This window comes from Symphodus melops (assembly GCF_947650265.1).
Source record: "Symphodus melops genome assembly, chromosome: 6".
Classification (NCBI taxonomy): domain Eukaryota; kingdom Metazoa; phylum Chordata; class Actinopteri; order Labriformes; family Labridae; genus Symphodus; species Symphodus melops.
Genome location: NC_136696.1, coordinates 18,794,531 through 18,861,836, shown reverse-complemented (window position 1 = coordinate 18,861,836; position 67,306 = coordinate 18,794,531). Strand labels below are relative to the sequence as shown.

At 40.4% G+C, this 67,306-nt stretch overlaps 8 protein-coding genes across 15 annotated transcripts; 3 read left to right on the top strand and 5 right to left on the bottom strand.

Moving 5' to 3' along the window:
* Positions 1-7,874: 7,874 nt before the first annotated feature.
* On the bottom strand, positions 7,875-13,170 carry LOC306825986 (chitinase domain-containing protein 1-like). Its single transcript, XM_079346990.1, has 12 exons — positions 12,792-13,170; positions 12,438-12,581; positions 11,316-11,448; positions 11,177-11,221; positions 10,941-11,047; positions 10,789-10,850; positions 10,604-10,693; positions 10,399-10,500; positions 10,150-10,299; positions 8,868-8,948; positions 8,728-8,770; positions 7,875-8,614 (listed from the first exon to the last, which is right to left on the bottom strand). Exons 1-12 carry the CDS (start codon positions 12,894-12,896, stop codon positions 8,516-8,518), a joined length of 1,161 nt encoding a protein of 386 aa, XP_079203116.1. The 5' UTR covers positions 12,897-13,170; the 3' UTR covers positions 7,875-8,515.
* A 297-nt stretch (positions 13,171-13,467) lies between these two features.
* Positions 13,468-20,672, top strand: ighmbp2 (immunoglobulin mu DNA binding protein 2). The gene is made up of 16 exons (XM_079346989.1): positions 13,468-13,612; positions 14,259-14,341; positions 14,732-14,901; positions 15,001-15,196; positions 15,295-15,389; positions 15,568-15,731; positions 16,205-16,405; positions 16,519-16,666; positions 16,757-16,931; positions 17,595-17,777; positions 17,881-17,999; positions 18,083-18,177; positions 18,387-18,510; positions 19,098-19,916; positions 20,007-20,206; positions 20,415-20,672. The coding sequence occupies exons 2-16, from the start codon at positions 14,265-14,267 to the stop codon at positions 20,607-20,609; spliced, it is 2,961 nt and encodes a 986-aa protein (XP_079203115.1). The 5' UTR covers positions 13,468-13,612; positions 14,259-14,264; the 3' UTR covers positions 20,610-20,672.
* Positions 20,673-21,097: 425 nt separating this feature from the next.
* LOC306825461 (zinc-binding protein A33-like) lies at positions 21,098-23,694 on the bottom strand. The gene is made up of 6 exons (XM_079346234.1): positions 23,666-23,694; positions 23,178-23,273; positions 22,821-23,051; positions 22,240-22,262; positions 22,044-22,162; positions 21,098-21,965 (listed from the first exon to the last, which is right to left on the bottom strand). The coding sequence occupies exons 2-6, from the start codon at positions 23,256-23,258 to the stop codon at positions 21,415-21,417; spliced, it is 1,005 nt and encodes a 334-aa protein (XP_079202360.1). The 5' UTR covers positions 23,259-23,273; positions 23,666-23,694; the 3' UTR covers positions 21,098-21,414.
* Positions 23,695-24,402: 708 nt separating this feature from the next.
* On the bottom strand, positions 24,403-31,297 carry rapsn (receptor-associated protein of the synapse, 43kD). The gene is made up of 8 exons (XM_079346710.1): positions 30,638-31,297; positions 29,555-29,893; positions 28,760-28,918; positions 27,832-27,930; positions 27,617-27,739; positions 27,470-27,523; positions 27,105-27,304; positions 24,403-26,882 (listed from the first exon to the last, which is right to left on the bottom strand). The coding sequence occupies exons 1-8, from the start codon at positions 30,860-30,862 to the stop codon at positions 26,810-26,812; spliced, it is 1,272 nt and encodes a 423-aa protein (XP_079202836.1). The 5' UTR covers positions 30,863-31,297; the 3' UTR covers positions 24,403-26,809.
* Positions 31,298-32,365: 1,068 nt separating this feature from the next.
* Positions 32,366-35,622, bottom strand: kbtbd4 (kelch repeat and BTB (POZ) domain containing 4). Of its 2 annotated transcripts, none has more exons than XM_079346474.1 (5): positions 35,522-35,622; positions 34,415-34,889; positions 34,174-34,315; positions 33,848-33,954; positions 32,366-33,737 (listed from the first exon to the last, which is right to left on the bottom strand). In XM_079346474.1, the coding sequence occupies exons 2-5, from the start codon at positions 34,874-34,876 to the stop codon at positions 32,877-32,879; spliced, it is 1,572 nt and encodes a 523-aa protein (XP_079202600.1). In that variant the 5' UTR covers positions 34,877-34,889; positions 35,522-35,622; the 3' UTR covers positions 32,366-32,876. The 2 variants fall into 2 exon arrangements, with proteins under 2 accessions (XP_079202600.1, XP_079202601.1); XM_079346475.1 differs by lacking the exon at positions 35,522-35,622 and adding an exon at positions 35,437-35,517.
* On the top strand, positions 35,609-37,406 carry LOC306825621 (protein FAM180A). Of its 2 annotated transcripts, none has more exons than XM_079346479.1 (3): positions 35,609-35,665; positions 36,878-36,933; positions 37,008-37,406. In XM_079346479.1, the coding sequence occupies exons 1-3, from the start codon at positions 35,629-35,631 to the stop codon at positions 37,350-37,352; spliced, it is 438 nt and encodes a 145-aa protein (XP_079202605.1). In that variant the 5' UTR covers positions 35,609-35,628; the 3' UTR covers positions 37,353-37,406. The 2 variants fall into 2 exon arrangements, 1 of the variants encoding a protein (XP_079202605.1); XR_013779300.1 differs by lacking the exon at positions 35,609-35,665 and adding an exon at positions 36,611-36,734 and having other exon boundaries at positions 37,008-37,090.
* Positions 37,407-37,476: 70 nt separating this feature from the next.
* ddb2 (damage-specific DNA binding protein 2) lies at positions 37,477-41,637 on the bottom strand. Of its 3 annotated transcripts, none has more exons than XM_079346478.1 (11): positions 41,271-41,637; positions 41,042-41,192; positions 40,841-40,959; positions 40,383-40,574; positions 40,142-40,287; positions 39,432-39,531; positions 39,128-39,305; positions 38,717-38,862; positions 38,169-38,324; positions 38,033-38,078; positions 37,477-37,906 (listed from the first exon to the last, which is right to left on the bottom strand). In XM_079346478.1, exons 2-11 carry the CDS (start codon positions 41,169-41,171, stop codon positions 37,656-37,658), a joined length of 1,464 nt encoding a protein of 487 aa, XP_079202604.1. In that variant the 5' UTR covers positions 41,172-41,192; positions 41,271-41,637; the 3' UTR covers positions 37,477-37,655. The 3 variants fall into 3 exon arrangements, with proteins under 3 accessions (XP_079202604.1, XP_079202602.1, XP_079202603.1); XM_079346476.1 differs by lacking the exon at positions 40,142-40,287 and adding an exon at positions 39,801-39,967; XM_079346477.1 differs by lacking the exon at positions 40,142-40,287 and adding an exon at positions 39,801-39,967 and having other exon boundaries at positions 40,841-40,956.
* A 132-nt stretch (positions 41,638-41,769) lies between these two features.
* Positions 41,770-53,496, top strand: kif23 (kinesin family member 23). Of its 4 annotated transcripts, XM_079345579.1 has the most exons (24): positions 41,770-41,882; positions 42,131-42,194; positions 42,358-42,486; positions 43,452-43,557; positions 43,738-43,874; positions 43,974-44,086; positions 44,171-44,341; positions 44,524-44,568; positions 45,405-45,517; positions 45,790-45,911; positions 45,994-46,096; positions 46,184-46,263; positions 46,396-46,515; positions 46,632-46,791; positions 47,360-47,521; positions 47,615-47,781; positions 48,254-48,427; positions 48,525-48,728; positions 49,547-49,885; positions 50,122-50,355; positions 51,221-51,309; positions 51,409-51,487; positions 52,831-52,901; positions 52,991-53,496. In XM_079345579.1, exons 1-24 carry the CDS (start codon positions 41,869-41,871, stop codon positions 53,004-53,006), a joined length of 3,012 nt encoding a protein of 1,003 aa, XP_079201705.1. In that variant the 5' UTR covers positions 41,770-41,868; the 3' UTR covers positions 53,007-53,496. The 4 variants fall into 4 exon arrangements, with proteins under 4 accessions (XP_079201705.1, XP_079201706.1, XP_079201707.1 ...); XM_079345580.1 differs by lacking the exon at positions 44,524-44,568; XM_079345581.1 differs by lacking the exon at positions 49,547-49,885.
* The last annotated feature ends 13,810 nt before the right edge of the window (positions 53,497-67,306 follow it).

Sequence of the window (67,306 nt, the reverse complement as noted above, 5' to 3'; positions counted from 1 at the left end):
GTCAGTCAGTCAGTCAGACAGACAGACAGACAGACAGACAGACAGACAGACAGACAGACAGACAGACAGACAGACAGACAGACAGACAGACAGACAGACAGACAGACAGACAGACAGACAGACAGACAGACAGACAGACAGACAGACAGACAGACAGACAGACAGACAGACAGACAGACAGACAGACAGACAGACAGACAGACAGACAGACAGACAGACAGACAGACAGACAGACAGACAGACAGACAGACAGACAGACAGACAGACAGACAGACAGACAGACAGACAGACAGACAGACAGACAGACAGACAGACAGACAGACAGACAGACAGACAGACAGACAGACAGACAGACAGACAGACAGACAGACAAAAAAAGAGAAAAAGTCAGTCACTCAAAAAAAGAGAGAAAAAGTCAGTCAGAAAAAAAATGTGAAAAAAAGTCAGTCTGTGAGAAAAAGTCGGTCAGAAAAAAAATGAGAAAAAAAGTCAGTCAGTCAGAAAAAAAATGAGAAAAAAAGTCAGTCAGTGAGAAAAAGTCAGTCAGTCAGTCAGTGAGAAAAAGTCAGTCAGTCAGTCAGTCAGTCAGTCAGTCAGTCAGTCAGTCAGTCAGTCAGTCAGTCAGTCAGTCAGTCAGTCAGTCAGTCAGTCAGTCAGTCAGTCAGTCAGTCAGTCAGTCAGTCAGTCAGTCAGTCAGTCAGTCAGTCAGACAGACAGACAGACAGACAGACAGACAGACAGACAGACAGACAGACAGACAGACAGACAGACAGACAGACAGACAGACAGACAGACAGACAGACAGACAGACAGACAGACAGACAGACAGACAGACAGACAGACAGACAGACAGACAGACAGACAGAGAAAAAGTCAGTCAGTCAAAAAAAGAGAAAAAGTCAGTCAGTCAAAAAAAGAGAGAAAAAGTCAGTCAGAAAAAAATGTGAAAAAAAGTCAGTCTGTGAGAAAAAGTCAGTCAGAAAAAAAATGAGAAAAAAAGTCAGTCAGTCAGAAAGTCAGTCAGAAAAAATGAGAAAAAAAGTCTGTGAGAAAAAGTCAGTCAGAAAAAAAGTCAGTCAGTCAGTCAGTCAGTCAGTCAGTCAGTCAGTCAGTCAGTCAGTCAGTCAGTCAGTCAGTCAGTCAGTCAGTCAGTCAGTCAGTCAGTCAGTCAGTCAGTCAGTCAGTCAGTCAGTCAGTCAGTCAGTCAGTCAGTCAGTCAGTCAGTCAGTCAGTCAGTCAGTCAGTCAGTCAGTCAGTCAGTCAGTCAGTCAGTCAGTCAGTCAGTCAGTCAGTCAGTCAGTCAGTCAGTCAGTCAGTCAGTCAGTCAGTCAGTCAGTCAGTCAGTCAGTCAGTCAGTCAGTCAGACAGACAGACAGACAGACAGACAGACAGACAGACAGACAGACAGACAGACAGACAGACAGACAGACAGACAGACAGACAGACAGACAGACAGACAGACAGACAGACAGACAGACAGACAGACAGACAGAGAAAAAGTCAGTCAGTCAAAAAAAGAGAAAAAGTCAGTCAGTCAAAAAAAGAGAGAAAAAGTCAGTCAGAAAAAAATGAGAAAAAAAGTCAGTCAGTCAGAAAGTCAGTCAGAAAAAAAATGAGAAAAAGTCAGTCAGTGAGAAAAAGTCAGTCAGAAAAAAAATGAGAAAAAAAGTCAGTCAGTGAGAAAAAGTCAGTCAGAAAAAGAGAGAAAAGGTCAGTCAAAAAAAGAGAGAAAAAATCAGTCAAAAAAAGTCAGTCAAAAAAAGGAGAGTCAGTCAGTCAGTCAGTCAGTCAGTCAGACAGACGAAAAAGAGAGAGTCAGTAAGTAAGTCAAAAAAACGAGAGAAAAAGTCAGTCAGAAAAAGAGAGAAAAGGTCAGTCAAAAAAAGTCAGTCAAAAAAAGAGAGAAAAAGTCAGTCAAAAAAAGAAGAGAAAAAGGTCAGTCAAAAAAAGAGAGAAAAAGTCAGTCAAAAAAAGAGAGAAAAAATCAGTCAAAAAAAGTCAGTCAAAAAAAGAGAAAAAGGTCAGTCAAAAAAAGAGAGCAAAAGTCAGTCAAAAAAAGTCAGTCAAAAAAAGAGAAAAAGTCAGTCAAAAAAAGTAGAGAAAAAGTCAGTCAGAAAAAGAGAGAAAACGTCAGTCAAAAAAAGAGAGAAAAAGGTCAGTCAAAAAAAGTAGAGAAAAATTCAGTCAGAAAAAGAGAGAAAAGGTCAGTCAAAAAAAGAGAGAAAAAATCAGTCAGTCAGTCAGTCAGTCAGTCAGTCAGACAGTCAGACAGTCAGACAGTCAGACAGACAGAGTCAGTAAGTAAGTCAAAAAAACAAGAGAAAAAGTCAGTCAGAAAAAGAGAAAAGGTCAGTCAAAAAAAGAAGAGAAAAAGGTCAGTCAAAAAAAGAGAGAAAAAGTCACTCAAAAAAAGTCACTCAAAAAAAGAGAGAAAAAGTCAGTCAAAAAAAGTCAGGCAAAAAAAGTAGAGAAAAAGTCAGTCATAAAAAGAGAGAAAAGGTCAGACAAAAAGAGAGAAAAAAATCAGTCAAAAAAAGTCAGTCAGAAAAAGAGAGAAAAGGTCAGTCAAAAAAAGTTGAGAAAAAGGTCAGTCAGAATAAGAGAGAAAAGGGTCAGTCAAAAAAAGAAGAGAAAAAGGTCAGTCAAAAAAAGTAGAGAAAAAGGTCAGTCAGAATAAGAGAGAAAAGGGTCAGTCAAAAAAAGAAGAGAAAAAGGTCAGTCAAAAAAAGAGAGAAAAAATCAGTCAGTCAGTCAGTCAGTCAGTCAGTCAGTCAGTCAGACAGTCAGACAGTCAGACAGTCAGACAGACAGAGTCAGTAAGTAAGTCAAAAAAACGAGAGAAAAAGTCAGTCAGAAAAAGAGAGAAAAGGTCAGTCAAAAAAAGTCAGTCAAAAAAAGAAGAGAAAAAGGTCAGTCAAAAAAAGAGAGAAAAAGTCACTCAAAAAAAGTCACTCAAAAAAAGAGAGAAAAAGTCAGTCAAAAAAAGTCAGGCAAAAAAAGTAGAGAAAAAGTCAGTCATAAAAAGAGAGAAAAGGTCAGACAAAAAGAGAGAAAAAATCAGTCAAAAAAAGTCAGTCAGAAAAAGAGAGAAAAGGTCAGTCAAAAAAAGTAGAGAAAAAGGTCAGTCAGAATAAGAGAGAAAATGGTCAGTCAAAAAAAGAAGAGAAAAAGGTCAGTCAAAAAAAGAAGAGAAAAAGGTCAGTCAAAAAAAGAAGAGAAAAAGTCAGTCAGTCAGTCAGTCAGTCAGACAGACAGACAGAAACCTAAACTCTGAAGTGCGGAGGGCTTTCGGCCGTGAGGCTGCGGGCTGCCTGGAAAATAGACCTGAGCTGGAGGGAGAGATAAACTGTTGTGAGATTCCCAACCATGGGAAAATGGCAGGAAAATAAATGTCAGTCAAAAAAAGTCAGGCAAAAAAAGTAGAGAAAAAGTCAGTCATAAAAAGAGAGAAAAGGTCAGACAAAAAGAGAGAAAAAATCAGTCAAAAAAAGTCAGTCAGAAAAAGAGAGAAAAGGTCAGTCAAAAAAAGTAGAGAAAAAGGTCAGTCAGAATAAGAGAGAAAAGGGTCAGTCAAAAAAAGAAGAGAAAAAGGTCAGTCAAAAAAAGAAGAGAAAAAGGTCAGTCAAAAAAAGAAGCGAAAAAGTCAGTCAGTCAGTCAGTCAGTCAGTCAGACAGACAGACAGAAACCTAAACTCTGAAGTGCGGAGGGCTTTCGGCCGTGAGGCTGCGGGCTGCCTGGAAAATAGACCTGAGCTGGAGGGAGAGATAAACTGTTGTGAGATTCCCAACCATGGGAAAATGGCAGGAAAATATGGGGGAATTTACCTCTGTATGTACAACAAAAGAGACCAGGACCTATTAGATACAGGCCTGCAGAACCTTGTAGCTATGGTAGAAAGGAAAGGAATGACCACACTAGCTCTTCGGATCCATCTACAATGTAGAAAGGAAGGGGGCTATAATGGTACGACCCTGACAGAAGAAATAATTCGTGTTTTCCCTTGGGACAGTGTTGTGAATTTAACCAAAATAGTGTTTCTAGTAAAAACAGAAAGAGAAATGCTGCAGGTTAAGTGGACGCTAGAGGCCATGAGATTAGAAAATAACCCAGAGGAAGAAACCTCCTCTGAAGAGGAGGATGGTGACTGGGAGGAAGAGTCAGAGGAGGGCCGTGCCTATCCTAATGAGACACAATATTTGAATTTTCACACCCGTCATGGAATAGGAAGAGAGCGTAATTTAATAGGAATCCAGGGAGAAAACCTGAATCTAAAAGGGACGTCATCAGAAAGAAGAAGGCTAACTCCTTTTTACAGCCCAATAAACTCTCTTCTTAGGCCTGGGACTGTGGCTGACCCCACTATGAGGTTAAGGTTCACAGAGGCAGAATGGGAAGGAGATTGGGAATCCCCAGAAAATCCCAAACAGCGGAAGTAACAGCTGCATTGGAGGCGTTGGCTCATGCAGATAAATGTAAATATAAAACTATTCTGCTCGTGACAGACTCATTTTATGTATATAGAGCTCTTACAGAAGATTTAGAATTCTGGCAAGGCACAAATTTTACCACCCAGAAGGAAAAACAGTTAGAACATTCCCAACTTTGGACGATAATAGCAGCTTTAAGGAAAGGAAAGGATCTAACTGTGGAACATGTACATAGCCATACTAATGAGAAGGGTGAGAAATACGAAGGAAACAGGAAAGTAGATGCGTTAGCACAGGCCAGGGGTGGTCTTATGCTAACCAGACATATGATACTTCCCAGCCGATGGGAGAATGACAAGGGCCTTAGGATAATCCCAGACGCTGATAGAGTTGATATAGTGTCAGGTATTCATCAACAACTAGGCCATATAGGACTACTCAGAATGAGAAACTATCTTAAAGAACAAAAAAATCCATGTATCCAAATTAAAAGAATTGTTCACCAAAATTAAGAATGAATGCGAGGAATGTGCTCAGAAAGGAGGGAGAAGACATCCTGACCACATCCCTCTCCCCATAAAATCCATGCAACCAGGTTTACACTATAGTTCTGACATTGCAGTAATGCCCAATAAAGGAGCATTAGGGCATAAATTCTTTCTCATTATTGTAGATAATTTTGGAGGAGATGGAGAAATATTCCCCTTAAAGGCACAAACAGGTAGAACAATATCTAACTGTATAGGGAGATTTTTCACCTCAAGAAAACATGCAAAAACACTAAGAATGGATAATGGATCACCATACAAAAACTCACGTGTGTCTCAGCTGTTAGAGGTTTTAGGGATTAAAGCAGTATATAGCATACCCTATAAAAGTAACACTAATGGAATAGCTGAACGTGCGGTAAGAACGGTAAAAGATCTAATATTATCAACAGTAGGAAGGGAATGGGATACTCCATATGGAATAATAATTTGTTCGAGTTCTTTCCAGACCTCACCTACTACAACCCAAAATTGACGGTGCAACTCCAAGAATATGTCAGCACCAGAATTGGATTTTGACATGGGAGAACTTGTCCTTTGTACTTGTGGAGATTGTTATGGATGCAATCCAAATAGAGGTGTGAAGGAGTACCTTAATGACCATGATCAAGCCCCAGCACATAGAGCTGCAGTTTGCCATGACTTTGGACATTGTCCTGATGGTAAATCCTGTCTCTATTGTGATGCAGCAACAACAACAAAGACGACTTTCCGCGTACGTAATACAAACCCAAAGTTGGAGTGTAATTGGAATCCACCTAAAAAACCTCTTCCAGTTGATAAGTCAACTGGGCCAGGAGTGCAAATCCAAATCCCCCAAAACAAGTTGACAGGTATTAAAAGAAAGAGATGAGTGTATTAACCACTCTTTAGTGATTAGGGGAGACAAGGATAAGGAAATGTCCTTCCAGGTGATAGTGCCTGAACAGGACACCTCCTCAGTGAAACCTGGGAAAAGGGATTCATCAACCCTTAACCCACCGCAGGTAGATGGCAGCATTGGAGTACAACCCCAGGTTCAGTTCTTTGCAGTGAGGTCTAGTAGGAGAGGCCAACCAGTTGCACATAAATGCAATATAAATGACCTGAAGTATGGACCCCGAATATGGGGTGACATTCATTTTGTGAGACCAGGTACCTCATCTCATCGAGCAGCTCAGAAGACAGAGCCCGAAGTGGACAGGATGAAATCCGAATCCCACCTGGTGGAAGACATCTCACCCATTTCAGACCCGCTGAACCTGGCTGGAAATACCAAGAGAACCTGCAGAATCAGCATTTGGAGGAGAAACAACGATGGACGTTTCTGGTGCTGCATCCAGGCTACAGGGCTGTGGGAGTGCAGATACGTGATTCAGGAGTGAGGATCATCATCTGTGAAGGAGGGTGTTGAAAGATCCCAGACGATTCACCTCACCACACCGGTCTGAAGCAAGGGAGACTGCTCATCGTCAACAGCTGAAAGCTCAGCTGACACTTTTACCCCCTCACAGGAGAATTTCCACTCAAGCTGAGTTCAGGCTGAATTTAGCTAATCACGAAAGTCATATTTTAACTTTTATAAACCTTATCATAAAAAGTTGATATGTATTACATGCATAATGTGTACTTATAACATTGTAAGGAGTGTTATATTATTATGTTTTAGAATAGTTGGCAGTCATAAAACCGCTTGTGGGAGTGCAGGCTGTAAATCTTATTGGGGGTAATGGACTGCCCACATCGTCGGGTGCGTACAAGTGCCCTGTTAGAGATAAGGGAGTGTCCTGCAGCTGCATGAGAAACACACATATAACCATATATGTCTTGTTTTTGCTACATTATTTTTGACGTAACCCAAAATGTATATTGAAATTTTCATGACGTAAATGTTGAGAGTCAACCATAGTATATAGGAGGGAAGCACAAGCTTCTCTCTGGTTCGGTCTTCCTTTTTGGGACTTGACTTTTGCTCTACACTTGTTCTGCACCTGTGATCAATTTACTTATATTCTCTTTTATTTAGCTCTAGTCACTCATTGTGAGAATAGCACTCTTTTGTAGGATTTGTATTATTTTGTAAGCTCTGTTTTTCATCAATTGTGTTATTATAAAATAAAAGGAAACCTTCCATTGTAAGGACCCTTTTCCTTTTAGATCTTATATTTTTCTCTTGTTGGACCACGACGGACCAAAGGGATAGAAGACTAAGGTAGGAAGCTTTTTGTCCCCATTGTTCCAATACCAGAGAGGAAAACATAGACTGGGGAAGGACACTCCGCTTTAAAGTGGTTAGGACCCACTAGGGTGTGAGAGACCCAAGGAGAGTCCCCTCCAGGTAACGGCTGCGAAGGAGGCCTTTCCAGTATTAACAGCCTATGATCTGACCATATAGGGGAATGACTTCAAAACTGTAACAACTCAATAACTTTAAAGGCAAAAAGCTGAATAAATTGTGCATTTCTTTAACCGCTCCTAATAACCAATAGTGATGTTCTAGTTCAAGTCAGCAGCGATATCTTTATGAAAGGCAGTTATTGGTCCTCCTGACGAGATTCACACTCGGCCCAGACCAAGCAATCAAAGTGAGGCAGGGTAGAGGTTTCAAGGTCAAGTAGTACATAAGAGCAACAAACTAGGATATTAAAATAATTCCTAAAAACGCCAACTGCTTAGCCGAGATCCCTGCGCTCTCGCAACAAGGGCACACATTGTTTAGACAACATTTCTAAAACCTTCTCATGTGCTTCCAGAAGATGCTGTGCACGTAGTAATAGACAGACACCTAATCACTGGACAGAATACAGTCGACCTCGCTTGCTGTAAATAATCTGATCCTGCTCTGTGGTGCCAAGTAATAAACATGACGTCACAAACATCAAGATCAACTGCTGAGTCATTCCAAGTTTATATTCATGGAGTTAAAACACAACCTGAAACATGGTCAATTATAAAAAGGAACACAATTAATAAAAAAACACATAATCAAAGGTGTTGATTTGAAAATGGAAAAAAAAGTTCACTTTTGGTATTAGGGATGGATGCAGTTTCAAGCAGATGCCAGAAATTGATGCTTTTTCACGCAAAGCGAAAACCAAATTCTTCAAGTGCAAAACTGGTTCTGTGGTAAATAAAAAGCTTAAGAGCGGAAGATTTGGAAAGAAGAAGAAAACAGGCTGCAGATGTTGGTGGCAGGTGAACTCTGAAGGCCTAAGAACAACAACATAACCTTTCATATGAACCGTCATGTACATATTGATGATCATGCACCCTCTGTTGTTCTCTGATCTCCTTCAGTTTGTTTCATCCATGAGTAACAAAAAAAGTACCTTTTAACCACTTCATGTACCATTTGAATCTACAGATCCCAGATGTGTTCAAATTGATTTTGAAACCAGTAAAAAAAAAAAGTTGAGAACATGTCACTCACAAAAGAAAAGTTACACCACCATACAGCTCTTGATTTTTTGTTTGTTTGTTTGCAAGAACATATTTTGGGGACCCAACCTCCTCCACTCCAATGTGCTGATGATTGTATGTCCACAGTCTCCATTCGGCTCTCATAGGAGATCATAGAAATAGTCCAGTCCTTGTCCCAATTCCCATAAGGAGATCCCTGTTCCGAGTTCAGTTGCTAAAGAGATCCGCATGTACATTGACTGTAAAATAATTTGAATAATGTTAAGCTCTTGCACAGTATTTCTACTGAAAACATCACTTCACCTTATCAAATCATTCTTTCAACACAAATTAAAGCTCGAGCAAGACTTGCCTTTAACGATGGATAGTACACCACATGTTTGACAGCATTGCTCCTGAAATGACAGTCACAGATATTTAGAAGAGAAAAAAAAGATGCTGCTGAAAGTTTAAAGTTTCATTTGTAGACTTTTAAATATGATAAATCATCACCTCTTGTAAGTGAAGTAATGCTCGCCAGAATATTCATCCCAAAGGTGTTTAGGCCGGTGTTCTCGCAAAATCTCAATGTACCTGCAGTAAAACAGAGACGAGCTTAATATCAGCTTTTTATTTACTAAACACATTATATATTAGTTGTGCCATATCACATAGAGCAATTTCGTTTAAAGTTTGAAAAAGGTTTGGTTCACCTACACATTCACGTGTTTACATTTTTGTTAAGACTAAGCTGCAATGTGGGTATTAGGATGTTTCTGGTTCTGTGACACACATTCAATCTTAAATTACCATCTTCACATTAGAAATGTTGAGCCAAAGCTCAGTCGTTGCAGTCAGTGCTCTTAAAAGTTCCAAACATACCGTAAATTCCGGACTATAAGCCGCTACTTTTTTCTCACACTTCGAGCACTGCGGCTTCTACTCCGGTGCGGCTAATGCATGGATTTTTCTTGGGGGACAATGAGCTTCTGCCGCAAAAACATTTGACTTCGTCACGTCGGATCTTAATATCAGTCATTTTGCGCTTCATGCACGCACCCTCATCATGGAAAACACACGGAGAAATACATATGATGTAGCTTTCAAGTTAAAGGCGATCGACCTGGCTGTCAAAGAAGCTAACAGAGCTGCTGCACGTTAAGATGACACTGACAGCGACAACAGAGACTGAGGAAGTGAGTAGTGAAGTCATTCTGAGGCAGTGAATGGATGGACTTTTTCTTGTGAAATATATTACGGTCATCTTTTTCATCAGCCGTGTTACAGACACCGTCGGCTAGGCTTCGTATTGTAACGGTTCATGTTGTAAAGTCAGTAGTTGATAATGTGTTCATAATTCCGATTATGTGGAGAGTCAGTGAATGCACCAGCGAGAACGTGTTGAGTGGCTGTATGAGAGAACGCTGGGGGAGAGAGTTGGATTGTTACGGCAAGTTATGTGTTGCTCTCTGCTGTAAACGGCGTGGTCACGGCCGACAGTGATCGGGTTATTAAGTTATTATTTGAACGCTCTCGTCGTCCTTTAACGTCCGTACGGACGCTACAGTATTTGCGGATGTTACCGGTAGCCTACGTCTGTGTAAATAGCTCTTGTTATAGCATGGACACCTGCGGCTTATAATCAAGTGCGGCTTATATATGTACAAATACATTTATTTACTTATTTTTAGCCGGTGCGGCTTATATCCAGGTGCGCTCAATAGTACGGAATTTACGGTATATGACTTTGATGGCTAGAATATCAGATTGTCAGCATTATTCCCAACTATATTACCTTCCCCCCAGAATAGGCTCCGTTCCCTGGCTTGCAAAATCAAGGCCATATAAATTGAGTCCAAGCAGAATCTTGTGCCTCCACTGAGTGTCAGGTGCAAGCTGGAGGACACATTCTCTCACCCAGGGCAGAGGTGAGCTCGGGCCCGCTCTGTTACAAAGAAAAAAAGCAAATCACTCAAAACATTTTCTCAATAAATGCTGTTAATCGTCTTTGAATCCATGTACATCACAAGTCTCTGACACTTACCTGGCACCACTAGAGTAGTCGTAAGTCATGAGGCTGAATCCATCGACTACAGGGGCCAACTGCTCAAACTCCTCCTTGCCAAACATTCCCGGCTCACCTGCACTGATTATTATGGAGTAAAAAAAAAAAAAAAATGGAGAGAAGTCAGAAACAGTTTCTGCGTTTTTTTGTTTTTTTTGAGGCATCTATTGTTGCTGATAGTCACCTTGTCACCACAGGTGGAATGACTAGAATGCAGTCCAATCTTTTTGCCTTTAATGTCTCGCATACGTGTTTCACCATGTGGACCAGCTCTCTGTATGGAGAAAATGTTCACGTTTGATTTGTATTTGTTAATCACACCTCAAAGTCAAAAACGTGTCAAGCAGACATGTCAACAGAATCACTCACTTTCTTTTGTTACCTCCCAGCTGGCTCCACAGCTCCAAGGTGAAACCATCGAAACCTTCAGTCTGCAAAGCCAGAGCTTCATTAACCTGACACAGGCAAAACAACACAACGCAGGCACGTGGGACATGCAGCTAAACTCAACACTTGATTACCTTTGCAACATCCACCAGTTCACTTCCAAGCTCCTCAATTTCATCTTCACTCGCCAGCACACTCATGTAGTCCTGGTAAGACCAGCCGTCAAATAACAGCCGAGGCACTAAAGGGGGAAACATTTGACTTAAATATTAAACCACACTAAAAGAGCCTTATCTGAAATGATATGCTCTGACAAAAATGCACAGACTCAAGTTCAATTGTATGAAGGGAAGAAGGGACATCTACTTACCCACCCTAACTTTTTTGTTAGACTTGCGTACAGCTTTGACCCAGCCTAGGAACGCAAAACAATCCCTTTATGTAGATACATTTCTTGGTGGGAGGTTTTAATAATCAACTAAAATGATGGAATAAAAATGATTGTCTACCTGGGTCATGATCATGGAGTCCCGTAACATCGAAGGTTTCAGGGGCCCGTCGACGGACCTGAAGCCACACTGGAGACACTGACGTTAGTTTAGAGCCAAATGTTTTGGCAATGTCATAGCCGTGGGAATTCCACTGGAGATAGAAGAAAAAGACACTAAATGCTGAGACTGTGTGAGTGAGGAGAAAACCTGCACATGGAACACTGCTGGATAAGTTCTCTTTTTTGTGAAACTTTCCTTGTACAGAGAACATCTCTGTCTTAAAACTCTTCACTTAATGATCAGAAATATCAGCCTTTTCATCAATGATTAATCTGTTAATCGTTTTTCTAATAACACACTTACTTGTTTTGCGTAAACAAATGATTGATGCAACCAAAATATCAAGAACCAGAAGTGTTCGTTCTCTTCGCTGGCTTTGGTCACTAGTCATGCCTCACATGCAGAACCTTCTGCTCATATAAGGAAAAGGCGTATCAATCTGTTGATCAGCTGGTATTATCTGATTAATGGTACATGCTCTGTCTTTTCTGTTAAGTGCTAATGTGAGATTTTATGACATTGAACATCCATTTAATGGTAATATAATATATTATATAATATATTTATAATGTTTTTTTGTTTAAAAGATGTGCCTCACAGTGCTTTTTACATGGTGACTTTTTTCCTCTTGATATGACTGAAAGGAAAACTATCTTTACTGTGCAGAACATTGCATTAACATATGTTTGTGTCTTCTGCTTGAAAATGATAAATGAATAATTTCTTGTTACAAATCAAAAAACCGTCTCGTGCTGCTGGATAAACTAATAACTTGAATTCTGTCAACGTTTCAGTCTTTTGATAACAATTGTCAAATGTGTGAAAGTAACGAGTTATTTCACAAAGGGAATATCTTATCAAACTTTGGAACTATTTGGCAAATATTGACTTATGTTAGTTTCAACTTAACTTTCCTGTAAATGTTTTTCTGAGAGGACTTTAGATTTTGTTCTAAGTAGCAAAACTCAAGCAAAATGTGCATTGAGACGGACTTGGAAAATGACAAACTATGTCTTTGTATACTGTGATCATCGTGTCAACTCTGAAAAGCAGCAAGACAAATAAATGTTCAATACTTACAGGAGTGACATATCCAAGAACTTGTCCTTGAAATGTTTTTTTAATGTGGGCACAGTGTCTCTTTTCCTCCCTCACAATGTCTTTCCAGTTAGGGTCTGACACAACAAGGCCTCTCTCCAACACAGACAACTCAGGTGTTGAAGCCTGAACAGGGAGAGCAAGAGGAAAAAAATAAAGAGTTCAGTGACAGACAAACATCGTCATCAAAAGAACAGATTAAAGGTGAGGATGGGTGCCTTTTTTTTTTTACTGATTCTGGACATTTAATGTGAGTCAACAAACATGCATATAGGAAAGGACTTGCAACCTGTCATCTCACACCTGTTTCAAGGTACAAGACATGAAGTTACTCACCTCGGCCTCTGCTTTATTGGACTTCTTCACATCACTTTTTGAAAGTGTGCTACTGACCAGCAAGCAGCATGAGATGGCGTGCAGCAGGAATAATGTCGTTTTCATTTCCAAAAAAGTGCAGTGAAAAGGAGCTGTGAAGCAGTTAAATACTAAATTTGGTTAGCCCAGATCTACTGCTGGTTTGCAGTGCAAGTGCTTCCTTCCTGAACAAGATGTTGAAAGATAGAAACACAGCATATCCTCCCGCGGTTTGTATTCACACTGAAACTCAAGCACAGGCAGGCCCGTTCATCGCTATATCACATACAGCATGAATTAATGATAAACAGTCTGGCTTTATCTGTCGAGCGGTTGATCTCAGTTTGATTGACAACTCAGCGCAACGTGTTTCAGGAGCGTCAGCTGAGCTGACTTAACTTCCGCTCGATTTCTTCAAAATAAAATGTGTAAGGAACAAGAGATCATCTGAATTCCCTTAAATCCCTTCTTGCGTCCTTTCCTTGCGCATTAATCCCTTCCAATAGGGATGCAGACTGTAAATAATAGGGGTGGACGAGAGAAAAAGAAGTAAAGGAGAGAGAGGCAGCAGGCTGTGTGCACAATATTTACAGTCTTTAATCGTGGCTTGTGTTGAAGTCATCCGAGCAGATAGGTGGCAGTGTCGCTCAGCATGTTCACCTGCAAACACACAGTAGAAGATGTCAGTCTGTGTTTAACATAACTCTAGTGTAATGTTAGATATCACACAGAGAAGCAAATGGTCTTGATTATGATTTAAAGTGATCTTTTCTTTCGTTGTTCATTCACGGATATATTCATGGGTAAGTGTTATACCGCCTGCTCAACGGATGAAGTTAACTGTAGCAGTGAAGTGTTGCTAGCAAGCTAACATGTCAGCATTTTAGGAGCTATCATAAGGAAGCTTGACTTGTATGTGTTGTAATGGCTCGGAGTAGTTGACAATATATCTGTGTACTAAATAAAAAGTGCACAACTAACTAAAAGAGCTACCCTTCAGTTGAAGTCCTGCGTTTATAATGTTAGTCCAGTACAAGTAGAAACACAATGAGTGAACATGCTGCAGGATGATCCTGGTGGTTTACTTTGATATTATTACTCTTCATGTATGACCTTGTTATTAGCTCGTGTACGTGTGGTAACAGCTTAATCTCTCCTTTGATTCAGTTTAAAGTAGGCTACAGTATTTACCTCTGTTGTAGTGGTTGAACTGCAAACATTTCTAAAATCTATATTGTGTATGACGTTATATTTCACCACTTGTGTAATAATATTACAATTTTGTAGCAAGTAATATTTCTTATTCTCAATCTACAGCATGAAATTCATCACTGAAATGTGACTTGTTGAGTTTAAACTAACAACACATCATTGCTGGCAGTGTTGAAATAAAAACTGATGTTTTTTTCATGAACATCTGCATCGACACTAATTATTTTCTCTGTTCAGTTAAAGATGGCGGTTGAACAATTTGTGTCAAAGACACTCGAGCTTCTACAAGAGGAGAGGGAAGCTGAAATAGAAGAAACCAGGTATGTACAATAACACAACAATGTGACCTAAACCTCGTGTTACAGTTCCCATAATGTCATTAACAGCTCTATTCAAAAAACAAAACATGTCTCTGTCATTCAACAACCTCAGTCTGTATGAAAAAAACCCATCTATAATAGTCCTGCACACTCAAGCTGAGATAACTGATGAAATAATCAATTTCAATTTATAGATTTTAGTTGCTGCAGACATAAATTCAAGGCTGCACGTAGATAAACTGAATGACTTTAACAGACAGGGACAAATGTTTTAATTAATGCTGGAGTCTAAATTAGCCTGCTGGCTACATTTTTGTCCCAACATTGTTAAAAACAAATTTTAATCAGCTGTAACTATAGAATGATTGGGCTTTTTGTTTCTTCCATCAGGATATGGCAGGAGAACATCTCTCTCAAGGATCTTCAAAGTAAAGGTGTTTGCCTGCTGAAGCTGCAGATAGGAAGTCAGTTCACGGGCCTCTATGGTCGCACAGTCATCGTCCTAGAGCCAAGAAAGCATCTTGGGTTCTCAACTCTGCCAAGCAACAGCTTTGGGCCTGGTGAGACAGAGGAGTGAAACACGTGATCTGTTCCTGGTTTATTTTTCAACTTGCATTTTTTGTTTGGCACTACGTGAGTTTTTGCTTCTTTTCTCACAGGGGATATAGTCGGCTTGTATGACACAGGCGAATGCACTGCAGCCTCACAAATCAGCACAGGAGTAGTGACCAGGGTCAGCCAGTCTTCTTTAAGTGTGGCCTTTGATGATACAAAGGATGGCGATAGCTTCGATGATAACGCCCTTTACAATCTCTTAAAGTTGGCAAATGACGTCACATACAAACGAATGAAACAGTAAGTGACATGTGTAATGTTATTACCGCAATGTCTGCCCTGAGCAGCAAATCAGAGACAAGTGAGAAAAAACCTCCCTGTGCGTTTTGTGCTTGCAGGGCCCTGAATGCTTTAAATGGATATGGTAATGGACCAGCTGGAAATTTGATCAATGTTCTTTTTGGAGACACGAAACCTTCTCAGTCACAGCCAAGTAAGTCAAGCCTTACAACCCAAATCATTCATGTCATTTCCCCATGGAGCTGGTTGTACATTTTACAGATGTATGCATGCTGTTGTCAACTGATCTAACATTGCAGATCAGTACTGAATACAGTACTGTACTGATACAATACACAGACTGAATTTGGTGTTCTATTATGTTCCAACAGATGAAGTAGAGTTCTTAAACTCCAACCTGGATGATTCCCAGAGAGGCGCTGTGTCCTTTGCTCTGTCTCAGAGAGAGCTGGCTGTGATTCATGGACCACCAGGCACTGGCAAAACCACCACAGTGGTGGAAATAATCCTGCAAGCAGTCAAACAAGGCCAAAAGGTGCATGAGAGTTACTTTGTGAAAATGTGTCTACAACAGAATGGTGCAGTTACTTTGCTAGCTATGTTTTGTTAACCCCTTGATGCCTATTGTCGCGATGTGTGCATCAAACCGCTTCCGCTCCAAATGCAGCCAAAATACCATCTGTATTCCTCCACTGCAGGTTGATGCACTTTCAATACATACCTAGGAACCTTTTGCAAACATTAGTTTGTCATAGGACCAGTTGGAGACAGAACAACATCCGTTGGATGTGCTATTTATGTGCTATTTTTATGTATTATCTATATATGTGCTTTTTTCAAATAAAATCAACTTAATTTAGGATCCACTTGAAAGCAGAAACACTTCTGCTTTCAAGCACAAACATTTTTTTTTTAATAGTTGGAAACAAATTCAGGTGTCAAGGGGTTAATGTTACACACTGTCTCATTGCAGCGTCTTAGTCTAAACAGGATTCTGCCTCTCTTCAGGTCCTGTGCTGTGCTCCCTCTAACGTGGCTGTGGATAATTTAGTGGAAAGGTTAGCTCGGTGCAAAGCAAAAGTCCTGAGGCTGGGTCACCCTGCCAGGCTGCTGGAGTCCATACAGAAACATTCACTTGACGCCATCCTCGCTCAGAGTGACAATGCAAACATCATTGCTGACATCCGTAAAGACATGGATAAAGCTTTTGTAAGTATGACTGTGCTCTTACTTTTTCCTTACCTTTTTATAGTTTTTTATAGTATAGTCTTGGATGTTGTGTAATAAATAATAACATGGTGGATATGTGTTGTTGTTTCTAGATGGGAATGAAGAAGATGCATGAAAAAGCAGACAGAGGGAACTTCAGAAGGGAAATAAAGGAGCTAAAAAAAGAGCTGAAGACCAGGGAAGCGACAGCCATCACTCAGATCCTTAAAAGTGCTGATGTTGTCTTATCAACAAACACAGGTGAGCGATGGCTCTGAGTGAGGAGAATGTGATTGCTCTCAGTGCTCTGACGATGAAAAGAAATTAGAAGGCACTTGTGTGTGTCTGCAGGTGCTTGTGATGACGGCCCTCTAAAGTTCCTGCCGGTGGATCATTTTGATTGTGTGGTGATAGACGAGTGTGCTCAGGCCCTGGAGAGCAGCTGCTGGATCGCTCTGCTCAGAGCACGCAAGTGTATTCTGGCCGGCGACTACAAGCAGCTACCACCTACAATCAAATCCCAAAAGTAAAAAAAGAAACAGGTTTTCTGAAAAAAAATCTTTGTATAAAAACTGTTAATATTACCGAATTGTCCTGTGAGACATCCTAGATGTTTGTGTACAGTAAGCCTTTTATGTTCAGATTTTCTAAACAAATACCCGGGTCTCCAAACAACAGACGAGAGATACAAACGTGGGATAATTAAGACATGGACAAAGTAGAAAATGAGAAATGACAAAAAACGAGAAATGCTCAGTGGGCATGGTTCTTCTCAGATTCAGTTTAAAATGATATTGAAATCCCCAAGGAGTGTTCTGGAGGCTGCGTCAGTTCCTTTTATAGACTGGTCCTCGCTACAAGAAGCAGAGAAGACGAAATACTTACGTTATGAACTAAGGGGGGAAGAGGGAAGAGCAATGAAGTCTTGAGGACATCTGCAATAGCTGCAATGTTAACATGACATGTAAGAGCAGAAATCAAAACAAATCCGAGTTGTTGCACCAAAAAAAACAAGTACCAAGACAAATTTAACAATCATGTAAAATAAAGAGTGGCGTTAAAAAAATCTGATCTTACTTTGCAGGACTGCGTCATTCTCAGCAAGGAGCAGATAGAGAACTTCTTTGCCATAAGTCTTGTTATTTATATATTTTGAATATTCTGCTGATGAGTATCTTATGCTTCACAGGGCTGCATCCAAAGGCCTGTCCCTCAGCCTCATGGAAAGACTAATCCAGCTGTGTGGTGACTCTGTGGTGCATATGCTAACAGTTCAGTACCGCATGAACAGCACCATCATGGAGTGGGCCTCCAAAGAGATGTACCAGGGAAGACTGACTGCGCACAGCTCTGTAGAGGCACACTTGTTAAAGTGAGTGTGAACTTTGACTTGGAGATTGTCTCTCTTTTGTATTTGAATGAAGAAACAACAAAAATTAAAAAAAAAGCAAATGTTTGTGCCTTTGATGAAAAAGAGATCTACCAGGAGTCGCCTGTGTGGATGAGACCAGCACGCCGCTGCTTCTTATCGACACTGCAGGCTGCGGTCTAAATGAGATGGAGGTCACAGATGAACAGTCAAAAGGCAATCAAGGTTGGTCAGTTAGGTTTTTAAGAGAAGAGTTTTATTACAGTTCTTGTGTAGTGGGATCTAACAGTTTGTTTCTTTATTTTCAGGTGAGGTGGATATTGTTGATTTGCACATTAAGACTTTGACTGAAGCTGGGTTAAAAGCCAAAGACATAGCTGTAATTGCTCCGTACAATCTACAAGTAAGTCCCTGATTCTCACTGTATCTTAAAACTTTGATCAACTGCGTTCATTGTGTCGTGGCAATAATGCCCGTACTCCGTAGTCTCAGATAGAAGATTTTTCTGATGATGTAAATCAATAAATAACATAAATCAAAGTATAAAATGTTGAGTTAAACAAGAACAAGTTTGTGTCTGAAGCCGACTTTGACGTTTTCATGTCTCTAAAGGTGGATCTTCTGCGTCAGAGACTGTCTGCCAGGCATCCAGAGCTGGAGATAAAGTCAGTGGATGGGTTTCAGGGCAGAGAGAAGGAGGCTGTGGTGTTGTCATTAGTTCGATCCAACAGAAAAGGTCATTTTCTTTCTGCTAAGAAATGTTGATTTTTTTTCTGCCATATTGTGTGTGTGTGTGTGTGTGTGTGTGTGTGTGTGTGTGTGTGTGTGTGTGTGTGTGTGTGTGTGTGTGTGTGTGTGTGTGTGTGTGTGTGTGTGTGTGTGTGTGTGTGTGTGTGTGTGTGTGTGTGTGTGTGTGTGTGTGTGTGTGTGTGTGTGTGTGTGTGTGTGTGTGTGTGTGTGTGTGTGTCTTACAATTTTATTTTTTAACCATCATGAAAGCAAAATCGTTTGTTTTCAATAGTAATGAGGATCTGTTATAAATCCAGCTCAGCCCTTTGCTTTTTTTAGCTGTGTTTTTTTGGTCCCTCACTAAAAGCTGAATCCAGTTAGTATGGATTAATGCAGATGGTAGAACAAATAACATCCTCTAGATGGCAATTTGAAAAAACTTGGACAACAAAATAACAAGCACACTTGCTACTGCTTGTAATTTTGGGTTTTCCCTCTAATGTTTGTCTGAATACATTGAATGCATCATGACATATCTAAGATGTGATTAAGTCTTTGGGATCTCAATGATATATATATATATATATTTTTTAGGGGATGTTGGATTTCTGGCCGAGGACAGAAGGATAAATGTTGCTGTAACACGTGCAAGACGTCACATTACTGTGGTCTGCGACACCCAAACTGTCCAGAATCATCCTTTCCTGAAGTCTCTCATCGTCCATATGACTGAGTTTGGCACCGTCAGGACAGCATTCGAGTACATCCAGGACATCGTGCCACAAAACTACACCCGCGACCAGAAGGACAGCAAGCCGAATACATCATCCAGCGACTCTGTGAACACCAAACAGAAGGCCAAACATCCGCCTCCCAACAAGATGAAACAAGGACAGAAGACATCTAGTGGTGATGGAAGTACTGGTACGAAGAGGCAAACAACATTCTGTTTATCTGCACATGAGGAGGAGCAGAAGAAGCAGAACAGGCGCATAGAGATCAGACAGCAAGTGGAGAAGTTTCTCAAGGACTTGAATCAAAGTGAACTCCAGTTTCCATCATCGTTTAACTCTCACGACCGTCTGCTGGTCCATCAGATCGCTGAGGAGCTGGGACTAGTGCACGAGAGTAAAGGTGAGGGGAGAGACCGGTGTATCACTCTGTCCAGGCCTCTGGACTCATCACCTTCTGAGTTACAACTACAAGAAGCAGAAGTAACCCGCGAAGAAGAACCACTCCCAAATACCAGTAGCGAGACACTTTGTCAACCTCCGCTAGACCTGAAAAGTTTACATTTGGAGCGGATGAAGAGGGAGCAGCAGAAAAGGGAAGAAAATGCTCAACAAAAAAAGCAACAGAGCATCACCCTACCAGCTCAGGGCCAGTCATCAAAGAAGCCAAAATCGGCTAAAGGTTTGAATTAAAAACGTCTAGTATTAAAACTTGTTTTACTCAAATGTGCACGCTCAACCTCAAATCTATCTCTTCATTTTTTTCATCCAGGAAAGAACCGCACGAAGGCAGGCGCCTGCGACATCGCTGCAGCTGCTGCTCCAGATGATGACTTTGACGCGCTCATCAATGCTGTCAGGAAGGCCGAAAGTGTATGCAGTTTTGTCAAATGTAAAGCTTCGGTGCTCATGCTTGGACAGCTTTGCCTCTTCTGCAACAGGCAGTTTTGTCTGAGTCATCATATACCGGAGGTAAAACAGGAACAGACTCCAAAGTACTGTTTTCTTTTTATTGTTATTCACATGTTTTACAGCTGTGATTTACCTCATTTGAAAATGTGGGTGCAAAAAAAAGAAAAGAAAGAAACTTTATGCATGAATATCTGACCATAAAATGACAGCATAAATTGTTGTGTGTTCTTTATTTAGTCTTTTCCTGATCAGATTTGTCCTTTTCCAGGTTCATGGCTGTGGAGATAAAGCCAAGTCCCATGCACGGATGAGAATAAGTAAAGAAGGTGTTATTTATGCAGGGAGCGGGAAGAAAGACAAGTCAATGGACCCTAATAAGAAAGCCTATCTGCAAAGGAAACTGGACTCGAAACTGAAAGATATGGAATCACAGAGAAAACCAAAAAACAAGGAGGACAGTTAATGATAGCAAATGAACTGATCTGCAGACTTTGTTCTAAATGTGATTAAACAATTCAAAAAGTGAGTAATTGTAGTTTTTTTTTTGTTTGAACCAATCGAAGTGCTTTCATAACAATGTTTAGGGCCGGTTTTTCTAAAAAGTAACCCAACAAAGCCATAGGATAAGATTACAACATGAAGTCAGGTTGTTCAAAAGGTTTTTTACAAGGTAGTTCATATTTTAAAAAACTTTAAATATATTATCAACTAGAATGCCGTATTGTTTTGGTGACAGAAGATGAGATTCACATTAGGGATAAAAAAAAGAATGAAGGAGTTTTCCTCTTAAATTGTTTCAAACATTATAGATGGATAGTTATTGATTCCAAGCTGGGAAATTGTGGTGATACAGCTGCAGGACATCAAACACAGTGTTACTGACAAAATGATATAACATGGAATACAAATTAGAATAGAATCATATATTTCATTAAAAGTAATTTAGGATCTTTGAATTTGTATGGATTTTGGGACCCCCTGTGGACAATTACATGTAGTGTGATAAAACATAAAGCACTGGAAATCCAGATCTGATAATAAACGTGTACCTGGATCAGGTAATCATATTCAGTTTTTCTGTTAAAACCCGGGACAAAAATGAGCTGGATGACATGATCATAAAAAGAAGTGGTCAAATTGTTTTTAACCGCATAAAACCTTTTGAACAATCAGACGCAGGAGAGCAACCAATATTTGAACCTTGCAACATGTTTCTTATTCTTGTAGTTGGAGTAGCTGTTACATAAAGCTACCTGATGCATGTGAGCCTATTCCAACACCACACGTGTTGAAAGAGGACAGATTGTCAACGGGCTGGAGATTTTCTCCTCATCATACAAACCGGGGGAGAAATAGGGGAAAATCTTCTCTGTAAATCTGTCATTAAATGTGTGGATTGTTGTCAAATAAGTTGCATTAATGAAGGCTACTTTCCCTTTGTCATAGTCCACTTTAACAGTAATCCTCACTGGCCTCTGCTTCAACACAAGCTTTGTGCGAGGTAAGGTCTCGGCCCAGTATGAGTCTCCATTTAGCAGGCCGATCACCCAGAATCCCTCGGTGGGGTTGAGGAAGACGGCGCTTTTCCTGTTGATTGACTCCTGGGCCACTCCGATGTACCAGTCTTTGCCTTGGCCCACATCTACAGTCCAGCTGTGCTTTCCCCATGTGAAGCCGGTGGCACCCAGTACACACACACGGTTAGTGCAGCGCTCAGGGTTGTCGGGTAGGAGCTGCTTATTGCTGAACTGCACACAGGTCAGCTCTTCAGAGAACCTTAAGTTGGACTGGGCAGTGTTTGGATCCAGAGCGATTGGAACTGAAAGTGTAAACAAAGGTCAGTACAGGGAGAAAACTAGAACACAATCATATAACTGAAGCTGTTTCTGTTTCCTACCATGTTTGATGATGTCAGCCATCTTCCTCCACACTTTGTACTTCAGTAAGCCCAAATGATGTGCAGAGTTGATCAGGATATCTCTGATGCACTCCGGCTCCCGAATGACACATTTGACTCTGAAAGGTGATGAAATAATCACAACATTGTCTTCTGGAGTCATTGCTCATTTAAACTAACAGTAACTTTCACGTACCTCTTCTTTGTCTGCTTGTAGTCCTTAAACCACACAAGAAAAGAGGAGTTAATACACCACATCAAACAAAGTGAATAGTTACATGCACTACTATGCAGATGACTACATCCAAGTACAATTTAAAGACATGTTATTGAGCTACACGTCACATGTTTTATCGATAATTTACTATCTGGACATTTAGGGTTTGCACTATAAATATTGAATAGCATTTGTTAGTGCAAGGCTACCATAAATCATCATCAGTGATACGAAAAAGAGTTCATATCAGCACACTTTTAAAAAATTCTGAAAAATGGTTTCAACAGCCATGTTTAGACTTATAGTCTGGTCTGTTCGATGACATGTAGAAAACATATGAATTGGCAGCATGCATTGAATCCAACATGACAAGTCTGCACATGACCAAGAGGCTTAAACTGTATATGAAAGGGGAACCAATGCTAACTGTGTGACAAGGATGGCAAGAAGAGAACTTGAGAACTTTGAACTGGACCTGACTTGTTAACCATTGAAAAGAAAGTTGTGGTTTGGAGTTGGTGTTCAGGTAAAATGTGTTAACAATGTCTCTTCAGACATACCTGTAAAAAAGATAAATCCCTCCCTCTGAGAGCCGTCTCAGTATCACTGATGGTGGCAGAGAGGGTTTTCATCTGGTCCATGAGGTTTTCCAGCTTCTCACTCATCACCTGCATCTTCATTTCCTCCTCCTGTTTCAGCACCGTCAGTCTGGTGTTTTCCTCCTCTAAGAGGAACAGGCGTAGCTTCTCAAACTCCTCCTTTATCGCTCTCTCACACTGACGGGTTTGGGACTGTAGTGAGGAGTGAGTGGGTTATTTTAAGCACTAACCAAAGGAATGTTTATGTGTTGTGCTTCAGATTTTCCCCTGTGGGTGTAGGTGAAGTAGTGCACTTCGACATTTGTACTGACTTCCTACCTTTATGTAGTTACTCGTTTCCTCCCATTGCACCTTTGTCTTGTTTAGCATTCTGAGCTTTTTCTTTAAGGGCTCCAGCATGTCGGAAATTTCTTTCTGAAATGTTCACAGAATAATTATGAGTTCAAGTCTTAAGCTGAGGTAACCTTTCAATTCACCACCATGATACTGAAATTTGCTGCTTTCCTTGGTTTCATCATTCATCCTTTTACTCATTTTGTTTAAGATTTTTTACAATTGATGACGTCTTATTGACCCCTGGGACATTTTTTGATTTGTCAGTATTTAAACACTGCTGATGTTTAAAATGACTAACAACTGGTAGCCTATAAATCTAAAATTAAAGTCATCGTGTGACACAATGGAACTATACTGAGCTCATTTCGGCAACAAAGATTTCTATTCTGAAAGAAATGTATATATGTTTGTTTTTATGTTGTGGAGTGAATGTAAAGTAAACACCCCTGTAGTTTTTCATTGGACTGTACCTTTTTCTGTTGTGCTGCCTCCTCCAATGGTTTGCAGTTGTGAACTTTATGCTTCAGTGATGTTTGGCAAAGGTGACAGATGGGCTCTTCGTCATTCTGACAAAACATCTGAAGCTTCTCGGAGTGAATACAACAGACTTCCATATTCCCGGTGATCATCTGCTCTCGATATTTGTCCACAGCTATCTTTAGTTGCAAATTGATAGGAGGCCTCCCAGGCCCAGCCAAGGCACTACACACAGGACATTCTCTGCATTCTTTCCATTTCCAGGAGTTCTGTAAACAAACTTTACAGATATTGTGGTCACAATTTAAGACAACAGGAACGCAGTAAATCTCCCTGCACAGAGGACAAAGTAAGTCCTCTTCAGACGGTGAAGCTGTTGTAGACATCAGTGTGCTTCTGTAAGGGGAATTCAACAATATTTTTCTTCCTGTTCTTCAGGTGTTGACTGTAGGCGGTACTGCATGCGTAACTTTGTTGAAACTTATGGTAAATGCAGGAAATACCTGTGTGACTGGTTGAAGGCAGTCACATATTTCCACATGATCAGCATAAAATCACCTAAAGTCACCTGTCACTGTTACATCACAGCAACAGATTGACATTCACTTTCAGCTCGGAAATCAAATATAAAAAATCTTTTTAAACATGTAAAATATACATTAGCCTTCATGAAAATAAAATACAATTCAAGTACTTAAAAGCAGCCATAAAATCAGTAGTAACACTAGGATTTACTTTCAGTGCACTTTATTTTCCACAATTAAAAAGGTTTCCATATTTGACACAGTAACATGTTCCGACTCAATGCATAAATATATCAACGATGCATTTTTTCCTAGTCTATAGCTTTAAAATCACGGTTATAACAACATGATGTCTAGAAAACATTACAACTCTACATGTATTTAAATGATGTTAATACTGCAATAATCCTCTGAGGAGGGCGAAGCTTAAAGGCAGAAACAGAGGTAGTTTAAACTGTTAAAGATGAGTGGCGGCACTCTCTGTCAAAATATTATTTACCCCAGGACCAGTAAATAAAAAGTGTAGTTAGTATCATATGCTTTACAAAAAGTTTACCGTGGACTGTGCTAACAGGTAAACAGACAGTGAATCATCGTTATTTGGGATGCTGAGAATTCAGATGTGGTTCCCAAGAGAGGTCAGGTAGTGATGACCAAATGAGGATCATATAGTAAGTGCTTGTGCAGTAAATGTGTTGGTCTATTTTTTCTCAAGCTGTCGACCTTATTTCATGTCATATAGAGAAAAAGAGAAGAGAAAAGTATTTTATATCCATTCCTCACGGTTGAGTAAAGTAGTTCAGCCCTTTTGTTCTACTTTCAATGTTTCTACAAGGCGTGACATTATTAGTAGGATTTTCCCCCTTGTTGCACTAAGTATGTGTTTTAGTCACATAATTCAACATACATGGGGTACTTTCACAAGGTTATGTCACAATTAGATATTTGTAGTGGGTTAATTTTTGAGTACAAGTAACTGTAGATAAAAAAATCCATAATTATTTCATTTTATGACAATTTTGTTTTCAAAATTCAAATGTGTCAAGACAATTTTACACAAATATAAGTTATATCCATGGTGACGCCACTGTATATTAAGAAATGTTATTAAAAAAATAATTCTGTAGTGAGTGAATGCATTGGCACAGTTGGATATAAACTTTGTGACTCAGCGTTGTGAATAAAACATGCAACGAGATCTGGATTTGCCCTCTAGTTACATTCAATCAACAAAGTCACATTAAAATAACAATCCAAGTAAATAATCTCAGTTTTACAAGTTAATGAACATCTACATATGACTAAATGAAAACTACAAAAGCCAAGAGTGGACATGCAACCACACATTGTATTGACTCCATCTTCCAGTGGTAAAGCATGATTTCCAGTTTACTTGAGATTTTATTGATCTCATTAACTCAAGATAGAAAAACCTTCTCGAGATAATGGGGTCTTTTTCTGGTCATCCAGAAAACTAAGCAATAGACTGGTCTCTGTGATAGGTCAGACTCCAACATACCATGCTTCTGTTGCCTACACTAATGAGGTAAGTTTGACTTCTTCTGTTTGTTTTGTGCTTTGGCAACTCTGGAGATACAAGAGCATACATTTAGATCTCAGAAAACAAGTGGAAATAACAAATCCTGAGAAAACAGAGCAAATAAAATGTCTGGATGGATGCATGTCCACTTAGGGCTTGTGTAGAAAACACTACATTCAAACAAACTACTATCCCCCTATAAATAATGTTTTGACAAGTGTGTAATTGGTCAAAGTAGATCCTTTCCCAATCGTATCCTTCTCAACAGTATTATTTGTTATCAGCCTTAAGAGTAAAACATTCCCAGAAATGGATGGAAAAGCAATTTCTGCTTCTTTATCAGCAAACAAACATAAAAGAGCTGCATATACTTGTTGTGTGAAGACATACTAGTTCTGAATATTTAAGAGACCTTAGTTTGTTTTTAGATTTTACAAAACAACTCATGTAAGTCAAAGTTTGCACAACATATCATGAGATAGTATGTACACAAATGCATAAATACAGTAATAAATATATGTTATACGTATGTTTGACATGGCTTTGTGCTCTGATAAAAAAAACAAAAAAAAAAACATCAGAAAACTGTTGAATACAGAACAAGTGGAAGTGTTGTAAAAGATAAATAACAAATCTTACGACTGCAATTAATAGAGATTGTTTTGTCTTGATTTGACTGAACAGCTCTAATGCTTCAAATAAAAACTCAAGTCAAAAATCCCTTTGGACAGTTCCTTCAGATTTTAATTCTGTCATAAACTGCGAGTCAACAGAGGCGATACAGGCCCTTTTTTCTTCAGCTTATATGGAAATGTACCACTGTCAGTTATACATCCTCAGTCAGCTGTAACTCTGAGACTGATGTCTGTCAAAACACAGGCCTTTATTGAGTCCTCAGAGCGGCACTCTGACACACTCTGGCTTCAGTTCAGCATCCTCTGCACAGAGCAGTGAATTCATCCTCACACATCTTCAGCTCATCCTTAGGCTGCCTGCTGACTGTAGACCAGTTAGCAGCCTGCAAAGCTTCACCGTGTGTCTGCAGATCCAAATATACAAACACTGACTCTCAATCAGACGAATCCAGGCTTAATGGAGGACTTGAAACATTTAGGACAACCCTTTGTCCCGTTTGTCTGCAGACACCTGGAGGGACAAAACACATCTGTGTGAGGAGCTTTAATTGTTCTAGTGGACTTGTTAATATTAAAGTATTTACTTTTATGGATGGTGATAGCATATTAACCTGGATCCTTCATTTGGAGGCATAGTGTGTGTACAACATCAAACATAAACGATCCACTCAAACATTCACACTGAAGTTTGTGTGTTGAATGATTAGTTAGCACACAATTCTAGAACACCCACTTGAGATGGAAAATGTGGGAACAGGGTAATGCCTGCAGTTTTTGGTCCCTGTCCCCGATGGCTTCTCCACACATGCCGCAGTAGAGCTCCAGCTCCTCCACACACTGCAGGAACTTCACCACCTGCTCTCTGAGCTCCTCCTGCTGCCCCCGGCTCCGATAAATCCCTTCACTCAGGCAGTGGACCTTCAGCGTGCACAGCTTGACATACACATTAGGAAAAAGACAGTCGTTTTTTTTTTCTGCAAACCTTGAAAAACATTTTTCTTTTATTGAAAAAGATGCAGATTAATCCACCTATTAATCAATAACCGTTGGCACTCCCTACTGGTGTGTTTTGTTTCCTTGTTGAAAGAGATTTCTTACCTTGTTTCCCATCCCATCCGCCAGTTCCTGTGCTCGTTGTAGGGAATCAAGAGCCTGGAAAATAACCAGCAAGGGAGGCCCGGTCACCAATACAATACTGAACAAATATGTTGTATTTGGAAAGTAACAAAACAAATGTATAGTTACCTTGTCAAATTCTTTCTGCAAAAGCCAACACTTTGCAACACCCAGGTAGACTTGTGTTTGTCCCAGACGGTTTCCAATCTCAGTCATGATTGCCAGCGCAGACTCATACCGAGGGAATGCTTTCTAGTTTGATGAAGAGAATAGAATCAAGCTCACAATATAGATGCAAGAGTAATGAACAATTCGAGGAAAATAAACGAGGGAAGGAACTTTACGTCAACGTCTCGTCTGCAGCGGTGAATGTCTGCAAAGTTCAGTAAGCACAGAGCCTGCAGAGGACGGTCACCGTGCTGCAGAGCAATCTTCATAGATTCCTGTTCAAGATGAGAACACACTAGCTGCTGAAATGCATGATGGGAAATTCAAATACAAGAAACAACCAAACAATGAACATTATTTGTGATTATTTGAATATAATAACTAAACTTTAAGTTAGCCAGGTTTCTACAGCTGATATTAAACACCTGTAAAGTTTTCAGTATTGTTATGTATAAAACACTTTGTGAAATAAACTCTTATGAACGATGCATACATTTCACAGGGGAACACTGCAAGAACTTTTTTTTTTATAATGAGTGCCTTTTAAGATGCTTATACTGCAACTGACAGCTGTAAATAATGAACTCATTTCTAAAAACAGCATGCAGTGATTTCACCTATCAGTTTCAGCACATTTTTAAGTAAACCACACAGAGATGTGTGAATGTGATACGTTTGTTGTTTCACCTTGTACTCTGGTATTCTAAATATGACCAAATGCGTTAAGTGTTTGCTAAATGTGAATGCACGGTGCTGTCTTGTTACTATACTTCTGCACTCCAAGGCAATGACATCAAGTTATGTTTCACCCTTAGTACATAATTAGAACAGGCCGAATACTGAAGCCACCCTCTTCATTAACACTTTAAACCAGTGCCTCTGAGAGCATATTTTAGTCGAGGTCTAAGGCCTTGTACAACAGAACAACTGGCGCCTGCACCTGTCAGCAGCACAACATCAACTGTAGGCTATCTGCAACACCGGAATAAGAAAGGCACAGAATAGATGACAAAAAAACAAAAACTGAGACATTCTCCACACTGTCACGTGAGTTTGTCTCTCTGAGGACAGTTATCATGTGGTGGACGGTTATCAAAACAATACCTCACAGCACTCCATGGCGTCTGGCAGGCGCTCCAGTTTCCTGTAGGCTACAGACATGTGGTACTGGCTCATGGCTCGATACTTGAGGCTCCAACCTTTGCCATAGTCATTGACGAGCTCAGCTGCTTTGCAGGGAAAAAACAGGGCCTTCTCATAGTCCTGTTGGTAGAGGTTATTGATGAGTGAGACCCTCAATGTCCAATTATTGTCCACAAATAGCTGCATCATTTAGATACTTTAGTATCTCAGTTTCTATGAGGGTCTTTTCATACTCTTAAGTTATTTTTCGGAAAATAACATGACATATGAGAGTGCATTCTTCAAAAGCTACTTCATCACAATCCCATTGGAATCAATCCCCCCCTGGGAATGCGAGGGATTACTCCCTGATGTCAAGGGTACAGCATAAGCCCCCCAACCCGGGGAACTCACTGCATCCTTGTTTTACAACACCTAATGCTGCACGAGCCAACCAACGATAACATTTGCACGGCGTGCTTATCGCAGTATGCAAATGTGTTGGCAACATCAGTATGGATATGTAATGAAGGTGCACTTGTTGTTTTTGAATGATTTAATAAGAGAAACCAGCAGCGATGAAAGGCGTTTTAGATTTTTGCTTCTTGGAAATGTTCTTTGTTTGAAATTTAAGAAACTAATCTAAAGAATCTAATCTAATTTAAGAAACACTTTAAAGAAATATAAAGACTGTGATGAAGTATTTACAGTGCAGCACATTTAAAAGATCTATTAAATAATCTAATGGCTGGACTCAGTACCACCAAATAAGAGCACCTTAAGCTGAATGTAGATGTTCCCCAGGCTGCAGCAGACTCTGCACTCCAGCATCTTGTCGTCATTGTTGTGTGCGTAGCGCAGAGCCTTCTCGTAGCTCTCCAGAGCTTTCTGGAAAACACTGAGACCCAGGTACGCGTTTCCCATGCTGAGACACACCTGGCCGTTAAGCTGCAGGCTAACGGTGGTACCCTGCATGTTTAAGCAGGTCTTGCAGTAGGATACTGTTTTCTGGAAGTCGCAGAGCTTCTCGTTGCTGCGCGCTAAATTCAGGTATCCCTCCGTGAGATAGTCAGGGTCTTCCATTTCTCTGGCTGTGTCGATTTGATCCAGAGCATACTGCAAACAGAGAGTGAGGAGGAGAACATTTGACGGTACAGCTGCAATAACAATATGAAGGTAAATTCAAATTGATAGTGGATAAAAAAAAAGGCCAGAGATTAATTTCTAAATGATGTAGGCCTATGAAGCCCTTATTAAAGCTGGGTGAAAGAGAGCCAGTGCTGCTGCACACAAGATGATTATGTCAACAAGACACCCCACACTGATACTCAGGTTGCAGGACACTTATTTACTCTGCATCGTCTGGAAGCCACAAATTAACCCATGCTTCTCAAGATCACTGTAAATGGAACTAAAAGGGTGAACCTTGGACCTCTGCTCTTTGAATAATTGCTTGTGGAATCACACTGCGGAAATGTTCAAATGGTACTGCGAGATGAACTATACCAAGGGAGAGCACACATGATGACATATTAAATGGATGAGTTACTTAATGGCATTTAGCCTCACACACACACACACACACACACACACACACACACACACACACACACACAAGTGCTGGTTGCATAACACAACACATGAACTCACAGAAATGTTACAAATACACTAACCACACAACTGACATAAGCCACATAAAAAAATCATTAACATTTATTAAAAAAAAAGTTGGCTAAAGAAAAGTTCTAAAATACTTAAACCTTCAAAGATGGAATAAACTCATAAACTCACTTATATTACCCAGTTAACTAAGCTGTATTTAGCTATTGAATACAGCATGCTAATCTTTAGGAGACTTACCTTGAGCATATCTTTGTATTTTCCCATTTCTGAGTGAGCTGTGATCAGGCAGCCCAACACACGAAACTTCCCTCCAGGATCCGAGGTTTTCTCCAGCACTTTAGTCCAGACATTCAGAGCTTTATCTGTCTGATTGGACTGATACAACCTCAGGCCCTTCTCTATCTGCTGCTTGGTTTGGTCCTGGCCCATCTCTGGTGCAAGGCGCCTCATAAAAATATTCATTAGTTTAGGCCATGCAATTTCAGTGAGGCAGCAAGAAAGTAGATCCTTTCCATAGACTGCGCAACTCAAAAGAAGATCCCTTGAAGATGATCCTGTGAGTGGTCGGAGCCAGAAGGCCTACCAAGATCCCGCTTTCTCAGCTTCGGCTGTGCTGAGGCGGAGAGGAAACTGGATCTACCCGAGTGAAACAGCCATACACCAAGACCATTATCACCAGTCACTGCGTGGAGAGCTCGACAGCCAGAAAAATAACTTCCACATATAACCCTGTGAGGATCCCCCGTCAGCAACAAGCGTTCCAAAATTCTCACTTGGATTTCCGTTTGAAAAATGCCAAAGAAACACGTTTCTCAGCGGAGTGCTTGCAGAGATATCCCAGAATATCTACTCCCTCCACACCCCAGCAAAAGGAATTCTCATCCCCGCGGTGTCCAACCCCCCCCCCCCCCCCCCCCCCACACACACCTTCCTCCTACTGCTGGCGCTACAGCAGATGGCCTTGTCACTCTAGACCATGTGTCTCTTCAGGAATTCTGTCCTGCCCTCAGCAAGCAGTCCCAAGGTCACTTCAGCTCCTCACAATCCATCTTCACACTAAACCTCAATCGCTGACCAAACACCGGACAACACATTTCAACCTTCTTTAAGCTTTAAAAAACGAGAATCCACAAAGGGGGCGGGGGGGGACTTAAAACACGTGGGACTGAAATCTGTGATACAGAGGTTATAAACAGCTTTATTGCCCCACATTGAGGGACTGCATGTCAGATGGTGCTCGTAGAGGCAGTCAGTTCCTATTGGAAGTTCTTATAGGGGCGCATATGTGCCCCTAGAACCCCCCGCCCCTCGTCTTGGCGTCAGCAACTGATGCTTAGAATAGTTCACAAAGTCTGACATGTTACTGGGTTTGGGTTTCAGCTGCACAGCCTCCTGCAACACTTCAATGGGATCATAGTTTTGGCCTCTCTGTACTATGGCAGCTTTCTCTCCTTCAACTGCCCCTTTCCCTCGCCCCTCTCGAAGGACAAAACAAGCACCTTTGCCCCCTAAAATACCACCTACCATCCAGAGTATGCATCACTGATCCAGAGATTCTGGTAGGAGTCTTTGTTAAAGAACATTTAACAAAGTGCATCCCAAATTCATCTTTGCATAGATGCAAGAAGGAAAGTCGTAATAAACAGAGCTTTAAAGCTCCTGTGAGGATCGTTTCACTTGTGGAGAGTTTGGCGGCCCCTGTGGACAAAGTGGGAAATCTTCTCTCTATGCTACAGTGGGAGGTTTCCGTTCCTTCAAATGTTTCGTTTCTGCAGTGAGTTGTTTGACACCTGCAGAGCTGAAATAAATATAAACACTCTACAAACCAATAATTAATCTTCTCCTTGATATTCTCTTTTTTTTAAGCTTGTGTCATTACTAACTAGAAAGTCCTCAGAGGAGCTGTTAAAGCAATACATAGTCGACGTATTAAGGTCATCAATGTAAAAACAAACAAGAACTATGTTTGACTTTTTTTTATGTTAACGACTTAACATGTACACTGTACATCAAAAAATACAATCTTTGGACAAGAAACGGAAATGTTTAAAGTTTGGAAACATCCCTGTGTTATCAACATTTGACATCATAAAGATACACTGATTTACACAGACTGTACTGAGAGATGTTTTATGTTCATTAAAGTTGTTCATGCTTTTGAAATTAAAAAAAAACATAAAACAAAAACAAGCAGTGCACAGGAAACAATGTCAGTTATTTCATCACTGGTTACAGCATCACCACAAAGTACATATCAGCAGAGGGGTTCACAATGAGACACTGTTTTACAACCAGGTGGCACACATACACACGCTGCTCAACAGCTTTTTGTCTGGTCTGATGCTGAAGATAGAGAAGTTGAGTGAATACATTTAGAGCAGGATGTCTGAGCGCTAAAGTCACGGTCACTTATCGAGCAGTCTTCCCTGATTGTCGGTGGCATCTTCAGCGCTCACACTGTGAACATCCAGAGACTTTAGGCCAAAACAAACTGCCAGTTTGTGAGGAGGATTTTTATCCCCCTGATGACCGAGACGACAGACGTGGCTGGGTTAAACTTCAATGTGTTTGCGTCCCCTTTCTTACATTTTTCCCTGAAGACGTAAATGCAGCCATTACAGCTGGCCACCTTCCACAGTGAAGGGACACAGCTCCACACCTCAGGGAAGCGCAGACGGGTGAAGCTCTCCAGCAGAGGGTTGTAGCACACCAGGGAGTCTCCCTCTGCCACGATGAAGATCACGTCCATGTGAACTGCAGCGTGCATACAGCCCGCGAACGGCAGCATGTAAGGTTTGATCTGACACTTCTGAGACGCTGTGTCGAAGCACTGAATCAGTCGAGACGGCTTAGTGAAGAAGTCCATGTCGTTCTCCTCCCCTCCGAGAAGGTAAATGGTACCTCCCAGGTTAACCCCCGCAGCCCCAGACACTGCTGTGTCCAGCTGGCTGGTCTCTGTCCACATGTTGTCCTTCACTGTGTAGAAGATGACGGCGTTAGAGAGTGTGTCCTGTAATGTTTTGCCTCCAAGTGAGTAGATAGCATCCTCGGAGGAGACGGAGACCATGGTGTGATGGAGGCGATCTCTGGGCAAAGGGGCACAGCGCTCCCAGTCCATGGTGTGCATGTTGCACTTCCACATACGGCGAGGGATCGACCCCCCCACCACGTACAGGTCTCCGCCGTGTTTACAGGCTGCGGTGATTTGATGGCACAAACTGTTCTGTCCACTCACACTGATGGCGTCTTCCTCGTCACAGTGAAGTGACACGGCCAAAGAGTGAGTCCGAGTCTCCTCTTTACCGATCAGGTAAATGTGGACGTTCTCACCTATTTCCTGAAGACACAGAGAAACATTAGGCGTCAGAGAGAAAAGAAAAGTATTACAGCAGGAAATAATTCAAACAATTTTTAATTTATTGTTGAACTATATGAACAGACTGTTACCTTGAGGTTCTCTTGGAGGACACAAGAAAACTCCTCTCTCTCCACCTTGTTGTGGTTTATCCATGACTCGATGGCCGCAGTTGGATTTTGGGAGCTTGGAACTCCATCTGAACACAAAACAAAAAAATGGGCTGTATCTTGTCATTGAGTCATGGGATAGTGAGTAGTTTGAAGGCCGATGGGAAACTAGGAGTGAGAATCAGGGGATATTCTAGCTATGTGCTAATTGCAACATTATTAATCTGCAACATTCAAGTTAACTAGGAACATGCACGTGTAACATATAAAACAAACATGTTTTGAGATAGGTAAGCAAGGCATGATACCTTTGATGATATCCAGTAGAAGACAGAGAGGCAGATTCTGAAACTCTTCCGTCTGATGCAGCTGGGACAGGTGGATTTTAGCACAATGCTTGGCTGCAGTATACAACTCCTGGTCACTGTGTCTGTCTGCGAGCCACATCACCTGAGCAAACACAAATACTCATTAAACTGTAACTGCACAATCATCATGAAGTAACAGAGACTGCCGCACTAAAAAACCCCCCAAAAAACAGTACCACACCTGCAGGCAGTTCTTGACCTCTACAGTCCGCGAGAGGAAGCGGGAGCACTCCTCAAAAAGTGCTGTCAGTTGGTACATATCTGCCATCTCATAAGTATCCTGCAGCTCCTCCACCCTCAGTTTGATTGTGCCGTGATAGATGTAGTCAATCAGCAGTTGAAAGACGGAGGCACTGACGTCCTTCAGCTCAATACAGCGGTTGTGGGACTCTTTGAGGTTGGAGGTGAACATGGAGCGGAAGAAACTGCTCTGCGCCGAGAGCACCAGCCTGTGCAGGTGAAACTCTTTGCTGTCTACGTTGATGGTGACATCGGCGAACAGGCCATCCTCCAGACACAGGTCCATGATGCTCTTCACCACGCGGCTGGAGTGGGATCGGTCGGTGAATGTGTACCCCAGGAAGTAATTCTCCTCTCCTACTGAACCGCCAGCACTGAGGCCCCCCTCCTCGCTCGACTCCATATTTGCTGCTCACCTGGAAAAAAAACCCACACACAACAGCAAAGCATCGATTAAAACACAGTAAAATGTGTATAGGGTTGATTTTCAGATGTTGGACAGCTGACCTAGAGAGGTGAGGATTTGTATTCGAATGTCTTTAATATAATAAACAGATTACATATAAAAGCCTTGTATAACTTTTTAAAAGGCGTTTCTAAACGTTAATTTACACGTTTACTGGAGAAGAATGAATGGACGACAAAACAAAAACAACAGAATGAGATAAATCCACCAACATATGAATAAAAAGGACTTGTCATTAGTAAGGATTCATTGTGGGGGTGTTGTTTTACACTGCAGTAAATTAGGGTAGGTGTGTATACACATATTTAGAGTCCATGATAAAAAGAGAGGCAGCTGTCAAAGGCTTCGACATATGCTTAAACCATGGAGTTATGAAGGATGGTGAAGTATTTTCCAAAGATGCTTTTTCAGAGAGGATCGAGATCTGCTTTTGTGATGTGATAACAAGTTCTAGCATTAGCATCAACACAAACTAGCTGGCGAGCTAACGTGCTCACCTGATATCGAGGATGTCGTTTTAAATGAGATTCAAAAACAATTACAAAACGTTTTATTAAGAAACGACTTTAAAAGCATAGATACCTTTATCCCGTCTACGTTATCATCCAGGAGCAGGTGAACTCTTGACCGGAAGTAAATACAGTGTTTTTATCGCCCCGTTAGAAACAACCCGCTTGTATCAACTAGCGATGCCGTGTGGAGAGTTTGGCTACTGCAGTATATTTAGTAAAACCCTTTTTCTTTTATTTAACAGGCACATCATGCTGTGTTCTCATTACTTGCTAGATTCAAATTTGTTTATTGTAGATAAGTTGATCTGAGAGGAGCCACTTTCATAGGTTTTACAACTGATTAAATAATTAGCTTTATAGTTCATGACTTCAGTTGTTGTAGTTAAAAAAAAAAAAAGCTTTTTGCTTCAGAATATCTCATCAAGTTCTAAATAAAGCAACGAGGTGAGATTTAAAATGTTTATTGCCATGCATTATTCCTATAAATGCTCAGAGGTATTAATTGAGCCCACACCAATATAATCTGTAAGATCAGGAGACTATTAAATGGGTGGTTTTCCAGCATAAATCCCAGCAGAAATGCTGGTTACTCTCTGAGCTGATTGTTTGGTCAAAACAAATTAAAAAAGGAGAAGAAAACGGCTATCGTAGATAGTAATTAAACTGCATGAAAACTTTGTGGAGATTGCAAATATCTTAAAGTTCAGGCCTCAATGGAGAGTCAAAAGCCTAAAAGTCATTAACTTGCAAATTCTCTTTAGACAATGAAAGACAAAATACTACAGAACTATTTATTAGAGGGACCTGTATTTGTAGTTGATTTATTCAGACTAAATAGACATTTAGGGATGTTTTTATTTTTGCTTCTGATATTGTTTGACATGAACACACTGACATTATTTTTGATAATTGCTTTAATGTTTCTGTGATAATCTCTTTAATAAATGGAGACACAGGTTTGTTGCCTGCATTAGGCAGCATTTTTGCTGAGAGTCCTGCAAGCTGTGGATAACAAGAATTTAGAATTCATAAAATATTGTTTTCTGCTCTGCAGCTGGGCTTACTTGGCTTTTGATCTCCTTTTCCTTGGTGGAAATATGCAAGGTATTCAGGCTGTTGCTTCTGTCTGGATTCATAAAAAAAGAGAATGAGTAAGAAGAGAGATTACAGGGAGGGTTCATTGTCTGCCTGTAGCCATCGAGAGAAGAACTTAAATATGAAAATGCGACTTACTATCTGCCTTATGGTCATTTTGTGGCTTCGGTTTGAGCATTTGCTGCAATGTAAGTAGACACACAGGATCTTTTTACAGAACTGAAATTTTTTGGGTTGGGAAACATTCATCTGCATGTGCTGTCAGTGAATGCAAGCTGTTTGCACTGATTTTTTTTTTTCAATCTTTAACCTTCAACATTTTCTACTTTAGATGTTGCTGCAGGCACTCATCCAGCTTCTGTTCCAAATGCAAACCTGATGTTTGAGGTACGTTCTCGTATCACGTATAACAGAAGTCTACTTGCAGATTAAGTGATCGTGTCTTTGTATCCTGTAAGCAGTTCTTACTGGGCGGGGTAGAGCTTGACCAGGACAACAACATCATCCTCCTTGACAAGGAGCTGGCATCAATGAGGCCAGGCAGAGCTTTCCAGTCTCAGATCAACGACAACATCCCCAGAAGTCTGAGCTCCATGATGCAGATGGGGGCTAGTTTGAAGGGACAGAAGAAGAGGCCTCTTACTCAGGATCAGTTTGAGAGTCTTACCCTGAGCATGGTGTACTCCGCCCATCGGACCTGGCAGCAGGATGGACAGGCGCGAGAGGCCTGGGGTGCAGTGCTCCTCCAGCTAGCTAATGTCACAGTTCAAGAACTACGAGGAAGTTACCTCTTCAGTTATGAATGATTCACACAATACCATTTTATAAGGTAAAGGTGCATTCAATAAATCACTTTCCTTACATTCTCATGTCAAGTGTATTCATATATTTGCATGCAGTCAAATATTTGTTGCCCAAGAGCAGACTCAATTGCATTAGAAAACTTTTATTATAATACAGTAGAAAAACTTTTATGAGAACATACAAGAGTAGAATTGAACAGGCTGTAAACAAATGTAGGAAAATTGTTTAAACAATCCCTGAAGTTTGAGGCACAACAAAAAAAAATAACAGAGGAATATGCACATCCATTTTCGAGATTGTATCTGTCACTTCTTTTGCACCCGGGCTTGTTTTTGTTTGGTACACGCAGTCTTGGTCTTGGTTTTTGTCTCCGATTCTTCCAGAGAAGCAAGCTTCTTCTTGAGCTTTGCGTCCAAAGGGAGTCCTCTCCTGTCCCTACCGGAGCGTGGCTGAGTCCTCCTCTGGCTTTTCAAACTATCCCCTGAGCTTTCTTTCTGCACTGTGTGCCGATCACTGATCAGCAACTCATTTCTATCCCAGACCAGCACTGTCACACCTGTGAATAAACATTTAGGAGCTTCAGAAACAGCAACACGATTTCACATCTTTTAAAAATAAAAAAATGCCTTAAATTAACTCATCAGATAACAACTAAGCTATCACTAAGGTGCTTTATACTCACCCATTCCTGATCCTAGTACATCTCCCATTGGATTGAATTTATTGACCTGTAAATAACCATAGTACAAGTTTATAGTTTTAAAATAACTGTTGCTGTTAAAAGTTTTTTTTTCTGGAATTTTTAAAAACATACTCACAGATTTGATCCCTGCAACATTTGGATCCTGCATCTGATACACAAGCTCTGCTGTGTTGGAATCAAAAATGTCGACAGTCCTCTGATCACCAGGACAAACCCTATCATCAGGGTAACGGCCCGCTACGATGAGGTCATAGACAGGGTGCCATGTGGCCTGCAGCAAAAAAGCAAAAAACAGTTTGCATGATTTTAAAAGGCACATTCTTCTACTCCTTTTGAAACTTATTTTTTTACACAATGTTAAATACATTAATTAGAATACTTGTGCAAACGTGCACTCTTAAGAGTTCTCTTTATTTTCCACCAACAGAGGTTTTGAGCTTGCCTACATTAGTGCCTCCATCGACTTCCATTTAAAGTAACAAATACACTTAAGAAGTTGTAAATACACCTGGGCTGAAATATTCTACTTGTGCCTAAAAAGGTTGGCATCCCATAGTCAGGTCCTGATTTGGTGTGTGTCTGTATATCTAAACTGAGGTTGGTGAATACGTTTGTGTTGAAGTTGTGACTCCAGAAGAAGAAGAAGAAGAAGAAGAAAGGTACCTTAATGGGTGTGAGATGCTGAAACTGCCTGTGAGGATGTTGGATGATATGTTGAGGTTTAGACCAATCAGGTGATGAGTAGACCCGGATCTGGTCGTACTGGTCTGTTGTGAGCAGCTTTGAGCAGTCCAGTGGGTTAAAATAGGCTGTGAGGAGATATAATCATATTACACATTATTTTTACACAGAAAATAACAGTTTTAAAAAACTAAATTAAGTAAACTGAACAGAAAGATAGTAGACTACCAGAGTTCCTTTAAATTTTCGGACCAATCAAACTTAATACAAAATTTTAACGGCCAATAGGTCCCAATGTTTGGAAATACATATTTTAAAAAAAACTGAATTTGTGGGAAACCTAAGAAGTAAGAGCTTAATAAAGTTAGCCGCTTCTCTGAATGAGATCATTACCTGAGTTTACCGCTCGCTCATGAGGCATCTCATGGAGGAAGCTTTTCTTGTCTTTGATGTTTCTCAGATCCCACAGCTTCACCGTGTGGTCAACTGAGGCTGTCGCCAACAACCAATCACAGCGGGAGTTGAACTCTGCATGGGTCACTTTGGCTTGGTGCAACTTTTCATCAAAAATCTACAACATCAATACAGAAAAAAAAAAATCTTCTGATCCATTCCAACATGTTTTTTTGTGTTTTTGGCTAAAAGAAGATGTATCAAAATAGAATAAGTCAACTGTGCGCTACAAATGTCTACACACCTTCTGCCCATCCAGACTCAGCAATAACAGTCGTCCCACATTGTCTCCCGTCACAAGCATCTGTCTGCTCACAGACACATCTACGCAGCAGTACCAGAAACTGGAACAAACAGAATGAAGGGGACTCATTAAATATCACATATAGACAATTTACCAGGGAGGAAGCTCAAAATGCAACAGTGTGATGACAAATTATGATCAAAAGGGTTGGATGTTATGGGTCAAAATATAAACAATTTATGATTTTAGGAATTCATATAACAAAAACATATCATTTCTTAATCTAATAATATCTCATTGTAAATGCATGCAGCATCAATACACTTCCGCACAACATGTAAACAGCATCTTGAGCATCAGTCTTCTCACCAAACATTGTGGTGATCGTGGCCACAGTCTTGAGTTCTGGACAGAAGGGCTGGCCTGTGGCCCTCAAAGCTCTGATTGGTCAACGTTCCCTGACCAGAAGCCACATAGACTCTGGAAAGGTCCATTGGGCAGAACTTCATCCCTCCGATAAAGTCTCCTGCTCCGCCCTGTGCATAAAACCACAAATGCAGGCCTATAATAAGGCAGCTATTTGCAAGTCACTATCTCACAAAACCAACTGGGGCCACCTGATGAGAAGACTGATGCTGAGCTGATCAGGTTGACCATCTATAACCCCTTTTAGGTGCAGCTTTAGAGAAATAAGCTGGTCTATGTCTTACTTCAGGGTGTCTGTGTTGGCAAACACTGTTAGAGTTTTTCCACTGAAATCTCGCAGGGCTGTGGTACCCGCAATAGAGGAGGTGAACAGCTGAGTGGGATTTAACTGGTTAAACTTCATGTCTGTAACTGAGTCTCCAGCCCCCATCTGAGTAGGAAACCAATAACAAAGTGTCTTCATGTAAAAGAAAAAAAAAGTTTTCTTTTAATCATAACAAATCAGATCATCTCACAGGAACTCACCCCTTGTAAGAACGTTTTTTTTGCGGGTGCCTCGAAATCCCACAGGTAGATGTCACCACCCTTGGAGCCCACAGCCAGAGTGGTGGGATGAGTGGGGTGCCACTCCAGACAGGTGATCCTGCGGTCAAAGGGACTAGTGGCACCGTGGAAATGATAGGACGATAGTGAGCGGACAAAAGGCTCCTGAAGACACTGGAGGAGACGACACAGTTAAATGAACCACTGTCTTCATACACATCACCTGACTCTCTAAACCAGTTAAGAAAGTTTACAACTGCATGGTAACATTTTCCAGTTTCCCAGCAATCCAAATCTTTATTTTTACACAATAGAAAATAGCATTAACACCATGCTGACTAGAGCAGAATGATGCACAGACCATTACTGAGATTGAAGAATTATTCAACTTCCAGTGTTTGCTCCCGATGTCCAGTCTCACCTGAAAGCAGTAGTCTCACCTGTCTCATTTGTGAATGCAGGCTTTGGCCCAACGTGCTTTTATAGATATAGTGCAGGATGCTTCCATGCCAACCTCTTTTCTGGGCTCCTGCTGACTTCAGGGGTGGTGGTGGACCTGCTGTAACACACACAGCAACCAAACTCAGCTGTCATGACTTCTACAATTCATGCAACCTACAGTGTCTGTCAGAGCTACTCACCTTGAGCGGAAGTCTCTGCATCTTTTATGCCCCGTAGTTTTTTGGAGAGCGTTGCAGCAGAATTATCTTTTGTCCTCTTTTTCACTTTGCTCTTTGAATCAGATGCATCTGACTTCGGTCTGGTTTTCATTTTTCCGCCTGAAGACTCTCGCTGTAGAACCAACCCAGAGGATTGTAGACAACACCTAATCAATCAGCTATATAAATGAATTACACATATATTTCCTACCTTTGGTGTTCAATGTTTCATAGCACTAACTCCAGTGTTACTGTTTGCATAACGTAGCAGTACACGTGAGGTCTGCAAATGTTTTGTAACCTTTTTTCGTTACAGCCAATGGACAGCAGGGGGCCCCATTTCTCTACATCCTTTAAAGAACGCCATGTTTGGTGTTTATAAAGGACTGCAAACTGACGTCAGGCCAACTTGAAATTGAAAGGATTTAAGGAAAAAATACAGTAGATGGGGAAAAAATAACCCAATGGTGGTTTTCTTCTAATCATTGAAATGATGAATGAAATCCCTCCCTTATTTAGAGAACGCAAATGTCTATGTTGTTGTTTTGTTTATTATTATGTTTTGAATCGTTTCCAAGGACATTTAAATTTGTGCTGCTGTTCGCTTGTATTGGATTGTGAAAATATTTGTGCTTTTTTGTTGTCTCCGTAGAGACTAGGAAAGGAAGGCGGAAACACGTGACGGGTTTTTGTGAGATCTGATTGGCTGTTTCTGGCCAGTTTTGAACAGCGTCTCCTGATTGGATGCGGAGGGAAGTTCAAAATTTTAGGAAGAAGAACGGTGGAACTAAAGGAAGCGGCTAGTTACAATGATACGACAGGCGTAAGTATTATCATTATAGTTTTATCATTTCGATTTCATTTGAGGTAGCCTAAATTACTCGTTCCTGTTTTGCCAATACCGTGTAATGCAGCGTTACAGTTTAAGCTACAGAGTGGTCGGCGGAGTCCAAACAAGGAAGGACTTATTAGCTTCAGCTTTAGCCCGGGGCTAAGAGCCCGTATCATCTATGGCTCTCCGTTAACAATGTAGCTTCTGTACTCATAAACTGTGACCTTTATCTTTTTCAGGAAGGGTAAAACGCCCCGCAGACCTCCCAAAAAGCCCTCCAGCAACCAGAAAGACCCTGTTGGTGTAAGTGTCTTTGAGTTGATCAGGAATAAACCAGAAAAAACAAGTACTTTTATGATGTTGTATGCGAACAGGTATATTTTAATGTGGCTTGTTGATGCATATTCTAATATGTTTCAATGATAAGATTTGACCACATTTAAAATAAGTGCATGTCCCCCGTCAGGTGTACTGCAGAGTACGACCTCTGGGTGCGGAGGATGAGGAGTGTTGCATTGAGGTGATCAGCAGCTCCACCATCCAGCTACATGCCCCTGAAGGCTTCAAAACGAACCGAAATGGAGAATACAAAGAGGTAACTTATCCAGTGGAAAACCAGTAGCTTTAACACTTCCAATTAAACCCAGGCACATATTTTACACAATGATCCTGTGCGTCTTCCTTAGTGTGTCACATTAGGACAAAGAGTCTTCCTTAATTTCAAGTATCATCCCATCTGGTATGCTGTTTATTTTAAGCAAACTAAATACCACGACCAGTTCTGTTGCCACAAATAATTTACCACGTTTGTTTAGCCATAGTGAACAAATGCGCTGTTAAACTTTTTGTTAAAACTAAAGGACTTAAATAGTTTAGGGAAGGATAGATTTTCCATTTCATAGAAAGTAAGCTTGCACTTCTCCTTGGCAATTGACAGAGCCAGTTGAAGTTGTTTATACAGTAAATAACTCTCAGACCCCTCAATGTCGAGGCTTTAGCCATTTCTAACCTGAAAACCAGAGTCTGCGACATGGCACTATCATGACAAAATGTGATTATATTGGTGCTACGTGTAGTCGGACAGATTGACAATATCAACAAATAAACGGAGAACAACATACTGGCGAACAGAGAAAACGTAATCCAATTGCGTGAACAGTGATTGTAGTGGTCGCATGCATACACGACATAAAGTAAAGAAAGGTCACTTCCCCTTCTATCAGCTCGAGGTGAAGTCTGCAGATAAGATCAAGCAGTGTTCTCACATCAGCACACTCGCGGGAGTGTACTAGGGGTCTGGCAGAAAAAACTCCCAAGTGCAATCCGAGCAACAACAAAAAAAGTGGCTGTTTGCGTTTGTGTACAGCTTCTCCTGGAAATATTCTGAGTTTTCTGTGAGTGTGAAAAATGATAACAGAAGTTTAATATTCAGACAATAAGAACATTTTTGATGATATTTCTATTTGAGTTATTTTTAAACAATAACTACAACCTACAATATCAGCTTTCATTCGCTGTAATGTTTTTCTTTACATATTCTATTTAATGCCTTCTTCTCAGATGCAGTACTCCTTTAAAAACGTCTTTGGAGTCTCAATATCTCAGATTGATTTGTTCGAGCATGTGGCCAAACCTCTCGTCGACGACCTCATCCGTGGAAAAAATGGTAAGACAGCTCAGGAACAACAGCACAATCATTTTACTTTAACATTGAAAGCAGACTGATTGAGCTATCCGGTTTTTTTGGAACATCTCAGTCAGTTTTTTTTTTTTTTTTCCTGAATTTCAACAAATCACAAACCAATTACTTTGAGTATGTTCAACACTGTTGACTCTCTGGTTGTAGGGCTGCTTTTCACATATGGAGTCACAGGAAGCGGGAAGACATTCACAATGACTGGCACTCCAGGCCACGGTGGACTTCTTCCTCGTTCACTTGACATGATCTTCAAGAGTATAGGACCCTACCAGGCCAAGAGATATGTAAGAGATTAGACATCCAAGACAGCTCTTCTAATCCCATTATTTTGTTGTTCCTTGAAAAAGGAGCGCTGTTGAACTAATTGTAACCCTTTGTTCCAGGTCTTCAAAACCGATGACAAAAATGGAATGGAGATTCAGAATGAAGTGGATGCTTTGTTGGAGCGCCAGAGGCGGGAAAACAACATGCCTGTTCCAAAACCTACATCCTCCAGGTAAGAAGAAATGCTGTGAAATATGTTCTGCCACTGGATATGTGATGTGTAAACATGTGTGACATGTTGCTCTTTTTATTTCAGACAAAAACTGGATCCTGAAATTGCTGACATGATAAAGCCTGAGGAGGCTTTTGCAGGAGACGGGGTCGATGAAGACAGCAGTTACAGTGTCTTTGTATCCTACATAGAAATTTACAATAACTACATCTACGATCTGCTGGAAGAAACCCAGGAAGACGCAATCAAACCAAAGTGAGTTTGTGAAAGGAACCCAACTCAGACAGTTAAATGTACATTTAAAAGACATTTCTCAACTGCTATGAATAGTCAGACATACTACTATTATATTCAAAGTGTATTGGATTATTGAGGTGTGTTTTTCTTTTGGTTAGAGTAGCTGGAAGACAAAAGTTATTGTCTTTTGTTTTTGCTAGGTGGAATGGTGGAGGCACACCAGTGCGCCCGAACACTGAGTTCATGTATGTGGACAGTGAATACTCGAACACCAGACATCAGACTAGTTTTCTGATTAGGATGAACTCTCCCTCTTCAACACATTCAATGCTGGAGACATTTTCAAATTTAACACAGTTCTTTTGGAAACTTCTTACAGTTTAAAGAGAAAAAGAGTCTTTAACTGAAATGCTTTGTGTCATTGAAATATGTTTAAGCCTATTTCAATAAGCTTGTCGACACATAAACAAAACAAGGGTTCAAGTTAAATTGCCATATACATTGTTTTTTTTCTGTTGCTAGTATAGTGAACATATCATGGACATGAGCAATTAAGGAAATATTATTCAAGGCTGTAGGGATTTAAACACTTTCATACATTTGATGATTAAAAGAAAAATCATAATCACAAAACAGTGGGGGAAAAATAATCATTTTCTTGTCTCTTAACTGTCAAAAAGCAATCTGCAGCATTTAATCCCTCTGCTATATGGACAAATGTAATCAGTGCTCAGACAACATAAACGTTTGTTACCCAGCTCCACCAGAGAGTTCAGAACTGGAGCTGCTGATCTCAGTCTTCACTCAGTCATGTCTCCAGTGTTGATAAATGTCCTTTTAGACTATACATCTGTACATCCCCTCGCTGCTTCTAGTTGTTCTAATCAAGGCAACGCTCCTGAATGCTGCCCCCCCCTCAACCTGCTGTCGCTTTGTTTTGTGCTGTCTTTTTTTTTTTTTAAATCATCATTTTTCATGGCTGGAATCAAGCAACTTAAACATCCCCATCCTCCTCTTTGGTTCTCGCTTTGTGTTGTATGAACGATCATCAGGAACTAACTCTGACATTTTCTCCACGTAGACCACCTCAGTCTAAAATCCTCCGAGAGGATCAGAACCACAACATGTATGTGGCTGGTTGTATGGAGGTCGAGGTCAAGTCTGCCGAGGAGGCTTTTCAAGTCTTCTGGAGAGGTAAGTCGTCAGACCTACGTTGAAAATCAAAGAATTGAGAGAAAGTGAAACTGCAGTGATGATGGTAGATGTGACTGACCTAGTATTGCTGACCTCCAGGTTTGCTCTGACCAGGAAATGAACAATGTTAATCTTCTCTCTGAGCAGGTCTATCACGAGCTATTTAGTTCTGTTGAGACTGTTTCATATAATGTGTGTTATTTGATTTTGCATGTGAAAATGCTCTATGTAAATAAACATTGAGTAAAAGGAGCTGCCCGGACTCGTTTCAGGTCAGAAAAAGAGAAAGGTTGCTAACACCCGTCTGAACCGGGAGTCCAGCCGCTCCCACAGTGTGCTCATCATTAAACTGGCTCAGGCTCCTCTTGATGCAGACGGCGACAACATTCTCCAGGTCTGTTGTAACGAACCATATATGACGATTCACTGACTATTTCGAAGCACCAGTTGAAATATTTTCTGACCTTGTTTGTCAGGATAAAAACCAGGTGACTGTTAGCCAGCTGTGCCTGGTGGACCTGGCAGGAAGTGAGCGCACAGGAAGGACACAGGCAGAAGGAACCCGCATACGTGAAGCAGGTTAGGAAACAAAAGGCTTCTCATTTAATTAGATTTATTGTTTAATGCGCTGTACGCCTGAGAGTAAACGTCTTTCTAACCTCCCAGGTAACATCAACCAGTCTTTGCTGAATCTGAGGACGTGCATTGAGATACTTCGAGAGAACCAGATGTGTGGTACAAACCGGGTACGAATTACAAGACTGTATTCCTGTATAATACACTGCATAAATTAAGGACCTTTGGGTTCATCTTTAAAGTATGAGTACTTTATAGAAAACTGTATTTACCTGATATTTAATGTAACATTTCTCTTCCAGATGGTTCCCTACAGAGACTCCAAAGTAACACATCTGTTCAAGAATTACTTTGACGGAGAGGGTAAAGTCCGAATGGTTGTGTGCGTCAATCCAAAGGCTGACGACTACGAGGAAACTTTAGTGAGTCCATCCAGCACTGTCTTCTTTTACTTATTTAGGGTAGAGTGATAGGGAATGCGTAAGCTGTTTTATTTATTTATGTTCTAATCTCACTACGGTGTTCTCTGTTTGTCCAGCTGGTGATGCGGTTTGCAGAGATGACTCAGGAGGTGGAGGTGGCTCGGCCGATGGACAGGCCCATCTGTGGCTTCACGCCAGGCCGTCGCCATAGAAACCAGGCCTTTAAAGAGGAGCTATCCCGCAAGCTGGAGGAACGTGGTGGACCAACTGATAGGGGTGAGTTTTGTAAGCACATTCTGCTAAAAAAAAAAAAAAAAAAAGGACTCAACAAAAATGTCTATTTTATGAGTTAAACCTGATTACTCAGATTTAAATGTATTGTCACATGGAAGCAAATAAAATAAGACATTAAATGTTGACATTAATGACACAATTCTGTTTTTTTTTTTTTTTAGGGGGGGGGATATTTCTTAAACTTAAATGCAGATTAAACCCTTTTAGAAGTGTTACAGGCAGACTTGCAGCCTCCTTCTGTCTAGAGTTGATGGCTTCATTTCTAGTCATGCTTGTGTTTCCACTTCATGCATCCGTCTCAGGTGCTTGCCAGAACTCACACTCCACAAGAAATATGCATAGGGATTTTCTTTTTCTCAACGGAGGCGCTCCCAAAACCTGTCAAGCTTCAAAGAGCAGATGAACTTGTGACTCGAGCTTCCATAAGGTTTCCAGTAAGATAGGGCACGCATTGTTGTCGCATGGAGCAAAAACCACGGTGCAGAAAGAAAGCAGCTCACACAGCGACTGTGGTATCTCAGTGTGACTCTAACGTTGTGTTTTTTATTAGATGTGCCCACTGTTATCAGGCACATGGTGCACAGCCTCCCACCTCTTCCCTCTTGTGAGCTGACCGACCCTCATGATGACATCACCCTGCCCAGACTGATCGAAGCTCTGCAGAACAGATACAGAATCAGGCAGATGATGATCGATGAATACAACCAAGCAGGTGCCCACTTATTGTAAAGCTAAACCCTCACTTAATAGAAGAGTTGGATGAATTATTCTGGCTCACATATTCTCCACTTTCACATTATTTTAGCCAATATGATGAAGTCCATGCTCCAGGAACTGGACAGCAACCTCATTTCCAAAGATAATTTCATTCATGAACAAAATGGGAAGCTGACTGAGAAGGACAAAGCCATCCAGAACAACAAGGCAGAGATTGAACGTTTGGAGAAGAAAACCAAGATGCAAGAACACAAGGTGAGAGAAATATTCAAATCTCCCACAAAGTGCTTGTTAGAAGATCATTTAATCCCTATTATTCACTGATTGTGTGTAGCTATTGTGAGTGACACTGTCATCCTCCACAAACCATTGAGGTCACATAGGTTATATACAGGAAAGCAGTCTGTACAAGAACCAATCAGCAGACATCTAATGACTATTTAGCTTCATTTTTGTCTGAAAAAGTTAAGTGAACACTTTATGATGTCTCTCGAGTCACCTGGTAGTTGGACCGTATGCAGTGGCAACGCCCTGAGAGGAAAGTCTCAGCAGTTTATCTTTTATTGCTAACTGCTGCAAACACAGGATGCCCCCCCCCCCCCCAAAAAAAAGTGCTGTTTCTCGTGGAAAGCTGTATCAACATCAGAATCAGATCATATTTGACGTGTTCTGAGATTGGAATCTTTGTATCTCAGTGTCCTGAACGTCCCATGATTTTCTGTTCCAGATTGACATCCTGCAGAAAACGACTAAGATCTATGAGGACGACAAGCGTTCGCTGCAGCATGAGCTGGAAACCAGGGAGCAGAGGCTGCATAGAGAACAGTCGGATAAGAGACGCATGGAGCAGCGAATGCACGGCGTGGTCACAGACACCCAGCTCAAGTGGGAGAAAGAATGTGTGAGTTATTATTATTCATTTATTTTTGGTGAGGTCTCAGCGATCAATGCGCACAGTGAGCTGAAAAAAAATGCTGCTTCTGCTTCTGGTTGTGCAGGACAGACGTGTTAACGCGATGCAGCTGGAGATGCAGAACAAGCTCTGGGTGAAGGACGAGAAGTTGAAGCAGCTCAAGGCCATCGTGACAGAGAGCAAACCTTCAAGTCGTCCCGATCCTCCGCCGCGTCAGACGCAACCTAAACGGCCTTCCAGAGAGGAACGCCTCCCCGCCAAGAGATCGGCCTCGCCTTCTCCTATCCCTGTACGTTTTTGCAACACAACAACACCGTCTGCTGTTTAAGTCATCTCTACCATCACTGACAACGTTGCAGTCCAACAAAATTCTGTCACTTTATCTTCTTCGAACAATCAACCCTCTCCTGACTAACATCCCTAATCTCCTCACTCCACAGCAAAATGTAAGATGGTGCATCAGCTCTGTAGCTGGTGGCGACTGTTGTCAAACTTTAGCTTGCACAATTTCATGAGAATGTTAGTCAGTGTTAATTTGGTCCTCTATGGAGTATAGCATGTTTACATGGACTGGAAGGCCTTGTGTATGAATCTGTTGAAGTCAAGGACAACAGAAAAGAAGAACATAGCTTATTCACTGCTCGTTTGGATGTCAGATAAGTGTGTTTAGACAACGGTGGAATTGATGCGCAATATTAAGCTACGAGTTAACCAAAGTGTGCTAACATTAGCCTGCTAACACAGTGCAGGCCAAAGGTCAATTGTAGCTTGAGCAAAGGACAATTTTGAGCTTAAATGGTGCTTAATTATAGTGCTGTAGGAGAGCTGAGGCTTCACTGTAGCCGTGGTTTGGCCAAACAGCAGTTTGTTGTTTGTTCTGGTTTAGTGCTGGTGCTTAAGGTCGACTTCTACTGAATCAAAAGAATCGCACATTCCTCCTTCATAAATAACACCACTCATTCATAACCATGAGAGGGCAGATAACCTTTAATAAGCTACTTATGCCTGTATTTGATCACACTGAATTGTCCAGCAGTGGTTACATTTAACTCTTGTCATTTCTTTCTACTAACTGCATTGTTTCTAACCGTACATGCATGTGTGCAGCCTGTCTACTCTGCTCCCCAGTGTCCTGTCGATTGTCCTCATGTCAGCCCAGCGTCAGGGCCAGTCAGTGCCACTACAGTTGAGGAGGTTGAGATCAACTCCGTCCACAGCCACATCAGTGGCTCTTCCTCTGTTGCTTGCTGCATCTCTGTAGGGGAGCAGCGATCGGCTCAGGACAGCAGGCAGGGTTATCAATCTCCCACTACTCCCATGAAAACCCAGTCCCCAGCAGGCCCACCAGCCAGCCGGGCCAGGAGGAGAGCAGTGTGTTTGAGTAGAGAGGATGAAGAGGCCAGATCTCCAACATTTGATCTAGACATAACTGAGAGAACCTACAGGGTCAGTGAGTTTAGTGCAAGACAGCAGCACCACCAAGTTAAACACAAAGGGACCCATTAGTCTTTCAGTATGCAGCAGATTTCATTATTATTTTTTGATTAGGTTTTTCCAAATTTCACGGGCAGAAAATATTCCGAGACATAAACCAGATTTCAACTTGGATGTATTTGGAGTGAAAAGGGTTAGAGAATTACTTCAGGTACTGAGAAATATCCTGTCTTCTTCTCCCCCTGTAGACAGCGACCCCGGTGCGGCCGCTGCACCGCCGCTCCCGTTCTGCTGGTGGGGAGAAGTGGGTGGACCACAAGCCCTCCTCCAGCCTGGACTTGGGTACAGTGTTGCAGCCTGTCATCCCTAATTCCATCCAGGTGTCTACTCCCAGTGAGAAGGCCCTGTCCAAGTGTGACAGATACGTGTTAACTCACCAGGAAATCGCCTCCGATGGAGAGATCGAGACAAAACTTATTAAGGTAATAAAGAAAGAGAAGGTACTTAACACAATATTTTAACGTGATCAGCAAAAATTTAATAGCAAACGCTTGAAAATTGTTTCAGTGACATCAATCTGAATAGCAATGTCAACATACCAAGTTTTTCTGTTTGTGATACGTAAAAAAAAAAATCTAGCCAGCAGGTACATTGCCTTGCTCCTGTTTCGACGTTTGTTAAGAATTCCCGAGAACAGCTTTCATGTCTTATTTAAAATCAAACATGTAGACTATTATGAAAGATCAGTCTCGTACTGAGAGTTTAAATCTTGGAGTGATGCTGTGTCTCAGTCAACCATGAGACTGTAGTGAGTCTACCTGATGAAATATGAAAAAGAATACAAGAACATTTTAAATATTACAATAAATCAACAGAAAATGCAAGAAAACGCAGACTTTTTAAGAAGTGGAGACGAACCAAAATATTCCACGTAGCCCGGGGGAGTGCTGTCAGATAATCAGAAAGTCTGACTTAATTATTTTTTTATCACTTCTGCATCTCTGATGCTCGGGGGGAAGTTCAGTTACACAGTATAGACTCTGGCAAAGTCTATGAACATCTCTTTAAAAGGCTTTGAATTTGAAATGTTCTTAGTATGGATTAGTAATGCATGTCCACCCTGACTGGGATTGACTCTGAGAGTATGAGATCAAATTTCTTCAAATGTTTTACCTTGTAGGTCTGTCGTTTTAGGAGAGCAGACCATCTGTCAGTGCATAACGTCTCTGTCCTGAGAATATCTACAAAAGATATTGATCCCTCCTGTGCTAGTGCTGGTTATTTTATACATTTGCTGAACAGGAGTCGGTTAATGTCGATGATTAGCTCATTCTTTTTCTTTCTCAGGGTGAAGTGATTAAAACCAGAGGAGGAGGGCAGGCTGTCCAGTTCACCGACATTGAGACTCTGAAGCAGCAGCTCACAACAGTCCCCAGGTACTTGATGACAGACAGTTTTACCTGTTCATTACTCGCTTCTTATTATAATGTTTGATCCTTTTATTTTCTAATTTCACTTCACATTTGTGTCTGAAGCCGTAAAAGGAAATCCTCAGAGGGCAAACCTGCTAACGGAGCCCCAACAGATGGAGCTTGGACTGACACAGAGACAAGGGTAGGTTGATTATTTAGAATCAACTAACATTGCAAGTGGGTCTTAATTAAGAAAAGAAAAAAAAGACAACATTTAACATTTCCAGAAGTCTCCTTTCGAAAATTCAATCGGCATTTGACTGGAATCAGATGATTTTCGGCTTACCCTGACTGGTTGGTCCTCACAAGTATAGCCAATTCTGAGCTGATCAGACACACACAAACCGTTTCCAGCCATGCACCACCGCCAATTTTTCATGCCATGCACAAGAAATTGGCGGTGGTGGCCTCACACACACAAGCTAAAGTGTCAGCAGTGTGGATGTGGATTACATTTCTGGTAATATTAATTGGTTGCAGTTAGACACTTACATGATTACTTACCTTAGCCTGAGCTAATCAAAAAAAGTTTGCACTCATGTGAGATGTGGCACTTCACAAGAAATATCATAGGCTGATAACTAACAGACATAAAACATGATAAAACTCTATGCAATAACAAATCTCATTCACCAAGGCTGTGAGAAAACGAGGCTGACAGGTGAGAAACTGCAAGTAAAAGCGTCATAAAATATTCACTGGTTTTGGATATTTGTTCATCATTCCTTCAGAAGTCAGAGGGAAGTGTTCAGCTTTGTTTCTTACTTTAGACTACTAGGAATACATAGAGGAGGAAGAATGGCTGTTTAAGATCTTTTCAAAATGTGATGCAGAAAATTAAATTCATACATGTCAGGTTTTACTTTCATATAAACCACTTTAAATTGTGGCACAAGAATACAGGAAGTAAAAAAAAAAAAAATGTTGAGAGATTTGTTGGCCTTGCATTGAGAGATGGTTATGAAATGTGGAGTTTTTAAAAAGTTTTATTTTTATTTTTAAATAAACAGTTATGGCCAGGCTTTTATTATGAACATAAGATAAATTTCCGTTTAACAAAAGTTCCAGAAAATATATATCTTTTTTCTGTTATAGTGTTTTGAAAGAAAAATGGAATTCATTGGACAGGTCAGACAAGGAAACAAAATCAGAAATAAGCCAAAGATATTGCTATCAGTGCTTCACTGATGGAAACCAATATGTGACTTTTAATAAGAAGATTTAAAAAAAAGATTTTAGAGATAATAGTGGGATAATTAATTATGGTATGCATCATTCATGAGAAGTTGCAGAGCTGTTTTTGTTAGACGATGTCATTTCAGCTGAAATATAATACCAGTCTGTATTTACTATGCATTAGTCAACCTTACTCAATCCTAGTTTTTGCCAGCCAAGTGTTTCTCTTCGTTATGCTGTTACTGGTGCCTCTTTCTCTTGTTGGCAGCATCATTACCAACATATACTGAATATATGCTTTCCTTCCAGTGTTCTGTGGCCATGGAGATGAGGGCTGGATCAAAGATGGGTCCTGGCTATGAGCATCATGGGATTACCAAGTAAACTCTTCTATTCTACGTAACATGTCTGAGATGAACTGTGCAGTACACAGACAGTTCTTTAATCAACTCTGTTCTTTATTTTACAGACGCAGAAAACCCTGAATGCAGCTGCTCCAGTGATCACTCCCTCTGCTCTCACCTGGCTGTTGTGCAATAATCTGTTTTTTTTATATATATATATTTAGCTCTCGTAATGATATTTAAACATTTTCCATGCTTTTTATATATGCAAACATGTTTATACATGGATCACCAAAGTTTTTTGTAAAGTACATTTTATGTTTGTGTTTGAACCAGTGAAAAAAAAAAAAACGTGGCAGGAAGTATGTACTGTCGATCTGGTGCCAAAAAAAGTCTGCTTGCATGTTTGTGTGAAATGTCACATTCGTTACTTGGCACATTCTGAAGTGTTCATTTAGTCTGCGGCAACACCGTGACTTTCTCTTCATTGGTGAAGTATAAAGTTGCAAGAAGAGTTTAAGTAATACCTTGTTTTTCTTCTTCAAATGTCATTCTTCCGATACACATTTTTTCTACCACTGTATGTTGTGATCTCTCCTGTCTTCAAGGAATAAAATTCCTACAAGCCTAAGATGCAAGATAATGTCTCTGGGCAACTTCTGTCAAGATAAAAATGAACACTAGATGGCAGCACAGGACATGCAATACGCAAATCTTTAAATTGCACAGCAGGATCACTAGAGGGGCAAAGTCATCCTGACTCAGCTGAGAAGAGGCAATAATCGATCTGCATAACTCTGTAAGCATGCTACATGACAACAAATACTTCAACAATCTCTGTTAAAGATATGTTTTCACAAGTTTTTAGCTTCTCTGTGGTTGCATTAGAAATTATTTGCAGCTTCAGAAATAATTGATTAACAATTGTTTGTAGTCAGCAGAGCAGTTGAAAAGCTTATAGGAATAGACTGCCATGATTAACAAATCAAATAAAACAGATGTTTAAACCAAAAACTTCGACTGAGTTAGAGCTCTGTGCAAAGAGTAGCACTGTTCTCCGTCATATAAACAAAGTCTGCTTTCAATTACTTAACAGAAATTGCTTTTCAGAGCTCACGCTCGATTAGATATCCATTATGTTAAACAAGACACCTTGTATATAAATCCATATTAAATTAGTCTGGTTGGCTGCCTTCAACTTGAGTCAGCTGGGTTACCAGGCAGAACAAGTGTCTGAGTGATGCCCAGTCTTCATTGTCTTGTGTTTAGTTCTCTTAGAGGGTTTGTTGTCACCTTAGAATGAAATGCTCATTCCAATGAGGTAAAAAAAAAAACTAACCTATTTGTAAGTTGTTTAAAATGATGTATTATTGAGTACTCAAAGTTTGAGAGCGTTTTACCAGGTTTCATACAGGAGCGTGCCTATTCCCACATTTCAAAGATCTTTCTCTAAATTATATTCCCACATTTCTAGGAACATAGGGTCTAATATAAAGAAGCATTTTAGAAATGTGGGACCATTGGGCTGACACCTTTCATATTGACAAATAAGATACTGATACATTTTAACAGCCGACATTAGATCATTAATCTGAAATTGTTACTAATACAGTACTGTAGAAAATACATCAATAGTTGTAGTAACTTTCAACCTGTGCACTTTAATATACAGTAAAGTCACTTCTGAATTATCGATGATGGTACATTTCAAACTACTTTAAGCAGACACTATTTGTGTGAGAAACTGCTCCTTAAAGCTGCCGCAAAAGATTAGTTTAGTATCACAATCTCCTAAACTTCAACAGAGCAGTTTAATGACCAGCAGCTCGTGGTTCAGTCATCCAGGCATTGAGTAGACAGATGAAATCTAATCCAAACCAGTCTGGCTGTGTTTCAATTGAAAAGCACTGGAGAGTGACTAACATGGAGGCTCTTGGAGAGGGTCAAGAGGCAGGAGCAACCAGTGGCCATTAAATTCACTCCTATGAGGTATGGAGTGCTTTGCTTTTTGACCAGGCTCTATTTGATGTGCTGCAGCATGTTATTATCCCCAGCTTTGTACCGCAGGCCCTCCACAGGCACAAGGCATGAGCATTATAAAGCTGTTATTATCAAAGTCCTGTAAAAAGCCCCTGATCAGCATTGCCAGCTTCAGAAAGACACTTGAAGAAAATAAATGAAATCTGAAGTCAAAGGCAAGCAAAGCATAAACCAAAGTCTTAAAGATGGCACTGAAAATGAAGTCTGTGGAAAGCTGACATCATCCTGCATTTCAGGGTGTCAATCTCATAATTATCCATTTTGCTTATCAACATTATTAAAGTTTTCTGGAGGGAATTTAGAAGTTCTACATGAATACACAGTCAATTAGACCATCTTAGATTTTAAAAGAGCAAGCCTAATTGCAGTGTTGAATTGACTCCTTGCTTGAATGGCTCTGATAAAGAGGTTTAAACTGCTTTTTGGCACATGCAGGATGAAATGATTTCCATACACTGATTTCCTCATGCTGATGAGGCCAATTCATAATTCATGGACTGAAAACAACACTGTCCAAGAACTAGCTTTTTTATATTATTTAAACTTACAATAACAGATTTTATTTTTACATTTTAAAGCAACAATAGTATTGGACTATATTAGCTTTTAGGGTATTTTGGCAACATTTTGGTAAATGGTATCCTTTGAACACATCAAGGAGTCATGTAATAGTCCATCTCCTGAATTTAGGCCCAATATGTCTCAATTCTGAAGGAAAATGTTGTCTCTTAAAGCAAAATGCTTGCTTCCCTTTATATAAGATGTGCTTTAACTTTTTACAGGACTGTCACTTTGACACTATGTGATATATTACACAATTATTCAACAAAGTCACTTGATCTGCCATTCATAGAGAACAATGATTGCAGCACCTTTTAATGAGCTATTTCGCTTTTGTAAATTTGTCTTGAGCAGCAGGTTCATGACCTGTTTTTGCTCACATGATTAACACACGGTACCGATTCAGACTGTGAAAAGTGGGCACGTTTAAATAGGTGTGATGAAAGTGTAACTCCATCCAGAAGCACTCTAAACTTGGCCGTAAGAGCATTTGAAGAATGGTGGCAGATTAAGTTGCGTCAAAAGCTATATCATAACAACTGAATGGTTGCTGATTTGGAGGGCATGTTGAGGCAAGTACCACAGCTGTCCTTAAAACCAGAACCCATTATGAGGGTTTCTGCCTTCTTTCAGTGGCGAGGATGACAATCCCTGACAATGAAAGTCAATTAGCAGGAAACACAAGTCAATACTGCATGAGAGTTGAGCTTTGCAAATCAAAGCTCTGAGCGGGGCCTGCACACCACATCTTCATATGTCAAGGCCGTGGCTGTCTGCCAGCTAAATGTGTTGGGCCACAAAGATATGCGAATGCAGATGAGTGTTGACAGCAAGTCAATTGTCATTCAGCCCCTCTCCCAGCCTCTTGGGACTCATCTGACATTTTTTTTTTGTGTTGAGCTACTCTTCACTGCATGCTCGCCTCACACTCTTCTGCCTTTAATGCATACTAAAAGGCACAGTGGAGGCATGAGGCACCGTGTTCAGTGTTAATAAAAGGTAAAAGCTCCTACGCTCTCTTTCCTGCTGGTGCGGCTGTGATGAGCAGATGGGTCAGGAAGAGTCCCACATTTACGGAGACACCAGGCGGCAACGTTTTTTCCCCCCAGTTGTTTAGAAGCACATTGGATCAGAATTGTCATGACCCCAGGGTGCACGCAGTTAGTGGTTCAGAAAACACCGTCCCATCTGCTGCCTCCCTTTCCTGCTCGGTTTTGAGCTGATGTCTGATGTCACTTATCTGCTTTCACTTTACGCAGACTGTTACTTATTTTTACCCACATATTGGTCAAACTGTTGTTAGATTTTTCAAGGTGCATTTTTATCCAATAACCTCCTTTCTCTTGCGGTTACACAAAACACCCAGAAATTTGACCTTTAACAAAACTAAATCAAGACATGACTGATTTCTTATAGAAAATATTGGAAGCCATTGTTGTAGGCTCATTTTAGCCAAATTGGGATGAATAGTGTTTTTCCTCTGTGCCTTTGTTCTTGGCAGCGGATAAGTGCTCGCAGCTGTCAGTTGAGTGTATTCTCCTTGCCCAGTATATGTGGCTTGGCTGCACTTTAATCTGGCAGGGTCCCTACTGTGGTGACAGTATGCCATGACCGATTTCCGTTGACTCACTTTAACTGTAACCACAATGTGTCCCTTGCAGAAAAATCTGACTTGCTTTTTTACAAGTTTTTGATCTCATCTAGTTAACATGATGGAGAAAACGGACTTTGCGTGCAGTTTGCTGATTATTTAAGCAGCGCTTGGAGCAGTTTGTTGATGAAATGAAAGAAGAGGAGATGCCTGAAATGATTGTAGAGATAATGGCACAATGCAGGATAATGTACGATGACTAAATGGTATTTGAATGTGGTGGAGATTGACTCAACTTTCTCACATTACATGAATCTTCAAGCTTCATTTCTTGCAAGTACACAGAATAAATGAGCGTTAAAAACACCTCTTAATAAGCAGCTAAAATGATATGTGTGAGTCCTTGTTTGCTGCAGAGAGAGAATTTCGCCTGCCAATGCTTTCATGCAAATTACTCACACTGGAACCAGCTTCTCTGTGAACAATCATAGCTGGCATTTGAAAGGAGGTGAAATAGTACCATGGGATTTTTACATATGCAAAAAGCTTGGTCACAAACTTCCACACAAAAGACTATTTTCAATGCACACATCAGCTTTTTATCTTGAAATAGTCTGCCACACTGCTGCTCTAATCCAGCACCTAGCACACTGAACTGTGTATATGTTGGCTAAGTACACAGGCATTAAGGAGTTGTTATTTATTCATCAGATGGCTTAGTTGCAAAGTTCATTCATTCTTATTAAGCTGCACGTTCTATCACACAGGACTAGTTATGAGCTGAGGTTACAGCATCTATGCATGAATAAGGTGAAAGACCTAGCTGCTGACAAGATGAGCAGGACAGATATTTGGGAAAAGCAAAAACTGGGCAACTGAGGGTTTCAATAAATTACAGAACATGCCTTTTTCATGGTGCATTTATTGGGATGATAAATGGCTGCTTACATTTTTGCATGTGAACATTACCTGAGGAAAACATCTGCATCTGCCTTACTGGGTGCTAATGACCCAGCACATGCCTAATATACTGGAGTGAGAATTCAAATGAGGCTCAACCTGCCTGTGAGGCTGGCTTAGGCAAACACCAGGACAGCTGGCAGAGAAATCATTGTGACTAATGGCCTCAGTGTGAGACAGGAGCAGGGCTGTGGGTGGTTGTTTTACCACGCTAAGATGAACAGACTTTGTTTGTCTTTCTATAGCATACAGTGTGACTATGTAATTCTGGAAGTGTCTGCTTTGTTTATGTTTACCTTGCTTTGTGAAGTATGAACAACTGTTTTTTAGAGGTGACCTTAAAAATACGATTGTATTATGGGTTCATCTCAGACTCATATTTCTGGGAACTGGAGCTCTTTCCTCTCAATTCTTTTTTTTGACTATTTGACTTTTTGGCTCCTCTACGGCAATTACCTGTCTTTAGGGCAAAATGTTCAGATTTGTGCCTCCCTTATCTTTTACTCCTCGTCACATCCACCTCAGAGCCAGACAAGAGTTGTGCAGCTGTCATAACTGAAGCACAGCTTGGCGTGATGGGAGTGAATGTTTTTGCTATTATCTATTCAATCTGAGCCAGAACATAATACTAAATACCTCCAGCAGTTCCCTCTTTCTCACAGACCGCAGCATGATCAATACCCACATCAAAGGTTGCGCGGAGATAACAGGATTCTTTGAAGCATGTTTGTGGAGCTGGATTTGCTGAGCTAACATGGTCCACACAGAACCCCCTTGAATAAGCTTGTTTGGCTAGCATCCTGTCTGTTTGTAGAAGAACTGAGTGGACTCTAATGGAGAACAGACAAGGCCTCTCCCTTGTCTTTCCCCCCCTCCTTTTAGCAGCTAATAGCATCCATAGTGCCAGTGCTTTTTGCTCGTCTGACATACGCTTTATTTCATGCCAGCTCAAATATTTATCTAATACGAAATTGGCTGGAACACTTTGGAAGCAGTGAAATGCCAAAACATATTTCTCATCAGGGACACAAAATAACTTGCATCGTGTTTCACAGAGCCAAGTGCAAATATGCCGGGTAATTACTGATTGAATTGAGATGGAGTGCAGACAGTAGCCATCTTGTGCTGTATACCTTTTGTTGTTTGCGACTTCAACGGGCATGCAAATATTTCCACCAGTGAAGCTATTGACTATTTACAAAAGTGCTTTAAAAATTGTACCTTTGGGACTTTGTTTGCTAAGTGGGTAAAGAGGAAGAGAAGGTGGAGGTTAAACCACAGTAAAAACAGAAGCGACTACCTCTTGCCATTCCATAAGAGAGTGTCAGCAGCTCTAATGAAGCAGGCACTGTTGAATCACCTATTTACAGGTACATGTAAGTCAGTGGTGAAACATATCAAAATATATGTTTTTAAAATAGAACAAACCTTATTTGTGATGCTATGATTTCTTAAATGTATAAACTGTTGAATCTTTTGGTAGTTAATTGCACTGTTTGGTATACGCAGTGTGTGGGTTAGACTCTCCAGTCAGCTGTGGCTCATTTGAATGTGAAATGTGGAAAAACGCTGACATCTCTTTCTTTTCCTTCCCAGCACCGGGGGCTCCACTACATTTGCATCCCTGTCTCTTTCTCAATCTCTTGTTCTTTCTCATTTACATTATGGATGGTTCATTTAGCTTACATGACCGAGTGAATACATAACCCAGGGCATTTCAAAATACCACAAGGGCCTGTAGGGATAAAATGAAACCACATAAGCAGAAAATATTGCTGCACTTCCATCTGCAGCAGCCTTTTATTAATCTCTTCCCTTTTTCAGTGGTTGACAATCATGGCCTGCCCCTGACCAAAACAGTTCAACAAGGTGTAACCATTTAAAACAGTGACTAATGATGTAAAGGAAGACCATAACAATGGATTTAAATTGGACAGTCATAAAAGCAGCCAATGGTGTTTTGCTAATTTAGCAGCTACAGCATTGTAAAAAAAAAAAGCTGCAGACCTTTTTTGTGTTTACCTGTTAAATCAAAATGAGTGTGTGTTAAGGAACCCCACTTCTACAACGTTTTACCCACTGAGCAGATGCCATCTGATTGAAATGGAATTAGAATTCTATAAAACCAAACCTACAGAGACATTGCTAAACTCTTTGTCATTTAATCATATCTTGTTATTTTGTGAAGTTGTTGACAACTAGCATACCCACAAACACGATATGCTGTGCTAGCTAAGAAACTAAATAGGGCTACATTAGAAATAATATTTTCAATCAAACCCTCTAATACAATGACTCACTCCAATACAATGCTCCCTCAATGTCTAGCCGTCAAGTGTATAATAAATGTATAATATAAGTAAACCTGAGACATTGATAATCATCAACTAATGGAGCTACTTTAGCCTGATTAGCAAGCTGTACAAATCATCAGTATACCCTACGCCTATTAAAATGAGTCAAATAAAAAAATAAACATGGACTATGGAGATAACTTTATCCTTACCAAAACTGTAACACTTGTCATGTTTGACAATAAAATTTGCTGTTTCTAGTTAGAATTGATAAGATGCTCGCTCTCTCTCTCTCTCTCTCTCTCTCTCTCCCTCTCTCTCTCTCTCTCTCTCTCTCGCTCTCTCCCTGGGCAATGGAGGACACATTTATTCATTAATGTAAATGATAAAAATTGAAATCCATGTACTTATTTTGTATCACATTTGTCCTTGTAAACTGCATGTGGGAGCAGTAGGCTAAGCTTGGCAGGTAAATCCTAGCTTACGGATAAACTAGCACATTATGACAAGTCACTTTTGTGTTTGTAATAACTGCCTCATAAACCTCTTCACTACTACAGACTTTTACTATAAGGAAACTTCAGGAAACACCTTAAGAGACAACAAGCCTATGAAAATCTGTATATGAGAGAGAGAGAGAGAGAGAGAGAGAGAGAGAGAGAGAGAGAGAGAGAGAGTGAGAGTTAATAATAGTGAGGCCTAAAAGTGGAGAGTGTGAGAGTAGGTTTGCTTTTCTGTGTGATCTTGGTGCATGTGTGTTTTTTATGAGCAAAGCTGTTAACATTATAGCTGTAATGTGTAATTGAAGATAAGAATGTGATACCTGCATGCACAATATGAATGGGGTTTTGGCAAACAACACAAGCTTTTATTCTTGCTGCCAAAAAGTTTGAAGGCTCTTTGTTTTGCAGAGCCACACAAAGGCTCCAGTGACAGGCCAGTTGTACAACCTTGATGACTCAATGAGCCTAATGATAGACACACACACGCACGCACACACACACACACACACACACACACACACACACACACACACACACACACACACACACACACACACACACACACACACACACACACACACAAACACTGCTTTGCCCACACAGAACAAGATCAGTGTAATTGTACAAGAAGACATTTCACAAGTGGCTGTCGTTGCGAATCGGTGATAAAAGTGACAGAGTGAGAAAACACTTGTGTAAGAGGACCAGATTGCAAGCTTCACCTCTGCACCTTTAGCTCACTCAACGACAGTCTTGAGCTTTGGTTCCTCCTGCTCTGCTTTACATTAGCACCACAGCTCGGGCCTGGACAGGTCCACAGCTGTTATCTCAATGATGTTCTAATTCTAGTCAAACAGCTCTGTGTTTGACTCAATAGAAGCTGTGTTAGTCAGGAGAGTCAATATTAGCTGAGCACACAGAGCAGGACTGGCGTTAGGAGAAAGAGAGCGTTATGTGTGTGTGTTTACCAATGTGTGCAACAGGATTCACCTTTAAGTGTGTTCTGTCGGTGAACCTTTTAGACTAATAATAATAAAGATAATAAGAAATCGGAAGAAAACAATGTCTATGTTTGACATGAGTGACATTTCTTTTATTGTAAGATGTTAGAGTTCCTCATTCACCCTTTTTCCTTTTTCACTTTTCTGTCTGTGCAGTCAAGCCACGGCCTGCTGACAGTTGTCCTACATAAACAGTTCTCCTTCAAGCATTGCCTATATAGCTTTTATTTTCCAGACTTATCAATGTCAAACAGCTGCCAACACCAACAGCTGGATTAGGATATTGTCTCTGTCAAACTGCACAACTACTACATGAAATCATCCATTTTACTGATGTGTTTGGGTTGGTTGAAGAAACTCAAAGTGAAAGCAGCACCTCCATATTAAACACTCAAAGGCTTAAAGCATATGTTTGGCTGGATGATGCTTTAATTACAGGGCAGCTGATATTGTTTGACTTTTGCCTCATTTGCATAAAGTAAGAGGAATTATAAACCCATCAGCTAACAGCATCTTCTGTTTGTTCAAGAATCAACAACCAGCAAAGTTGAATCCAAAGAAGGAAACAAACGGAAACTGGCTTGTATCTGCTAATCATAATAAAGACTGATCAAAGAAGTGGACCAAGATGCTTTTACTGAATAGGACAGTGCTTTATGTTGTTAATTTACAAAAGTTAACCTCAGCTTCCCTCAGAACTGACTGTTGGGTGTGTTTTTGGCAGCTCAATGTGTTTAATATATGTTTTTTATTCAAGGATATTTTACCAAGAAAAAAATGGAAACATTGTAAATGAGTCAGGTCTTTGCCGTCTTTACATTAGCAGCAAGAATCAGATTAACATATCCACCGCCATTTTTGTTGTCAAAGTTGATATCAGAAGCGCCACTCTTCTTGATTTTGTATATGCCGCTGTTCCAAAAATTAAAATGTTTTCAACAGAGAGCGCTGTGAGTGCAGCGCCAAAAAATAGCTGCCACTGAGGGTAATTTTGGCTCTGGACATAGAGTCTTTAAAATGGACACTTCCATTACAAAAAGTGCCATTTGTGGAAACATGCCCTAAATCAGCTGTAGGCTTACTATACAGTTTTAATGTAAACATAAAATTAAGGATCTGTACATAATGTCATCGCTATAACCTTCTTGTATCAGGTTGGTCTAATAGGATAGATGCTCTCAATACAAAGCCTGATAAAATATTTTGTTTTTTGATTTCACTTTGTTGCCTCATTGCATTTATTAAGTGAATAATAATAATAATAATTTACACTTTATTAATCCCACGAGGGGAAATTCAGTTTTTTTTTTTCCCCAATAGGGATCCTGAACATGCAGAAACTACATTACACTATATCTGTCGAGTACTTCTACACAGCAACATAAACACATGCTAACAGTGTGATGGCTGTGTGCTTGTGCAGCAGCTGTGATAGTAACAAACAGTCAGTCATGTCTGACTGAGCCTGTGGCCTTGTTAGCAGTAATAACTAGTGTAAACAAACAGCAGCAGTGTATTTTAAGGTCATCACGAGACATCAACAAAACCCTCCCAGTCAGCACAAAGCAGTGGATCTGATGTGGCAGCACACTGCTCCTATTTAAATTTGCTGACATGAGAAAAAGCAACATTAGCTAATGCACTACTTAAAGACCATAATCGCTCTTTCCCCTACTGTTAATGAATGCTAATTAGAAGTCTGGAGCAGTTTCTGGCATGTGCTGCCTGCTCCTCTAATGTGCCGTATTGTTCCTCTACTCGCTCCAGCTCAGCACTAATGCTGCTGTGCCAGCTATTAAAGTCAGATAAGCTATCCATCTTTAGCATTGCCAGCCAAAAAGCCACTAATAGAGGAGCCACAAAATTGTTAATTTCCATGGTTTCCTTTCGTTGTTTGAGTGATCTCTTGCAGTCTATTAAATGGGCAAATATTCCACATGACTCCTCCTTGCATGTTAAATTTTTTCACTTATTTTTGTTAAACACACTCATCAATATTTATGGGAGGCTTTTTATTGAGGCTTTTTCATCATGACACTTAATCATGGACACTGGCATAGAAGCTACAGTGGAGCACAGTGTTCCCTCTATGATAAATGTTACTAAACAGGAGTGCATCTTAAAATCTGGTGCGGCAATAATGTGACACAGTCCGTGAAACTGCTCTGCTATAATAAGGTTAATCACAACCACACTTTTAATGAGGATTAGGAGACATATTAGCTGCCATATTATCCTCAGTCCAGATTCCTGTTAATTTTACAACTGATTTTAAGATCTGGCAGAAATCCATTAGCCAATTTAGGCTAAATGGGCCACGGAGGATTTGAAGTGAAATGTGAGTACATGACTTCAGAATAAGAACTGACTTGTGAATATAGGCTTTTCTTGAGCACATTGTTAATGGTTCACTTTAAATGAATTGATTAAGAATTACTTGAGCAATTTCTCATTTGAAAATTAGAGTACTCAGCTAAGAACAGCCAAGGTAGTTTCGACTTTTCATGGCATGTTTAATAGTCCAAGGTTTTATTTAAATCTCTGTATACCTATGCAAATAACCTGATCCAGTCTTTTTTTCTTTATTATGCAGGTGATGCAGATGAGTGAGAGACAAGGCAAGAGCAATAGAGAGGAGACATGACAATACAATGCACAGCATAGGCAAAGACAGCATAGCAAGCAGGAAGTAATAAAAAACATTAGCCAAATGTATATGTTTAGGGTGTTGCAGGTCCCTGTTTGTGTGTGAAAGAGTGTGTGAATGTGTATGTAAGTCAAGTTAATACTAGTTTTTTCCCCTGTCTCTTATTCTTCTCTTCCCCATTCTTTATTTTCCACCTCCATTTTCTTTCCTTTCCTTTTTCCTCCTTCCCTTTCACTGCTGATTCAGTCTTTTAATTATAGGTAAGAAATATGTTTACTAGTAAAAAGAGCAAAGTAAAAAGCAGTTTTATAAAGCCATAAGCTATGTATAAATGACACGTACACACTAAAAAAACTCATCTATTTACTTCTTATATATCAGACAGGCGTCAGTGGCACAAATCTAATTTTGTTTTCTTGTATATACCACAACCTGTTAATGTATGCCTATTTAATCAATTGAAATTTGGACATATTGAAATGTTTCGATCATGCTCACGTTTTACATACATTAAAATTAAATGTGTCAATGTGTGAATACATCAATGTCTGAAGGTTTTGCTCATGAGAGTCAAGTTGCTTGGCAGATTGACACATTGATGTCTCTCAGGACTGCTCTGTGGGGTCAAAAACATCCACTTTTACAAATACAGAAAAGTCCTCAGAAGAAACAATCCATTTCAAACAACAATACATGCCTGGGTGACATAGGTGTGGTACTTATCCAAATTGAAAAAATAAAATAAAATTAAGTTTAAGTGAATAGAAATATGAAAACCTCAGTGAATAAAGTAGTTGTTACTATGACCAGTATTTCTGACAAAGCCCTTTAACTGCAAAGTTTACTCCAGAGACGTGAGCTGAAACAACTTCCCAGCCTCCCAGTTGTTCAGTTTTGACACCTATAGACACCAATGTCTGATTCTTAACCAGACAGACGCATCTTATTTCATGGATCTGAAACTAGATCCATGAAAGTGCACTGGAGAACATTGAGTCTGTGATTGTAACAGCTCCCTCATGAAAAAGGCTTTAGGATTTGTTGTGCCCTGTGAGTATTCAAGACTAAGCTGATACATGAGTTAGTGTATATTTCACCACCCCAGAATTTTCATCTGCATGGAGATGAAACAGCCTGGCCTAAGAGAGAGGAAACCCAGGAAGTGATTAGTTTATAGAGCGTGCATAAGTTATGGTCTTGTGGTTGTGCAGACGTGCCCGGCACTTTGGCAGCTCGACGTGGGAACAGTGAGCCTTTAATGCTGTGCGACTTTATGGCTCTTCATCATGTTTTGTTTGACACGTAGCAAAGTGAAGTTACCATTTCCCCTTACAGTCTGGTGTTACTCTCACACAGGCTGATGGATTTAGCAGATCGGAGTGATGCTTATATTTGCTTTGGAGATGATTCTGAGTCAATTAACAAAGACATTTATCAAGTTCCAAAAAGTAATCAGCAGGTCATTTTCAAGTAGAGACTAATGTTCAATGAAATTCACAAGTATTTGTATGTTAAACTGTTACTATGATATCAACAGTTAACATGTATCTACAAAGATATAACAGATTTATAAATCTTCCAGGGTCCTTTTTTTTTTATCTAGACGAGAAACAAAAACTTAGTTCCCCATAAAACATGTATTGCTGGTTACAAGCGCAAAACATCAAATATCATCAGCTAAGCATTGCCTCAGGCTTTGTAAACACAAAATATTTTTTTTATTGATTTTAAAACTGCAGTTTTGCACAAAAAGAGATTTCCATTATGCATTGTAATGTGGTAAATAAGAAGACCTTCCAATTTGTTATTCATGGATTCATTTCAAATATTAATTGCAACCAAAAAACTTGTTTTTCTGCTTTATAAAAGTTAGACATCAAGAGGGCACACAATGTGATGGCTATAATTTACCAAGTCAGGATGCAAAAAGTTGTGTATTGGGTCAATCTTTGTACATTTCAAATTTCAAATCAAAAATATGTCAAACTGAAACTGCCAAAAGCATTTTCACAAGTCACACAGGAGGCATATACACTGTGATTAAAAATATCCAAAGGTACACCACAAACAAGAAGTTAGAAGCAACAAGTAAACTTCTCTCCCCTTTATTTCTATATTGTCATCAATGGGTTAATATAGTTGACAATAATAAAACATCCATGAACTGATTTGAGAAACCAAACATAAAGCTTCCTTTTATTGCAGGAGTTTGCCTTCAGGCTTCTTCTTTCTTTTGTTTGAGTGCTCTGCTTGGGTTGTCTTAAGCAATGGTAAGTGGTTTAATTACCCAAAGCTGTTCCAGTATTTTCTTGAAGGAACTATCTATCTTTCAGATCTGAATCTGAGTTACTCTGTCAGCCACCTCTTGTCCTGTCACTCTGCAGCCAGGAGGAGATGACTCCACAAAGGAGGATCAGCCTGACGCAACAAGGCTTAAATCATAGAAACTGACACTGCCAGTCAAACTCTGCAGAATTGTTGAAGAAGTGAATGCTCCTCCTCCTGGAGAAATAGTGTCTACAGCATCCTGTACTTTTAAGTGGTTTTCTAGTGAAGTGCCTGCAGGGCAGGGAGGTACCAAAGTGTCGGCTGACTGGTAGTTTCAGTGGTTAAATGTGTGTCATATAGCTCCATCCTCATTCCCAGATGAGTGGGGCTTTTGACTTACACACATCTCCCTTTCTCCACCCTTGGCTGCTCCGACACAGCCGCTAACAAACAACTTAACACGCTGTGGAATGTGGCCCAACGCTGAGGCAAAGGCAGAACAGGTCTTAATGAACCACTAACAGCCGCAGGACTCAGGGGCGCCAGCAGCTCATATAACATCCACTATTATTATTA

What these genes read in the sequence shown, in the direction of transcription:
- LOC306825986 (XM_079346990.1), bottom strand. Translation starts at nt 12,896, where the DNA reads ATGAAAACGACATTATTCCTGCTGCACGCCATCTCATGCTGCTTGCTG. An exon ending in TAACAAAAAAGTTAGGGTGG is followed by an intron (nt 11,048 to 11,176) that starts GTAAGTAGATGT and finishes TTCCCCCTTTAG; the next exon opens with TGCCTCGGCTGTTATTTGAC. An exon ending in ATTCCACCTGTGGTGACAAG is followed by an intron (nt 10,501 to 10,603) that starts GTGACTATCAGC and finishes CATAATAATCAG; the next exon opens with TGCAGGTGAGCCGGGAATGT.
- ighmbp2 (XM_079346989.1), top strand. Translation starts at nt 14,265, where the DNA reads ATGGCGGTTGAACAATTTGTGTCAAAGACACTCGAGCTTCTACAAGAG. An exon ending in TTGCTCCGTACAATCTACAA is followed by an intron (nt 18,178 to 18,386) that starts GTAAGTCCCTGA and finishes ATGTCTCTAAAG; the next exon opens with GTGGATCTTCTGCGTCAGAG. An exon ending in AGTTCGATCCAACAGAAAAG is followed by an intron (nt 18,511 to 19,097) that starts GTCATTTTCTTT and finishes TATATTTTTTAG; the next exon opens with GGGATGTTGGATTTCTGGCC.
- LOC306825461 (XM_079346234.1), bottom strand. Translation starts at nt 23,258, where the DNA reads ATGCTGGAGCCCTTAAAGAAAAAGCTCAGAATGCTAAACAAGACAAAG. An exon ending in AAACGAGTAACTACATAAAG is followed by an intron (nt 23,052 to 23,177) that starts GTAGGAAGTCAG and finishes TCCTCACTACAG; the next exon opens with TCCCAAACCCGTCAGTGTGA. An exon ending in GGGATTTATCTTTTTTACAG is followed by an intron (nt 22,263 to 22,820) that starts GTATGTCTGAAG and finishes GTGTGGTTTAAG; the next exon opens with GACTACAAGCAGACAAAGAA.
- rapsn (XM_079346710.1), bottom strand. Translation starts at nt 30,862, where the DNA reads ATGAATATTTTTATGAGGCGCCTTGCACCAGAGATGGGCCAGGACCAA. An exon ending in ACGCCATGGAGTGCTGTGAG is followed by an intron (nt 27,931 to 28,759) that starts GTATTGTTTTGA and finishes CATCTTGAACAG; the next exon opens with GAATCTATGAAGATTGCTCT. An exon ending in GCTGCAGACGAGACGTTGAC is followed by an intron (nt 27,740 to 27,831) that starts GTAAAGTTCCTT and finishes TCATCAAACTAG; the next exon opens with AAAGCATTCCCTCGGTATGA.
- kbtbd4 (XM_079346474.1), bottom strand. Translation starts at nt 34,876, where the DNA reads ATGGAGTCGAGCGAGGAGGGGGGCCTCAGTGCTGGCGGTTCAGTAGGA. An exon ending in TCTACTGGATATCATCAAAG is followed by an intron (nt 33,955 to 34,173) that starts GTATCATGCCTT and finishes TTTTGTGTTCAG; the next exon opens with ATGGAGTTCCAAGCTCCCAA. An exon ending in TCCTCCAAGAGAACCTCAAG is followed by an intron (nt 33,738 to 33,847) that starts GTAACAGTCTGT and finishes CTGTGTCTTCAG; the next exon opens with GAAATAGGTGAGAACGTCCA.
- LOC306825621 (XM_079346479.1), top strand. Translation starts at nt 35,629, where the DNA reads ATGCCGTGTGGAGAGTTTGGCTACTGCAGTATATTTA. An exon ending in TGGCTACTGCAGTATATTTA is followed by an intron (nt 35,666 to 36,877) that starts GTAAAACCCTTT and finishes TTTCTACTTTAG; the next exon opens with ATGTTGCTGCAGGCACTCAT. An exon ending in ATGCAAACCTGATGTTTGAG is followed by an intron (nt 36,934 to 37,007) that starts GTACGTTCTCGT and finishes TCCTGTAAGCAG; the next exon opens with TTCTTACTGGGCGGGGTAGA.
- ddb2 (XM_079346476.1), bottom strand. Translation starts at nt 41,171, where the DNA reads ATGAAAACCAGACCGAAGTCAGATGCATCTGATTCAAAGAGCAAAGTG. An exon ending in AAAAAACGTTCTTACAAGGG is followed by an intron (nt 39,968 to 40,382) that starts GTGAGTTCCTGT and finishes TTTTATGCACAG; the next exon opens with GGCGGAGCAGGAGACTTTAT. An exon ending in TGAGCGAGCGGTAAACTCAG is followed by an intron (nt 38,863 to 39,127) that starts GTAATGATCTCA and finishes ATCTCCTCACAG; the next exon opens with CCTATTTTAACCCACTGGAC.
- kif23 (XM_079345579.1), top strand. An exon ending in CGCCCGAACACTGAGTTCAT is followed by an intron (nt 44,569 to 45,404) that starts GTATGTGGACAG and finishes TTCTCCACGTAG; the next exon opens with ACCACCTCAGTCTAAAATCC. An exon ending in ACGGCGACAACATTCTCCAG is followed by an intron (nt 45,912 to 45,993) that starts GTCTGTTGTAAC and finishes CTTGTTTGTCAG; the next exon opens with GATAAAAACCAGGTGACTGT.